Source organism: Dromiciops gliroides, chromosome 5, assembly GCF_019393635.1.
Source record: "Dromiciops gliroides isolate mDroGli1 chromosome 5, mDroGli1.pri, whole genome shotgun sequence".
NCBI classification, from domain to species: domain Eukaryota; kingdom Metazoa; phylum Chordata; class Mammalia; order Microbiotheria; family Microbiotheriidae; genus Dromiciops; species Dromiciops gliroides.
The window spans coordinates 204,525,266-204,589,498 of record NC_057865.1 but is presented as its reverse complement, the minus strand read 5'-3'; the positions used below and the strand labels follow the sequence as shown (position 1 = coordinate 204,589,498).

Below are 64,233 nucleotides of genomic sequence, written 5' to 3'. Positions count from 1 at the left end.
AGGAAAAAGAACCCAGAACTATTCCCCCTAAGTCATTAAATTGTGCACAGCCTTTGATCAAGCAATAATATAAGTACACATCTTAAAGAGGTCAAAGACAGAGGGGCAGCTAGGTGGCACAGTGGATAGAGCACCAGCCCTGGAGTCAGGAGGACCTGAGTTCAAATCTGGCCTCAGACACTTGACACTTACTAGCTGTGTGACCCTGGGCAAGTCACTTAACCCCAATTGCCTCACTAAAAAAAAAAACAAATATTAATTCTTAGGGACAGCTAGGTGGCACAGTGGATAGAGCACCGGCCCTGGAGTCAGGAGTACCTGAGTTCAAATCTGGCCTCAGACATTTAATACTTACTAGCTGTGTGACCCTGGGCAAGTCACTTAACCCCAGTTGCCTCACTTAAAAAAAAAAGAGGAAAAAAATCCATATATACAAAAATATTTATAGTGACAGTGTTTTAGTCAAGAACTGGTAACAATTTTTTTTTTAGGGGAGGAGCCAAGATGGCAGAGAGAAGCCAGGAAGTTGCCTGAGCTCTCCTGAGTTTCCCTCAAAAACAACATTAAGGGGCAGCTAGGTGGCGCAGTGGATAGAGCATCGGCCCTGGACTCAGGAGTACCCGAGTTCAAATCCGACCTCAGACACTTAACACGTACTAGCTGTGTGACCCTGGGCAAGTCACTTAACCCCAGTTGCCTCACTAAAACAAAACAAAACAAAACAAAACAAAACAACAACATTAAATCAAGCCTCTAAACAGATTTTGGAACTGCAGAACCTACAAAAAGACAGAGACACAATTGTCCAATTTGATATAATTTAGAAGACTTCAGGAAAGGTTTGTATCACTTGGGCGAAAGGGGAGCATACCACAGCTCAGTGTAGTGTGAAGGGGGTCTGAGTAACTCAGCAGGAGGCTCCTGGCTATAGCACAAATCAGTAACTGAGGCCCCTTGGTCCTGGCTCAGCAGGCTGGTGGCACAGCAGGCCATTTGTGAGACCCGCCAGCCCTGGTTGAGAGAGCAAACTGCCAACTAGAGAACTCCCCACAGAGCAGGTGCAACTTGGCCAAGCAACCCCAGCTCAGGGAGCAAGGAGCAAGCCCAGGGTGGTGAGGAATCCAAAAGCCACAGAGACCTCAGAGCAGAAAGCCAGTGACCAAGGCCCCTATCCCCCAGCACAAGAAGCCTACAACAGTAGCTCCTGTGCCCCAGGAGCAGACCTTAACTTTTCAAGTTTAAAAATAGGCTACAATCTGAGTAAGAAACAGAAAAGAACCCTTACCATTGACAGCTTATATGGTGAGAGGGAAGACCAAAACACAAACTTAGATAAGGACGATACTGTCAAAATGCCTACATGTGAAGCCACAAGGGAGATGAATTGGTCTCAAGACCAAAAAGCCTTTTTGGAAGAGCTCAAAAAGGCATTTAAAAATCAAATGAGGGGCAGCTAGGTGGCGCAGTGGATGGAGCACCGGCCCTGGAGTCAGGAGTACCTGAGTTCAAATCCGGCCTCAGACACTTAACACTTACTAGCTGTGTGACCCTAGGCAAGTCACAACCCCAATTGCCTCACTAAAAAAAAAAAAGGAAAAAAAAATCAAATGAGAGGGGCAGCTAGGTGGTGCAGTGGATAAAGCACTGGCCTTGGATTCAGGAGTACCTGAGTTCAAATCTGGCCTCAGACACTTGACACTTACTAGCTGTGTGACCCTGAGCAAGTCCCACCAAAAAGAAAAAAAGAAGAAAAAAAATGAGAGCGAGAGAGAGAGAAGAAAAAATGAAATGAGAAATGAGAGTTACACAAGAAAATTATGAAAGAAGTCAACAGCTTGGAAAAAGAAGCACAAAAATTGACTAAAGAAAACAATTCCTTAAAAAATACAGTTGGCCAAATTGGGGGTGGGGATCAGCTAAATGGAAAAGGAGGTGCAAAAGCTTACTAGGGAAAATAATGCCTTAAAAATTAGGAATGGGCAGATGGAAGCTAATAACTCCATGAAACACCAAGAATCCATCAAGCAGAATCAAAAGATTGAAAAAATAGGTGGCAGCTAGGTGGCACAGTGGATAAAGCACTGGCCCTGGATTCAGGAGGACCTGAGTTCAAATCTGGCCTCAGACACTTGACACTAGCTGTGTGACCCTGGACAATGACACTTAACCCTCGTTGCTGTGCCATTAATTAAAAGATTGAAAAAATAGAAGAAAATGTGAAATACTTCATTGGAAAGATAATCTAAGAATTATTGGACTACTTGAAAGCCATGATCAAAAAAAGAGTCTAGACACCATATTCCAGGAAATTATCAAGGAGAACTGCCCTGATAATGTAGAATCAGAGGATAAAATCGTTATTGAAAGAATCTGCTGATCACCTCCTGAAAAGATCCCAAAAGAAAAACTCCAAAGAATATTGTAGCCAAATTCCAAAATTATCAGGTAAAGGAGAAAATACTACAAGCAGTCAGAAAGAAACAATTTATTTTATTTTTTGTTTTTGTTTTTTATGGGGCAATGAAGGTTAAGTGACTTGCCCAGGTTCACACAGCTAGGAAGTGCCACGTGTCTGAGGCCAGATTTGAACTCAGGTACTCCTGAATCCAGGGCTGGTGCTTTATCTACTGCACCACCTAGCTGCCCCCAAGAAACAATTTAAATATCATGGAGCACAATCAGGATTGCACAGGACCTGACAGCTTCAACATTAAAGAACCAGAAGGTTTGGAATATGATATTTTGGAAGGCAAAGGAGTTTGGATTACAACCAAGAATCAACTACCCAGCAAAATTGAGCATTGTCTTTCGGGGGAAAAGATGGACACTCAATGAAATAGGGGACTTCCAAGTTTTCTTGAAGAAAAGAACAGAACTGAACAGAAAATTTTATCTTCAAATCCAAGACTCAAGAGAAGTAGAAAAAGGTAAATGGTGACTGGGGGAAGTTATTCAATAAGTTTAAACTGTTTACAGCCTTATGAGGGAAGATAATGCTTTTAACTCTTGATCTGTATCTCTATTAGATTATAGTTACTAAATAGACTTTGATGTGATGATATAAAAAAACTTAAAAGGGAGAATAAAAGGAGAATAGGGGGAAGAGAGCGAAGGGGAGTTGGAATGGGGTTAATTACATAATATGAAGAGGCACAACAAACCTGTTACAATAGAGGGAAAGAAAGGAGGGGTAAGCATTATTTCAACCTTACTCTCATCAGATTTGGTTTAAAGAGGTAATAACATAAACATCCAATTGTATAAAGAAACTTAGCTTACTCTTTACCGAAGTAAAAGGGTAAGGGGTACTTATAGAAGGGAGGGTGGATTGAGGGAGGCAGTGCTCAGAAGCAAAACACTAGGGAGGAGGAATAGGGTGAAAGAAGAAAAAAAGAGTATAAACAAAGGGGAAAAGAGGATGGAAGGAAATAGGCAGTTAGTGATCATAACTGAATGTGAATGACATGAACTCTCCCATTAAACGGAGGTGAATAGCAGAGTGGATTAAAAACCAGAATCCTACAATTTGTTGTTTACAAGAAACACATCTGAAGTAGAGAGATACACACAGAGTAAAGGTAAAAGGTTGGAGCAGAATATATTATACTTCAGCTGAAGTAAAAAAAGCAGGGGTAACAATCCTTATCTCAAAATGAAAGCAAAAACAGATCTAATTAAAAGAGATAAGGAAGGAAACTACATCTTGCTAAAAGGCACCGTAGATAATGAAGTAATATCAATACTAAACATATGCACCAAGTGTTATAGCATCCAGATTCTTAGAGGAGAAGTCAAATGAGTTATAAGAGGAAATAGATAGCAAAACAATACTAATGGGGGATCTTAACCTTTCCCTCTCAGAACTAGATAAATCTAACTACAAAATAAATAAGAAAGAACAACGCACAAAATACAACATAAAAGGAATCTGGAAGGAGGGGTGGGAGAAGTCAGGAGCACAACCTGGAGAAGAATGAAGACATGGGTAGACTGGGCATCCCTCTTAAAATGGAGGTTCTTGAAGGAACCAGCTAATCCAAGGTGTAGTGGATCAAGGCTACTTTGAATGTGTGAAGTCCAGTGCTGGAGTGAGCTTCTGTGGCATTGTAGAGAAAATCCAGGAGATTCAGGAGTACAGCCTAGAGACAAAGACAATGACTATCATTATAAAGGAAAACAACTTTGAAAGACTTAAGGATTCCAATCAATGCAGTGTTTGTTCATGATTCCAGAACACTGACAATGAAGCATGCTTGATAGATTTTGAAAGCAAGATGGTATACTATAGATTCAGAATGGGACACATAGTATTGGTAATGTGAATTTGAAGTTGTTTTGCTTGACTACTTATTTTGGGAAGGGAAGGCTTTTTTTGTTTTGTTTTGTTTTTGTGGGGCAATGAGGGTTAAGTGACTTGCCCAGGGTCACACAGCTAGTAAGTGTCAAGTGTCTGAGACTGGATTTGAACTCAGGTCCTCCTCAGTCCAGGGCCGGTGCTTTATCCACTGCACCATCTAGCTGCCCCAGAAAGAGAAGGCTTTTGTTTTATTTTATTTTATTTTATTTATTTATTTTCGGTGAGGCAATTGGGGTTAAGTGACTTGCCCAGGGTCACACAGCTAGTAAGTGTGTAAAGTGTCTGAGGCCAGATTTGAACTCAGGTACTCCTGACTCCAGGGCCGGTGCTCTATCCACTGTGCCACCTAGCTGCCCCAAGGCTTTTATTTTTTGAGGTAAGAGTTGTGGGAGTGAATAAGAAAGAAGAAGGGAAGGGGAAGGAGAGGGTGACAAAGTGATTGGGAAGCCAGAAAAAAGAAAACAGTGTCTGTGAAATATGTAAAAAATACATAGGAGAAGAATAAAGAAGTTTAGAAGGGTTTATAGACAAACATGACAATGTTGATACTACCATGCTTAATTTTTTACATTTAAGATAACAAAGCTATAGATTATAGACATTTACAATTCCATCTTTAAGTTTCTTCTCCTTTCTTTGTATATGGAAGGATACCTAGATGTTGATGTTTGCTAAATTCATAATTTTTTTTAGAGTACAGTGCAAGGTATAATAGGGGAAGGGAGACAGTAGCTCTGAATTCATGGAATCAAGGGAATAGCAAACACGAGGTTGCAGGTGGTATATACAAGTTCTTTTGGCCCTTTACTTTCTAGGGCCACTCAAGTCTGGAATGCCCTCCTTCCCCACTCTGCTTCCTGGGTTTCCCGGGCTTCCTTCAAGATAGCTTGAATCCCAACTTCTTCAAGAGGCCTTTCCTAGTCTCCTCAACTGCTAGTGCTTTGCCTCTAAGGTTACTTTCAATTTACACTGTAAGAGTGCCAGGTGAACACACACACACACACACACACACACACACACACGGGGGGGGGGGGGCCCGGGGGTGAGGACAGGGAAGGAAAGGGACCTAGGTGTCAGGAACACCTGAGTTCAAAATCTGGCCTCAAACACTTACTAGATGTGTGACCCTGGGCAAGCCACTTGACCCTATTTGTTTCCTCATCTGTAAAATGAACTGGAGTAGCCAGCTAAACACCATTTAGGTGTCTGAAACAACTCAAGAACAAGAATACATATATACATAAGCATGGATGGGTGGATGCCTCCATTGGAATGTGAACTCCTGTAAGGCAGAGACCATATTTTTGCCTTAAAAAAAATAGTTATTCACATGCAAAACTGACTTAACAGTGCCTGACACATACATAGTAAGTGCTTAAGAAAAACTTGTTGATTAGCAGGAGCCAGACTGCTTCAGTTGACTGACTGCTCCTCAAGCATTTGTGGTGGCAACATCAGCACTTATTGAGTGGTCATAAGTGTGTATTAGTTGGTTACTATTAAGCACCTACATTGTGTAGAAGATACTATGTTATAGGCTGAAAATAAGAAAGATAAAAACATGGTGTGGTCCCTACCCTTAAGGAACTTACATTCTATTGGATTTAAGTTTGAGTTTCCGACAAACTTTGCAAAAGGAGGAGCATTTAGGCACCATTTTGTTAACCACTGGTAAATGTGCTAAAGGACAGTATGGGGAGTTGGGGGCTTGGGGGGGTGGGGCAGGAGAGAAAATTCACAGGGAGCTATCAACCTTGGGGCTTCCCCACTGCTGCAGAAGGACCAATCTTAAGGGGACCTGGCTCAGTCTTCTCTGGCATTGTGAAAATTACAATAATATGGTTGGCTTGCTTCCTATTCCTCATACATCACATCCTAAGCCCTGTTGTGAGGAGAGGTAGTGATCCTATTATAGACTATGAACCAATAATACTTAGTGTATCCCAGCCACAGGGGAATTCTCTTCAGGTGATGAGGGAGGACAAACCCAGAGGAAAATTCTATTTGATATTGATGTGGGGGATGGAGTTAATTGATCAAATTGATCGTGAGGCATCCCAAAGAATTACAAGACTCAGTGACTCAGTTTCCCAAGTTTTAGTGAGAAAAGTAGGTTGCGATCTCATTATTTTAATCTCCTCCTTAGGAGAGGTTCATATCCTATTTTGGACTCCTTGGGGTCCTAAGATGTCCTCCAAGGTGGGTACCTTTTTCCCTAGGGGTGTGTTTTTGGGGTTTAAATGTCATAAGGTGAACCTAAGGACACATTTGGTCTTTCTGTGCATGTTCATAAAGACATGCTTAGACTTGTCAGAGCCAGAGGGTCTCTCTGTTTATGGTATCTCTTTACTTTAAGATCTGGTTTCTAGGTGTCCTGCCATCTAAAAATGTTAATGGCTATTAATGGTTAACGGTCCCTTAGTTATCTTCCCTAAGCTTCTGTTAATATTGAACCTTCTTAGTTACAGTTGATAAAAACTCAAACCTTAGTTTCTCTGTTAACCCTTCCAGCTACTATTGATCAAGTCTTAGGTTATCTGTTAACCCCTTTTTAGCTACAGTTGATAGGCGATCTGTTAACCCTTTTAGCCTCCTCCAACAATATGATACCTCAGATACTGGAAGCCATAATAGTCAACTTGACCATCTGCAAACTCAAAAGCAGGACCACTTGAATCAGTCAAGCCCGGTGCTAAGTTTTTATTTTATAAATAAAAACAAAGATAGTCCCTGCCCTCAAGAATCTTACAGTCTAATGGGGGAAGACAATACACAACTGAAAGCTGAAAAGTGGCGGTATGTGGGAGATATGATGGCCATATCCAAAGAAGTTCAAAAGCCATGTAACTGGTATAAAATGGGGAGAAAACTGTGCTGAGCTCCTTCTTTAAATAGAGATCCTAAAGCTCATGGCCTTGTCTTCCAGCGAGAGTCCAGAGAGGGGCAGAGATTATTGATAAGTTGTGACTACTAGGTAGATTCAGTTTTGCCTAATGAGTTTCCTGGGGAAGGAAAACATGATGGAGAAATCCTAAGAAATCCAAAATCAGTGTGAGATTGATAGGTTTCCACGAGCTCAAGAGGCTTAGTGTAAAGACCAGTACTATTCAGCTAGAGAACAAACTTACTTAGGAAGCATGGGTGAAAACAAGAAAACAACACTTAGCACAGTGTCTGGCACATAGTAGGCATATGTTTTGTAGGCCGCTAAACTTTTTTTTTTCTTTTTTTGGTGATCCAATTGGGGTTAAGTGACTTGCCCAGGGTTACACAGCTAGTAAGTGTTAAGTGTCTGAGGCCGGATTTGAACTCAGGTCCTCTTGAATCCAGGGCTGGTGCTCTATCCACTACGCCATCTAGCTGCCCTGGCCACTAAACTTTTAGTACATATGGAACTGGTAGGCAATATTAGGCATATACTTCTGATATGTCCTTCTCTGACGTGTACTTTTGCTATAAGTAACTATACATTTGGTTTTTGTATACACTTGTTATGTATGACATATGAATGTATCCTATGAATGTCATGCTTTCTTTATAGTGAGCCTTTGTTAACTGCATGACCATGGAAATGCTAATGTCTAGTATACCCTGGCTTCTCTCAAATGATTTTTCAGGGACTTAAAGTTCTTCACTGAGGAGAGGATTCCAACAAATAGTGAAGGACATTAACATTGAAGGGTAAAGGAAAGTTATTCACATGCAAAATAGACATCTCCTGACCCTTGAAAGGGTCTGAGAGTGACAAATATAACAAAAAAGGAAAATATTGGATGTTGGAGGGGGTGTGGGAAAGCTGGGATGCTAATCCACTGTTGGTTGGAGTTGTGAACTGATCCAACCATTCTGGAGAGCAATTTGCAACTATGCCCCAAGGGCTATCAAGCTGTGCACATCCTTTGATCCAGCAGTACCACTGCTAGGTTTATATCCCAAAGACATCCCCCAAAAGAGAAAAACATCTATTTGTACAAAAATATTTATATCAGCTCTTTTTGTTTTACATGATTAAAAAAAAAGAATTATATCTTTAAAAAATGGAACTTAAGCTTAAATAGCTCAACTAAATATGAAGAAGCTGGAGAGAATGAATTTTGCCCGAGGGCATGTACTGCATACATATCTTGGCCTTTTACCACTTATCTAACAATGATTTCCAAAGGACTATGGGAGGTGGAACTGATTGAACTGATCACCTTAAAGCAAGATGAAATACTTTCCTGAACCAGAAAAGATTGTCAAACAGGAGAGGTAGAACTTTCCCATCTCTGTATAGGAGGTAAAAAAAAAAAAATCTCAAAGCTAAGTAAAAGGGAAGAGGCTTCTGCTATCCTAGGCTCTTATCCTTGAATCATCTAAGTCATTGCCCCAGATGAAAGAGCACTATAGCATTCCAGCTAATTCCAACTGAAGAAAGTGCAGCGCTACTCAGCCAAGCCAGTGACTCAAGGTGGAAAAAGACTGCAGATGCCCATCAAATAGTGTGCCTTTGGAATCCATCAGATTAACTCATCTGGCAGAGATGCTGTGCCCTGAGGAGAGCCCAATGGCCAAACAACCTTTCTACCCCTGCCTGGGCCTGAGGCCCAATAGCAGAGCAATCTGCCTGTCACTGTCTATCAGCAGACATAGCCTACACAATCCCATATGGCAGCCCATTGTTTAGTTGAAGCATGGACTTCCTGGTACTTTTGGGCAGCTGCTGTCAAGTGGTGGATCAGCCTTCCCAGCCTGGTCTAGTGGCAGCCTAGTTCACCGAAGAGATAATATAGCTGTCAAGAGATCCCAAGCAGCAGACTGTCCTGCCTAGCTGTGACACCATATTGTACAAGGTGCAAACACAATTGAGCAATTTGTGTCATCACACCTTACAATGAACATCATTTTGACCTGATGAGAGGCCCTGTAGTTCCAGGGTTGTGAGTTGACTTGGCCATATTTACTCTATGACCAAGACTTACTACCATTATATATAAAATTTGTTTTCATTTTTCTTCTCCATGAACTATACACACACAAACACACACATGTTTGTTGGAGAATGTACCCTTGGTGTTGTGGGAAATGCTTTATCACTATGTTCTTGCTATGCTATTTGAGTTAATGCCTTTATTAAAGAACTGAGTCAATGGCAGATTGATAAGAGGAAGCATACTTGGTGGGGGCTCATGAGCTAGCATTAGGTGGTACAGTGGAGAGAGCACCAGCTCTGGATTCAGGAGGACCTGAGTTCAAATCTGGCCTCAGACACTTAACAATTACTAGCTGTGTGACCCTAGGCAAGTCACTTAACCCCAATTGCCTCACCAAAATAAAAAAAAAGAAGTTAACCAACTATAGAATTACCCCCTAGAACCTTGAAAGTAATAGCAGCCACCCCTCTGTGGACTTAATCTGCCAGTACCATTAAGAGTTGGGTTGGTGAACCTAGAGTGGTGTATTAAATAAGCAAAACACTTTTCCTTCTGCTTAGCTGGATGGGCTCACATCTTTATCTGTTCTTTATTCTTTTCTGTTCCTTTCATTTAAATCTCATTTATTTACTAAAAATCCACCAGAAATGCTCATTTGTGTGTATATTTTATTTAAGGCTTACAAATAGAGGGGAGAAAGCATTACTTATTTTAGAGAGATGAAAGTAACCTTTCATCAGGGAGAAATGATTTGGGGGATTGGGCTATTTAAGACAAAGTAGGAGAATAACACAGGTGTGACACAGAAGTTTGAAATTCAGATACTCCTTGAAATAAATCACAAACCACTTATAGTGGCAAGAAGCAAGAGAGTGAATTTGCACTCAATTTTTGACTGAGGGTCATCATTTTTAGTAGGCTAGGTTTGAAAAGTGAGGCATTCCCCTTAGGGAAAAGGGAGCTGAATAAAGTCAAGCTTGCACAGGAGTCAGGAAAAAGGAGGTAGGAAATTCCCTGCTCCCTCCTCATCTCCTCATCCTCCCTCTACCTAACTGAAGCTCAGCCTGCTTTGCTCCTGAGGACGACCCATTAGGGAATTTTGAACTAGCTGATCTCTGAGGTATCTTCCAGCTTTAAATCTTGTGATTTATGATCTTTTTGGGTCTTAATTTCCTTATCTGTAAAATGGAAGGATTAGAAAATAAATAAATGCTATTATTACTAACCATTAATAGAACCCTTGAGATCCCTCTCAGTTCCTAATCTACCATTATATTTATTTCATTTGTCATTGCTCTTCTGATGTGAGGCAAATCTAATAGTGTGCAAAAATCAGACTATTATCAGTGGATGTAGCTCATTAAGCATGCAAGCTGCATTTCTTGGGAAGTAGTTTAAATGTTTAGCCACTTGGGGGCAAACATGAGCCAGTGTCATGGTGCACTTCTCTGGGCTCTGACCTAGCACTTAAGAATTAATCTCTCAACTGACTAATATCTGACTTCCCAGCATGGGTCCAACTGAAAGAGGCTTGATGGTGGTCTTACCAAGCCCCTTAGTTACTCTAAGTCCTGGGCTATGCTTGATTGGATAGTCCGGTTCTTTCCACTATACTGACAACTGACACACCATTTCAGCCTGTATAATAACGAAAGGATTTTATATCTGTGAGAAAGAGACAAATTTCCCCCTCTGAACCTAGAGTTTCTTTCAGCATTGCTACTTTATCTTTAGCCTAACAGCTTTTTTAGCATGACCCTCTCTACTATGCCTCTTTTTAATTTGGTTGACTTGTTGGTCTCTTAGTTTGTTGGAACTTATAGTATTCCTATTGAACTTGGAAAAACAATTGTGGGGACAGCTAGGTGGCACAGTGGATAAAACACTGGCCCTGGATTCTGGAGGACCTGAGTTCAAATCCGGCCTCAGACATTTGACACTTACTAGTTGTGTGACCTGGGCAAGTCACTTAACCCCAATTGCCTCACCAAAAAAAAAAAAAATCTATTGATTGTGTTATTGTGAGGACTAGTTAATTTTCCTTTGTATGAATTTTGTATGAATTTCTTTACTGTCTATGCGTATTTATAGTATTGTAGGAATGTGTTCTTGAACTTTGAATGTCACTATATCTTTGCATGTAATTTAGGCATGTTGTCACTGAAGTACTATCAGTATGGCGCTAATTCAACTGTATACATTATTAACACACATTTGGTTTCTATTGTTTTCGTTTTGTTTTTGTTTTTTTGAGGGGCAATGGGGGTTAAGTGACTTGCCCAGGGTCACAGAGCTAGTACATGTCAAGTGTCTGAGGCCGGATTTGAACTCAGGTACTCCTGAATCCAGGGCTGGTGCTTTATCCACTGTGCCACCTAGCCGCCCCGGTTTCTATTGTTTTCAATGATACTAGGTAGATTATCTGGGATTCCAGGAAAAACGTCTTTGTTTTTAAGTGCTTATGTTTGTTTTTCTGTTGTCTACTACCCAAGCTGATTTTTGCAAGGAACTGTACAAAGTCCTTTTGGTTCAGGGAAGAAATATAACTCCATTTCTGCCCCAGGATCCTACTTTTCTCCTCCCTTATATGGCTATTAGCAATTAAACCCTATTCTCTACAAGGATGAAAAACAGTGTCTTGCAGAGAGAGGGTGATCTATCTAAATAAATATATGCATGCCACAGAAGGGCCAGATGTACTATGGTTATCCATATAATAACAACAATAATAAAAATAACAATGAAACATAAAGCCCAGCACTACAGTCAACAACAATCAGCAAGCATTTATTAAACACCTGCTATGTGCTTGGCACTGTGCTAAGTGCTAGTGATACATAGATGTAACGATTGGAATGACGCCACCTACTGGAGACTTACTGTAGAAGAGTTCCGCCCATGAAGCGAAGGTCTTTGAGGGCAAGACCTGGAGTCTTTTTTTTTTGGCATCAGGAAGTGATGCGGACTAGTGGGAGGAAGAAGGAAGAAACTGGCGCTCGGTCTCACTCTCTTTCCTGGGGACTCTAGCGGAGAAGGGAGCTAGAAATGTGCTCTCCCTTTAATAGATAGGAATCTAGGCCTTTCTCTCTCTCTTTACCAAATTCTTATTCTCCTTAATAAACGCTTAAAAGCCTAACTCTTGCTAAAGCTTATAATTTATTGGTGGCCACTCATTAGATATTTTAGACAGACTAACTAGAATTTTAGCCCTTAACATAGACAAACAGTTGCTGCTCTCAAGGAACTCACAGTCTGATGGGAGAAAACAGGCAAATAGCATGTACAAAATTAAAAAATATATATATATATATATATAAGATAAATTGGAAATAATATCACAGGAAATCACTAAGGTTAAGGAGAACTGGGAAAATCTTGCAAAAGGTCAGATTTTAGCTGAGACTTGAAGGAGGCCAGGAGACAAAGATGAGGAAGAAGACAGTTATAAGCATGGGAGACAGCCAGTGAAAATGCTGGGAGTTGGGAGATGGAGTATCTTGTGTGAGAAATAAGAAGGAAGGAAATTTTACTAAATTAAAGAGTATGTTCAGGGGAATAAGACTGGAAAGATAAGAAGGGGCCAGGTCATGAAGGGTTTTTACAGTCAAAAAGAAGATTTTATGTTTGATTTTGGAGATAATAGGGAACCATGGGAGTTGATTGAATAGGGGTATGGCATGTTCAAATTTGTTCTTTAGAAAGATCAGTTTGACACCTGAGTGGAAGATGGACTGGAGTGGGGAGAGACTTGAAAGAAGGAGATCAAGGAGCAGGCTGTGCAATAATGAGATCTTGCACCAGGATGTTGGGAGTGTTAAGAGGAGAGAAGTAGTATGCAAAAGATATTGCAAAGGTAGAATTGACAGGATGTGGCAACTAATTGGCTATGGAGAGTGAGAGAGTGTGAGGAGTCAAGGATGACAAGTAGGTTGCCAGCCTTGGTGACTGAGAGGATAGCAACAACAACAGTAATAGCTAACATTGATATTGTGTTGTTGAGTCATTTTCAGTTGTGCCTGACTATTATTGTTATTGTTAAGGAGCCTGGTGATCAATGTAGCTTATATAAGAAAATGATAGAAACTATGTAATATATTGGGACAAGCTATAAAGACTTATGAATTGTAAGGGACGCCAAAGAAAAGATGCATGGTCCTGCCCTCAGAGGCTCTCTCCTCATGTTGGAACTTTCCTACAGTAAGTCTCCAGCAGGTGGCGTCATTCTAATTGTTACAGAATATATGACCTGGTGGCTAGAATTACACATTAGAAACTAGCTATCTTTCATGGGCTCACAAAAGCAAATTCCCATGTTAACCAAACGTTAAATGGAACTGGGGCATTTGTTAGTCACTGGCCCCCTAAAAAATTAGGGAATATTGTCAATGGGATCTCGAGCTAATGACATTAGACAAGAGAGATACTTCTACCCCCTCAAGGTGTCCCAGAACCAAGAGCACACATATTATACTCATAATTTGTAAGCTACATAGAACAAAATGTTTTCCTAGTATAGAGACCTTGAGAAGATATGTGGAAACAGGATGAAGTACATATAATCCATGCTGTCCTGTCTGTCCCTAGAGGTATACCAAGCATGCTTTCAGTAAATTTGCAGGATGAGTTTATAATCTACTCTTTTATTCAACTACAAAAAGCAGTTAGTTGGGGGGCGGCTAGGTGGCGCAGTGGATAAAGCACCGGCCCTGGATTCAGGAGGACCTGAGTTCAAATTTGGCCTCAGACACTTGACACTTACTAGCTGTGTGACCCCGGGCAAGTCACTTAACCCCCATTGCCCTGCAAAAAAAAAAAAAAAAGCAGTTAGTTTATGTAACTGTGTAGTAGCCCACAGAACATTAAATATAAAAGAATATTAGCAGGATAGCAACTTGTCCCAAGACCATTATATCTGAGCTATATTTTTAAAAAAGATGAAAACAACAACACGAAAATAAAAACAATAGAGAAGAAGCATGGAAAATGGAAAAGGGGTAAGTAAGTCTTAGATTCAGGAAGACCTGGGTTCGAGTTGTTACATTAAAAATTAGCATTGGTGACTATTTTGATTTTATCCATCATTTATTTTGTGAGGTTCAGTTTCAACTCCATGTAAGTCACCTGATTCAGGTTTCACCAGAGCACTCCCCCTCCCCACTGTCACTCTTTCCCTCTCACCTCAGTGTCTCCTGACACCTCTCCACCAATGATAAACCAGATATCTCAATCCCTATAATCACATTTCCTCTTTTTCTACTCCCTCTAAATTGTATTTTAATTGTGATACTAAGCTTCTAGGTCCTTGGATACTGAGAGTCTTGGACCTGGATTATTTGGCAAATAAACTGTCAAATAAATCATTACCTGTATGTAATTACTCCACCATAACAAAGTCTTGCCTTAGACACAAGCTAGCTGTGTGACTATAGGCAAGTCATTTAATGCTGCGGTGTTCTGGGCAACTCTAAAACATACAGGCAGTCTTCTGGGAATTTCTACACCATTAATTCTCCATATTGATGGGGAAGTCATGTCTTGACTAAAAAAATGTTAGCATCTGTATTATTTTATTTTAAGATTTTACAAAGCAAAAGTGAGATTGTTATTATTTCCATGAAACAGCAAATAAATCTCTGGGGAAACATTCCGACTCAGGCTTTTCTTACTCCAAATCCAGTGCTCTATCCAATAAGCCATGCTTTTATGGCACTAATCCATAATATAAAATTTCAAAATGTTGAACATTCATATCAATGTTAATAATAGCATTTTATTTTTGGATAACTTCATAATTTATAATTTTTCCCCAGGCACATTATTTCAAGGTTCAGAGACAGAACTAAGCTTGGCTTGGTTTTGGGACAGTGAGCAGACCAGCCTGCTGACTAAAGGGTACATGTTGAGGATTCATGGGAAATCAGGCCATAAAACCAACATAGGAATGATTTCATTAAGGAGCTGGCAAGCCAACCCTTAGAACTCATAGTGCCTAAGGCTTAGAAGGCACTTTGTATTTATGATCTCATCTCATCCTCATAACAACCCTGTGAAGTAGGAGTAAAAGCTGGAAGGGATCTTAGAAAAGATCTTGTGCAAGTCCCACATTTTACAGTTAAGGAAATTGAGACCCAGAAAAGTTAAATTCATAGGATTTCAAGTTGGATGGGACCTAAGAGGTCATCTGATCACACAGAAGTGAGATTTGAACAAAGGTTCTTCTCTGGTTCTGTATCCTGTGCACTACAACAAATCACCTCTCAGGTAAATATCATTTCCAGATGAAGAAACAGAATAATTGGTTAAGACTAACCCAGGCCACACAGACTGTATGGTAGAGCTTGGACTGTAGGCCAAATCATTTGATACAAACCTTTTGCATCATACTGTGCTAGCCCCTCACAGACGACACCTTTTACTTTAACTATCCTTAATTGTGATGATTTGGAATTCTTCCCCCTCCCCTCTCCCTTTTCCCCCCTTTGTTTCCTTGTAGTAGGAGTAGTTCTCAGGGAACAGTTCTCTTTAAAACTGACATAAACTGATGAAAAGTAAAGTAAGTAGAACAGGGGCAGCTAGGTGGCACAGTGGATAGAGCACTGGCCCTAGATTCAGGAGACCCTGAGTTCAAATCAGGCGTCAGACACTTAACACTTACTTCCTGTGTGACCCTGGGCAAGTCACTTAACCCCAATTGCCTCACCAAAAAAAAAAAAGGTAAGTAGAACAAAAAAAAATATACAACAATGACTATAACATAAATACAAAGAACAACTGAACACTTTGTAAATATAATGACTAAGTTTAAGCCTGGAGAAGACTTGAGAAAATACTTCTCCTTCCCTTCTTCGCAGAAGTGGACATAGCATATTACATGTATCGTTAGACATGGTTGATGTTTTAGTTGGTTTTGTCAGCTTTTTTTTCCTTTATTTTTGAATCCTTGCTATGAAGGATAGCTTGCTGAGTAGGGGAAAGGCAGAGGAAATGAAAGCTATGTAAAAAGCAAAGATATCAATAAAAATAAGATTAAAAAAAGAAAATACTCATTAAGACACTAAACATTAGTGTCCTTTCTTTATCTAAAATTTTCATAATATTTTAAATCAAAGTATACCTAAGAAGATGATTGTTGTTTGTCCTTAGTTCTCGAAGAGGACTGTGACATTGGAAGGTGATGCCAAGTGCATTGGATTTAAGTGAGGGAGGGCTGTGTAAAGTCACCAGCCTCACTCTCTCCTCCAGATCCACCTGGCAAGATATATATCAGGGCAACTGGAGATGGCCCCAGATATTTTTTTCTTTTTTTTTTTTAGTAAGGCAATTTGGGTTAAATGACTTGCCCAGGGCCACACAGCTAGTAAGTGTTAAGTATCTGAGGCCGGATTTGAACTCAGGTCCTCCTGACTCCAGGGCCAGTGCTCTATCCACTGCACCACCTAGCTGCCCCATGGCCCCAGATATTAGAGGCAATTGGAGTTAAGTGACTTGCCCAGGGTCACACAGCTAGTAAGTGTCAAGTATCTAAGTCAGATTTGAACTCAGGTCCTCCTGACTCCAGGGCTAGCTGCCCTTGGGGAGATGAACTAATTTCTTGTAGAGCCCTTATCTGATATCATCATCTAAATGTATGATCAGAATTTCCAAAGTCATAGAGAAAATCTGGGTGCCAGGACATACAGGCCCTGTTTCTGGATCTATCATTGGCTTAATGTGAATTACAGGCAAGACATTCCAGCTCTCTGGTTCTCAGTTCTTGCTGACAAATGCCAGTTATAATCCTACTCCATTGGCTTCTTCACGGAGCTCAGAGAGCTGTTTATCTATCTTTCCATTCAAAAATTATTTTTAAGCACATACTAGGTGCTATGAGTACAAACATAGATATAACACAGACTCTGCTCTCAATGATCTTGAATCTAAAAGGGGACAATGATATGTACCCAAACAAAGAACTACAATGGAAGAATATGATACATGTAATATCCATTAAAGAGATCTGTCTCTTCCCCACTTAAGAATAGGTACAGATATTGTCTTACTGTTTCCTATCTGCAATGAGGACATTTCAAATTGCCAGTTGGGCTGGAACTTCATGAATATACTGAAGGGACAACCCCTACCCTCAGGCCTCTGCTTCCTGCTGGTCTCAAGGTGTGAGGCTAATTCTCATAAGCTCTTGAGGACCAGTGGGGAAGATGTCTTTCCCCCCTCCCTGCCCAATTTGCTTGTGAGCACTTATTCTTCAAATCAAGTCTTTCTCTAGAATTCAAACAAGACATTGACTTGAATACTAAAGCAATTGTGGCTGTAGCAGCAACAACTAGTAGCAAAGTCTCCAAGAGTTAAAGAGTCATTCACAAAGAGAGGAACCAGTGGAAAGAAAAGAATCCACTTGACACTGATGCAGTTGTACTCAGTGGAGATGAAATATAAAATAGCTAGAGAGAAATATTTTACAAAAGTTCCCCCAAAGTTGGCTTCTTTGGTTAATTATAAGTATCCTCTGATTCTTTATTGCTTAGCAGTTTCCTTTCTGTTCCATGCCTGAGTCCTGTTTGTACTCTGGGTACCATTTGTACTTCCTCTTCTTGCTGGAGAGGATCACTTAGACTAGAGACTCAGGAATCTGAGCTAGGGGTGGAATGAGCCTATTGAGAAGACAGCCAGCCCCAGAGCAATGAAGCTACGTTAGGTGGAGGATAGGGATTGGTGAAAGGTCCTCAGCCTAATGGCCTTGGCTAGCTAGCTGCTGCACTAGAGGAGTAGAGGAAAGATCCAGGCAAAATGCTATTAGAAATTTGAGGAGAGGGTATTCATATTGACTTGGGAGGATCAGGAAAAACTTCTTATAGGAGGCAGCACCTGAGCTGGGTCTTGAATGAAGAGAAAGGCTTCAATAGACAGAGGTAGTGGTTGAGGGTTGTGGGGAGAGGGGAGCAGAGAATTCCATTCTAAGCATACAGGACTCCATGGCTAAAGGCATACAGAGGAGAGAGGTCAAGGTGAGATTAAGGGAGCAGGTCACCGAAATCAATATCTTTGGGTGTCTATCTGGTATCTCTCCTACCTGACCCCTTGGAACCTTGGAGCTGGGAGTATCCCAAGAAAAGGTCATCTGCTTTTCCTTTGTCCTGAAAGAGGAGGAGGGTAGAAATCTTTTGAGGAGCAAGAAATAAGCAAGTGCATGGAGATTTGTACAGAGCTCCTCCTGTGGGGAGGAGACAGACTAGAAGGTTCAGGGGCAGCTAGTGTTTGAGCAGCCACTAGAGATCAAAGGAACCAACCAGTTCCTCACCCCTTAGCCATCAGGACAGCCTAAAGCTGATATTCAGATATTGAGTTGTCTATTTAATAGAACTGTCATATTTCTCTGTTCCCCTCTCCCTACCCCACTTCCTGGAAGTTTATCTTTCTTTAGAATTTGCTTACATTTCTGTTTATTACTGAATGCTCACTTAAAATAAGTTATGATTGTTCAATGAAAGTTTATGAGTTTATTATTGTGAGTGGGAAACATGGGAATGAGGGGGCAGTATTGCACAGGGTACATAAAACAAAAAGGGAAAAATGGACTCTGAGAAGTGTCAGGATCTTCCCAAATGGGAGCTCTAAAGCAAAAGTGGGAGGATCTTCTTGGTTTTTATATTCTATAACTTCCCAAAGTGGGATGAATGTCCAGTGGGTCTTTACCTTAAACAAAAGCCTGAGTGAGCACCTTTAGGTGGTGGAAGGAGGGACTCAGCAAGTTAGGAACTAGAGAAAACTTCCCTGTAGGAAGTAGCCTAGAGCAATTTTACTTTGCTATGGATCTTTCTCGGCAGTTTCAAAGAGCTCCATTAGTGAAGGCATTGACTAAAGGAAAGTCTTGGGATGACTTGGGAAGAGTTTAGAAAAAGGGGTTCAGTCCACATTAGAGTGGATAACATCCAAGAGAGAATAGCTAGCTTTCCTTCTAAACCAAACAACTCCAACCCCAGACACAAGGTAAAGAAAACATGCAGTTTGGCAGGAACCTAGAAGTGTTGAAAAGATAGGGTGGAGCCTGATTATGGAAAGCCTCAAATACCAGAATCATTGAATAACAAATTCACTAGGCACTGGGGTGGGCACTGAAGAATTCTGAACAAAGGAATGATGTGTTAGGAAGATTCCACAAGTAGCTGTCTCAAGGACGACCTGGAGAGAAGGGAGACAGGAGGCAGAAAGATAAGATAAAGATATTACAGTGGTTATAGTGAAAAAAAAAAAAAAAGAGGATCTTAACTAGGATGGTGGCAATGGAAATTGAAAAGAGTTGACATATGTAAGAAATATTGTAGAGGTAGAATTAATACCTTATTGTAAGTGCTTAATAAATAGTATTCATTTATTTATTCATAGATTTAAAGTTGGGAAGGACCTTAGAGGCCACCTAGTTCAACCCCTTCATTTTATAAGTAAGAAAACGGATGCCTAATGAGGAAAATTAATATTATACTGTATAATTTAATAATCAGCATTCCTGTGAAACCCATCTTAGTCTCCATTTTGTCAAACACCATTTCTCAGTCTAACTGTCCCACCCTGAACTGAAGGTGAGGTTGAATAATGTGATCACTCCTTCCCCCTGGGACATTTGCTAGTTTACTTTTTTTTTGGGGGGGGGGGACAGTGAGGGTTAAGTGACTTGCCCAGGGTCACAGAGCTAGTAAGTGTCAAGTGTTTCAGGTTGGATTTGAACTCAGGTCCTCCTGAATCCAGGGCCTCTGCTTTATCCACTGTGCCACCTAGCTGCCCTAGCTTATAACCCTAGCTTTGTTTACCTGTAACTAAGAACCAGCTTGGGCTGGCCTCTCCTAGGGATCGCTCTCCTAACCTTGCCTCTCCTTGTCAAAGTTAGGGGTAATTTGGTTTCCAAAGGCAAAGCTAAAGGGGAGGGGGTGGATCCTGATTGGAGTGGTTATGATCTTCTGGCCAATAATCACTAAAGACAGCTGAAGCCCATAAAGCAATTAGCATTCCTTAATTGTCAGAGAGGGACGTGATCAGTCACACCTGAAAGCCAACCTTCTCTTTCCAATTGTAAGGCTTTTGAACGATGTTAATCCCCCCTCCCCAGCCTTTTGGGCTCAAAAGGGTCTCTATAAATATGGTCTTTTCAGGCCCAATGGGGTTGTGATCTCTAATCCAACTGAAGGTAGGGGTGGGAGATAGTCTGAGTACTATATGCATTACTATATATAAATTGTAATCTTGCTCTGGAGGAAATCATGACTCAGTTTGCCTTATTGCCATTTACTTCCTACACTAGAGAGGTTAAAGTTATTTGCCCATGGTCAAACAAGCAAAAAATAATAAAGGCGAGATTTTAACCTAAGACCTTTCATTCAAATCTTTCCCCTGATTCTCAGCTTTGCCAATATCAACCCATTCCTTTCTATACCATGCCTAGGAGGGGAGAGAATGATACATGATAGTGTCACTTTAGACATTGGGCTCAAAATCAGTCTCTAACACCACTTGTATAACCTTGGCCAAGTCATTTAATCTTTCTTGGTGTGGTAGTCCTGTTTCATATAAATGCCCCATCTTGCAGCCAACTTAAAACCTTCCATTTCACCTAAGGCCAGCTCAGCATTCAGTGTTTCTTGGCAAATAAGGTGATAGATACAATCCTGATCCATAACTAGCTGTGATATGCCAAAAGCTAAACCATATCCCGATTTTGGCTTAAAATTCCTTTCATCCGGTGTACCCCTTGTGAGATTAAAATTGGATATTAGATCATAAATCTACCCTACTTAACCTTTCCCTTAATTTATCTCCCAGACTAGTAAATGGAAGAAGCTTCTGGTTTTCTAGATAGAGCTTTTATTGTATGGTAGTCACAAGCAGATAGGTGGTGCAGTGGATAAAGCACCAGCCCTGGATTCAGGAGGACCTGAGTTCAAATCTGACCTCAGACACTTGACACTTACTAGCTGCGTGACCCTGGGCAAGTCACTTAACCCTCATTGCCCTGCAAGGGGCTGGGGGGAGACATCCACACTATTGACATTAAGGGGACTCAGTGGGACTGGAAGGGAGTGTCCATACAACAAGACAAATTATTTGAGTAAAGTGCCAAAGAATGAAGGCAGGGATATGATTGTCTCACTCTAATTTCTTTCTCCTCACTATTATTGAATTACTGCAGACTTAAATAGTAAGACTTCATCCACCTTCTGCAAACAGTGCAAAATTGCAGCCCTTTGGCAAGAGAGGAAGCATTTCCTTCCTATAACTCTCATGTGATGAAGGCAAAGGGACCAGATCTTATTGTCTAACTTGTCCAGTACTTTCCTCCTGCAGCACTAACGGGCTGTGGTTGTTAAATAAGTCACAGTTTGCTGACTGTGGAAGAGTACTTTGAAACTTCTTTGGAAATGAAGAGGAGCTGGAGACTGAAGAGTCATTCTCTTGATTTCTTGTAGCATGTTCAGGTTCCTGAACATGCTACACAGCCTCCTCCATATTATACTTTTTTTTTTTTGGTGAGGCAATTGGGGTTAAGTGACTTGCCCAGGATCACACAGCTAGTGTTAAGTGTCTGAGGCTGGATTTGAACTCAGGTACTCCTGAATCCAGGGCCAGTGCTCTTTCTACTGTGCCACCTAGCTGCCCCCATATTATACTTTAAGGAGCTTATAAAAATAAAATAGCAATATCAGCAGAGGGAAAAGGAGGGTAGTCATATTCAGTGGTCTGAAAAAGGCTCAACTTCCATTAGTCAGCTCTGACTGACTCAAAGCTGATGGTTAAATTTTCAGTATTGACCATTTATACCTTGAAAATCAGCAAATGCTATAAATAAGGTCTTGGTTTGTTTTGTTGGTTGCTTAGACTCAAGAAATTGGTGGGGAAAATATTAATAATAAATGTTAAACTTAAAGTTGTGTTATATATACTTTTGCGAGGGAAGAGCCAATTGTTAAGAATTTAGCAGCAAAATTGAAACTCTTACCTCTTACCTAAACTTATCATATTCCCATTTATAATTTGACTCTTGGGTTTCTCTAACCAGTAATCTGAGCTTTTGCAAATAGCTTTTACATTAAAAAAAATCTTGGGGATCAGAATGTGTCACTTTTCTGAACCCTGGTGCATGAAGTCTAGTTGATTAATATAAGCTATGTTCTCTGTCTTCCTTCCCCCAACTACTTCCTCCCCCCTTCTCTTCTTCCATCCTGGAATACAAGTTTAAAAACAAGTGGAAAGAGAAAAGTAAAATTAAACAGAGATGACCAGAGGTGCCACTTTGGGCCATGGAAAAATATATCACACTCATGTTCTTGTTTTTCCCAGGACCTGAAAAACAACATTGCCTATTTAGGAAATTGGCTATTGCTAGAGACATTTCAGGAATAATTTCTGTTTATTTATTTTGGGGTATTTTTAACAGTATATATTTCAGTGTAGGTTTCTGATAACCATCAAAGGTGTTTGGGTAAGTCAATCAGTTCTATCCCATTGGCCAAAGATATGTTAGAGCAGGGGGACCAGTACTGGGGCTTGGAATCTCTCCTCTGCTTTACAATCCCATCTTGTTCTCAAGATGTCTTCAGGACTGAGGCCCCAGTGAAAAGGGGATTATCTTGTTGAAAAACAAGGCTCTGAGCTTTGTTTCTCTGTTGAGTTTTCCCTGAAAGACCCCAAATCATATGACATGTTCCTTGACATTATGCACACAGACACAAGTGCAGACATAAACACACAGACACAGACACATACACTCTCTGGGTCTGGGCTGAGGTAAGTAGTAACATTTCTAGAAGTACAAAGGAATTATGGAATCCAAAGCTGTCACCCACTAGACTGAGACTCCCACTGGAATTCTGGCAGCTTCTGAATGCTGACCTCATACCCCTTCTACTTTACTTTGTTAGAAGCCCTTTGGTCTCTAGGTCTTAAGGCAATTATTTTTAACCTGGGAATCCAGCTTATGACATTCCCATTCATGCACACAAGGGGAGGAGCCTCACCATGGAGCCGAACTTTCAGGGTGGTAGTATTTTGGCTCTAAATTATGATAGCTCATTTCTGGCTATTAGTGGGAAATGCCTCTTTCCGCTCCCCCCAACTACTCCTTCAATTTGTCCACCAAATAACTGGAGAAACACCAGACAATCTGTTGGGTAGCAGTGGTCTCTTGTTGGGACTTCCCTTATGGCCTTTAGTCCAGACATGAAACTCTATGGAGCCCTCTTAGAGTAAGATAACAGTCACTATAGCTGTCAATATTGTGATGGGTCCCATTGTGGCAGAACTGCTCTCCCCAGTTACCATACCCACCTGAGACTACCATTGTGGATGCGAGTATGGTACAGATTTCTAATGGCCCCAGTATACCTTTATACATTTCTGGGGCTTGGTTGTCTTATTTGAATACTTGCTACCTTGGCCTCCACGGGTCTTAAGACTAAGTATGCTATGTTTTGCTCCTTTTCCAAGATTGTCCAGTACCCTTAATGGATTTGGAAGTATCTAGGCTCTCTGCCATTGGATCCAGCCCTCACTGATGTTATTCTTTCAAGTATAGGAGTGGGGATACTACATTTAACTACTAAGAGTCAAATTTGCTTTTATAAAGGAATATTTACTTCAGTAGGTATAATTACAAATATATGAACTTATTCCCCAACATGTAGGGATTAATTCTAACCCTAATCTCCTTGTACCATTTCAGTCTCTGGGGAGGGGAAGGGTTTATAGTTAAGCTTAGTTACTATATAGTACAATCCCAAATTCCAAGTCCAAAGCCTTCTTTTGGCTCAAGTCCCTGACACCCCAGTTTCTAAAGCCTTCCCTGCTAGGCTGGCTGCAACATCCCACCTGGAATCCTGGCGCCAAGGTTGGCATGACTTGAACTCTGGATCTGGTTGGGGTTATCCCCCTTACCCAAAACTGAGAAGGAAAAGTAAAACAGAATAAATAGGGATCTCTCCCTCCCCAGACCTGTCTCTCAGAGCTGTGGAAACAGTGGAGAGGAAAGGCATCCCCTCCTCTTGGTTCAGTTCATGGCATAGTGTCTGGCACATAGGAAGTGCTTAATTAATTCATTGAACTGTGTGTGATCTTCACCCCCTGGACATAGCATGAAAGAGTGCACTGAAAAGAGAGAGAGAGAGACTGCCCCAGTATTGTAGTTTTAAAGATGCAGCCTCTTCTGGCTATGTGGCCAAATGAAGGGACACAGGGGAGCAGCGAGCCTCCGTGTTAGGGTATCTGGCATGCTCCAGGGGCTCCATTACAATTCCTACACTCTCATGTCATATGCAGTTAAGAATGTTATGTGCAGGGGCGGCTTGGTGGCGCAGTGGATAAAGCACCGGCCCTGGATTCAGGAGTTCCTGAGTTCAAATCCGGCCTCAGACACTTGACACTAGCTGTGTGACCTTGGGCAAGTCACTTAACCCCCATTGCCCCACCAAAAAAAAAAATGTTATGTGCATGTTGTACACGTGCCCGTCTCTTCCACAAATACCTCAGCAAAAGAAACCAAAGAGTTATATAAATAAATTATCTAGTCAAGGACAGAAAAAGAAAGAGAGCTAGACCTGGCAGAGAAGGGAGAACATTCCCCCAAAGACATCTGAACATGCCACAATAAACCAACTTGAAGGTGTGAGGGCTGAAAAACATCAGGAAAAATAGAAGCAAGTGAAAGAAAACATTAAACACAATAAAGAAATGCTACGGATTAAGAAAATCTCAAATGGTAATCATTGATCACAATGAAATGCTTACATACCAATAAGGAGAGAAGCCATTAGCGTCCCTCCAGAATCCCTACTGTTTTCAAGGATCACAGAGTTAAGGAACAGAAAACACAGGTTTTGTTCTGTTTCTTTGGTTTTAAGAGTGGTCACCTAAATTCAAGAGAAGACAGCCAATATAGTAAAATTAAGGTGTTTAATTGGGGCTAGTGAGTTGTAGCTCAGGGTGCCACACAGCAAGTGCCGGGGTTCCTGAGGAGGGGACTGGGAATAGGGTTATTATAGGGTAGTAAAGTAGGGGGAGTGGAATACAGTTCTCAGATTAAGTAACTGGTGTGAGGGGGTAGGGGCACCTCACGGTTTCACAAAGTTGTGATAACAAGCGAAAGTTCATAGAGAAAGCTTAGGAATCCTGGGAAGGGAGAGTTTGGACTCTACAAAATAATTACAGGCTGGGAGTGATAATGTCTGGTCATCTTCAGGTAATTCTTTGGTCTGGGATGGAAGACAAGGTACATTTTGGTCAGCTCTTAATTAACTTTGTCATGAGGAAAGCAAAGAATAGGAAAAAGAAATGTACTAGAGGAAAAGTGAGAAAGGAGAAGAAACTTTTTCATATATTTGGAATGTGCATGAAAAAGAATACATGTAGAAAAGGAAGAAGAGATGGGGAGCAAGCGTCTTATGATTTTTATTCTTGTTAGAGTCAAACAAAGAAGGATTGAAGACAGAATTTTGTGTAAAAATACATTAAACTCAATAAGGAAACAATCAGAGAAAGAAAACAGAAGGACTTAAGAGGCAGGGCAGACTTAGGGAGAGAACAGTCAAAAACAAAATAAATGGCAAATCTGGAGGGTTTATCATAATCCTTTAGAAATCAGGGTCTTGGCTTGGTTAAGAGCAAGGGAAGAGGAATAAGAACAGACTTTTTTCAGTTATAAAATATTAATATTGATCAGATCCCATCTTTTCTCCCTTTCATTTTTTTTTTTTTTGCAATGAGGAGGTAGGAGAAGAGAGAAAAGATAGAGGATATAGGAATGGCAAGAACTTGTTCATAAAATGGTGAAGGGTAGAACACTTGAATCTTAAGGACGCAGAGTTAAAATGAGGGACTGGAGCAGAACCTAATTTACTTCAGGGGAATTTTCAAGAAATTTATTAATTTTAACATTCTTTTGAGTTCCAAATTTTCTCCCTCCTTTTCACCCCTCCTCCACCCATTATAATATCAATTATACATGTGAAATAATGCAAAGCATATTTCCATATTAGCCATATTGCAAAAAAAAAAGTGAGAAAAATTATACTTTAATTTGCACTCTGAGTTCACTGGTTCTCTCTCTGGAAGTAAATAGCATTTTTTCATGATGAGTCCTTTGGAATTGTCTTGCCAATTCCAATTCCAATATCCATATCCAGAGAAAGAATTGAAGTCCAAGTGCAGATCGAAACATACCATTCTTCACTCTCATTTTTTTCATTTTCCTTGTTTTTGTCTTCTTTCACAACATGACTAATATGGAAATAAGGGGCAGCTCAGCCATGTGACTCAGGGAAATTTTTAAAAGCAGGGCAGCAACCATGATCTTGGACAAGGTAATGGTAAAAATAGACATGTTAAAAGAGATAAGCGGGTTAACTACATGGAACTTAAAAGTATCTTATGGTCCAAATGGCATAGTATTTAGCTATTTAAACATAAAGTTAACTGAATTACATAGAAAAATTAATGGCAAAATTATAATAGCTATATAGTATAAAGTTTCTAATTCAGAACTAGACAAATATAAGAAAAATATAAATAAAATAGATGTTAAAGACCTGAATAAAATTTTCAAAAAGTTAGCTAGAATAGATTTCTGGCATTCATAGAATAAGAATAGAAAAGGATATACCTATTTCACAGATGTGCATTGAACCTTTAAAAAAACTGATCACATGTTAAACGATTATAATCTTTTAAATGAAAGATAGCAAAATGTTGGGGATGTAGACAAAACAGTCAAAGTGTAAAAATTTATATCTCTAAAAATGTTGACGAGAAAGAGAGAGATGAAATGGGATAAGATGAAAGAAAACCCTGAGAAACAGAGTTTCTGGGTAATTAATAATCAATTTATGAATTAGGTTAGCTGGCAATCAACAAATGGTTAGTCAGTGGTTTCTCTTGGTAACCAAAGACCCCAAGGGAGACCCTGAAATGCCTTAAATCCCTTCTGAAAGGGCATTCCCTTGACAAGTGAAAACCAACTCCGATTAGTAGACATTTAAAGTTTTCAGCTCCTCCTGTGCAGAATGTGACTTGATGATGAGACTCAGCAGCCTTAAGGCATCTGGGGAGGGACAGTCATCTCTATCCTGACCTCTCTGTCTGGCTTTCTCTTTCATGAGCTGGGTCACCCTAAACCCTAATGGAGGAGATTAAGGACAGGGATTCCTTTCCCCATGGAAAGGGTTCGCCCAGACAGGATTGTTTATACTTCAAAGGGGCAGTGGATAGAGCACCGGTCCTGGATTCAGGAGGTCCTGAATTAAAATCTGGCCCCAGACACTTGACACTTAACTAGTTGTGTGACCCTGGGCATGTCACTTAATCCCAATTGCCTCACCCCACCCCCAAAAAAAACATTAAAAAAAAGAAAGAAATTAGGGCTCTTCTATGGGTGGGGTCTTACCTAAAATTTATGAGCATGTTCCTTGAGGGCTAGGAGCAATCTCATCAATTAACCATGCCCTTCAGAAACTGACTGACCTTAACAGGAGTTGGACCTGTCAGGATCCCCATGCTAAGACCTTCTCTCTCTCTTTTCATTCCCCTCTTTTTACTATTAGGAGACACCCTGTTTTCCAGAGCAAAGGGCCAGCAATCACACTGCGCCCTGAGGTTGGCATAACAACTATCCTTTGTGCCCAACTACTGGATGAACTGTACTGCAGCAAAATCACAGAATTGTTTCACACCAGCCCCAGGTGGTCCCTGAGCTCAGACAAGCACCTGTAGGAACCACATTCCAGCCACAAAGCTGGGCTATGAATCAAACTTGCCTCATTGTTCTCTTACCTATGTTGCCGTGGCTACAGCTCACTGCTTGTTTCTTTGTCTGGTCACTACCATATATATCAAGCCTCAGCCTCACTTTTGTAGGTCTCCTCCAGTACTACGGCAGACCCCGGCAGGCTTGTCTAGTTTTCCTTCTCCAATGAAATAGGCTTTTTGCCTATTACCTCTGTGAGCTCTTTGGTTATTTATTTTCAGAGTTTGATAGATCTGTATAGAAAATAGAAGCAAAAAAGGTGGATCACAATTAATACTTGGTTATTGATATAATACAATATTAATTTTCAGAAAGCAAGAATGAGAGAGAGAGAGAGAGAGAGAGAGAGAGAGAGAGAGAGAGAGAGAGAGAGCCAGACACACAGAGAAAATCAATGAATTGGGCATGTAATTAAAAATTTTGGAAAAAAATTTTTCCATAGGAGAAGGGGCCATCCATCCCTACCAATGGTCAACCAACTGTTACACATAGGGTAGGCAAGCCAGCTTAGCTGAAAGTAACATGGTACCCCACGGGAGAGACAGTGTCATATCAAATCATCCCTACAAATTTGGCCACTATCTCCCTTCAGGCCATGATGGGGACAGCTCAGCACTTTGAATCCAAGAGCACTCTCTGGAGAGTGCTATAGTAGCCATACCTACTGAAGACCCAGATAGGAAAGTTATTGCCACCAAAGTCCTTGGCATTGTCAAATGGTTCAACATCAGAAATGGATATGATTTATCAGTGGGAATGACCTTAAAGAAGAGGCATTAACATCAGCTTTGTTGCTGTAGTCAAAGGACCATGGGACTTTTCCATCTGACTTGTAGCTGGAACCTTCCATGTGTATTGTCTCTCTTTTTAGAATGTGAATTCCTTGAGAGCAGGGACTGTCTTACTTTACTATTTGTTAATGAATGTTTTTCTAACCCTTGATTCAGAAGGCCAATTATATGGGACTCTCCTCATTGGTGGAGATTGATTATTCAATCTGCCTGTGTGAGGGATGAACAGAGTTAGTGAGAGCTGGTGGAGAAAAAAAAAATCTGTGCTCTACATATTTACTTCTTCCTAGAGTCTTTCTCCCTTCATGGACCTGAAGAAAGGTTGGAATTGCATGCCTTTTCTCTCAATACTGGAAGCCAGAAGATCCCAGATCCCTCTTCTCTCCAGCTTTTATGAGTCCTACCTCTTCACTCAGCCACAAAGACATCAAGTAATCCCATATAATTGGCCCTTTGAGTTAAATCAATGAGGACTGAGTGCCTGGTCTTTAAGCCAAATGTTACACATTAATCATTCATTCATTCAAGAATCAAAAAACCCTGGAGATAGGTATCTCAGAGCCACACCTCTGTGCTATGCCTTCTCCCCATGAGAAATCCAATGATTTCTCTCTTGGTTTCCTTTCTCTAGCACCCTAAATAAATGATTAGACAATCGCTCCAAAAAAACCCAAACAAATATCCTAATAATGCCATAGGAAAATGCTCAGAGCAGCAAAACTCACAGAAGAATGCTGAAATCATCTTCTAACCAAGAACGGCTTGGAAGGTCAGAAAGAGGGAGTTGCTGTGCTGATACAGGAGTAGAGCCCAATCCCACAGTCACCCTGACACAGATCCAGTCCCAGGAAGGCCTCACCAGAGAAGCAGATCCCCAGAGCCTCTGAATCAGCTGAAGCACCAGTGTCGTCTGGAACTAAGCTCACAGTCTGGTGAGAGGGCTGAGCCCTGGGCAGGGGGGAGACTACAGGGTTCTATGCTGGTGCTGAGGCAGAACTTGGGTTTTTCACCCCTGCCAAGAACCAGGAGGTAGGCTTGAGTAGCAGTGGCCCAGGTGGGGGAGGGGCACAGGCTCATTGGAGCTGACAACCACAACACACAAAGCTGGTTGATTAGCAAGTTGGTCTGGGGTTATCTACAGACCAAGGAACAGGCCAGGTGAGTAAAGAACCTGATCCTCCTTAAATCATACCACCTGGGACTTCTTAAGCTTGGGATACTTCAGCCTGGAAACAGTGCCCCACTTTAAGGAGTCAAGTAAAAGAAAGGCAAGATGAGCAGACAGAGAAAGGTGAGGACCATATCAGAGGAAGATGTCAACATCAGGGTCCCTATATCTAAAGCTTCCAAGAAAAATATGAATTGGTCTCAGGCCATAGAGGTGCTGAAAAAGGACTTTAAAGATAAAGTTAGAGAGGTAGAGGAAAAAATGGAAAGAGAAATGAGGGTGATGCAGGAAAGGCATGAGAAAAAAGTCAACAGCTTGAAAAGTCAAATTGGCCAAATGGAAAAGGAGGTACAAAAGCTCTCTGATGAAAATAATTGCCTAAGAATTAGGATTGAACAAATGGAAGCTAGTGACTTTATGAGAAACCAAGACACAATAAAGCAAATCCAAATGAATAAAAAAATAGAGGGCAATGTGAAATATCTTCTGGGAAAAACTGCTGACCTGGAAAATAGGTCCAGGAGAGATAATTTGAAAATTATTGGTCTACCTGAAAACCATGATCAAGGAAAGAGTTTAGACATCATCTTCCAAGATATTCTCAGGGAAAATTGCCCTGAAATTCTAGAAGAAGAAGCTAAAATAGAAACTGAAAGAATCCACTGATCACCTCCAGAAAGAGATCCCAAAAGGAAAACGCCTAGGAATATTATAGCCAAATTCCAGAGCTCTCAGGTCAAGGAGAAAATATTGCAAGCTGCCAAAAAGAAAGAATTCAAATACTGTGGAGCCCCAGTCAGGATAGCACAAGACCTAGCAGCTTCTACATTAAAGGACTGGAGGGCATGGAATATGATATTCCATAGGGCAAAGGAAATGGGATTACAACCAAGAATCACCTACCCAGCAAAATTCAGCATAATCTTTCAGTGGGAAAAATGGGACTTTAATGAAAAAGAAGACTTTCATATATTTGTGATGAAAAGGCCTGAATGGAATGGCAAATTTGACTTTCAAATTTGACTTTCAAGACCCTAGAGAACCATAAAAAATTGGAACTGGGGGACATACCTGGGGTTGTACAGTGGGCAACTGTCTTGTGTCTGAGGCTGGGTTTTGGCTGGGATCCCTCTGGGTCCAGGGGTGATGCTTTGTCCACTGTGTCACCTAGCTAGGTGATGACATCTTTAGGGTTAAATTGAGGAGTGAAGGGAATGTACTGGGGGAGGGGGAAGAGCAGAGTTGAAGTCCTACATGAAAGAAACAGGAAAAGGCTTATAGAGTGGGAGAAGAGATGGGAAAGGAGCCAGGCAGTAAATGAATTTTACACTCATCAGAAAAGGCTCAAAGACCTTAAACTCATCAGAGCTGCCTCAAGGAGGGACTAACACACACACCCAACTGGGTGGAGTAATCTATTTAATCTGGGCAGTAAATGAGCCTAACACTCATCAGAATTGGCTCAAAGACCTCAATCTCATTAGAATTGGCTCAAGGAGGGAATAATGTACACACTCAATTGGGTGGAGTAATCTCTCTAACCCTGCAGGAAAATAGGAGGGGAAGGGGATAAAGAGAGAGGAGCAAAAGAAGGAAGGGCAGAGTCGGGGAGGGGACAGACAGAAACAAATCCCTTTTGAAGAGTGATAGGATGAAAGAAGAAGGATGATAGAATAAATATCATGGGGAAGGGAATAGGATGGAAGGGAAACAGTTAACAACAGTAATCATGAAAAAGAGAAAAGGGGGAAAAATTATATAAAAAATATTTATAGCAACTCTTGGTGGAGGCTAAGAATTGAGAATCAAGGGAATGTCCATCAATTGAGGAATGATGGAAAAAGCTGTGTGTGCTATATGATTGTAGTGGAATGGCCTTGTGCTACAGGAAATGACAAACAAGATGATCCCTGAAAAACCTGGAAAGACTAATGAACATTGATGTATAGTGAAGTGAGCAGAGCTGGGAGGACATTGTGCATAGTGACAGCAGTATTGTTCAATGAGCAATTGTGAATGACTTAACTAATGAGGAAGCTTACTATGCACCCCCATAGAAAGAACTGATAAAAAGAACACTTGTGGATTGTACATATATAACCTGGTTGAGATCTTCTTGTGGAGGGGGGAGAAAAGGGAGGGAAGGAGGGAGAAAAATTTGGAACTCTAAATCTTATGAAAATGAATGTTGAAAACTACCCTTACATGTAACTGGAAGAAATAAAATAGATGTTTGTTGCTAAAAAAAAATAGAAAAATTAAAAAAAAAATGAATCCCTACATCAATGAAACCAAGATAAAATAAAATAAAAATAAACTATTATTTTTCAAAAAGAATCAAAAAACCCCAATGAAGTAAATGTAGAAATTCTGAAAAGTCAAAGACATTAATAAATTTGTAAACAAAAACTCCAATGTATTGATAAATAAAACTAGAACTTATTTTTAAAAAGTTATTGGTCTTTAAAAAAGTCCAATTGCCATTTTTAAAAATGAAAAAAGAATTTATAAGAAATTAAGAGAAAATAAAGGTAATCATTAGAAACTATTTTATCCAATTATATGTCTTCATAGTCTCTATTTCTTCATATATAAGAGGAATGTGTTAGATTATCTCTCAGTCCCTTACAACTCTTTTTTTGTTTGTTTGGTGTTTTGTTTTATTGTTTTTTGGAAGGGCAATGAGGGTTAAGTGACTTGCCCAGGGTCACACAGCTGGTACCTGTCAAGTGTCTGAGATCAGATTTGAACTCAGGCCCTCCTGAATCCAGGGCTGGTGATTTATTCACTGTGCCACCCAGCTGTCCCCTATCCAATTATATGTCAACAAAGCTAAGAATCTAATGGTCATCTTTGAGAATGAAGGACAAACAAAAACAACAAATGAAATTGATGAATATTTACCAAAATATAAAATATTAAAATAAGAAATTAAAAAAATTTTAAAAACCAATCTCAGAAAAATAAATTGAACAATCCATAAAGGATTTCTTCCTACTCATTCAGACTCACTCTGTCTCACCCTGTCCCCACACTTCCCTCCCATCCAATTAGTTACCAACTCTTGCAAACTCTGGGTGTAAATATCCTGTATAATCATCTCTTCTTTATACCCCTTTGACACTGCCACCACCCTGGCACAGAGATGCTCATCACCTTATGCTTGGACTATTGCAACCTCAAGTCTTTACTCACTCACTTAGCTCTTAAATTGATCTTCCTAAAGCAAAGGTTTGATCATGTTCAGCTGACTCCAGTCTCTCCTCCTCCTCCTCCTCCTCCTCCTTATGTTTTTGTGGAGTTTTTTTGTGTGGTGGGGCAATGAGGGTTAAGTGCCTTGTCCAGGGTCACACAGCTAGTAAGTATCAAGTGTCTGAGGCCGGATTTGAACTCAGGTCCTCCTGACTCCAGGGCTGGTGCTCTATCCACTGTGCCACCTAGCTGCCCCTCTCATACTGTATTATAAAGTGGTAATCATAAAAATGATTTTGTTCCTATAAAAAAATAGAAATGCTGATCAGTGAAATAGATTAGGTACAGAAGTTCTAGAAGCAAATGTACCAGTAGTATAGAGTCTGATAAATGCAAGGATCTCAACTACTGGAATAAGGACTTAATCACTATTCAATAAAAATAGCTGGGAAAATTGCAAAGCAGTCTGGCAAAAATTAGCTTTAGAACAACATCTTAAACTACATACCAAAATACATTCCAAATGGCTATAGGTCTTAGATGTAAAAGGTTACATCATAAACAAATTATGGGAGCACAGAAGGACTGGAGAAGAGTTTTTGATTCTATCTAGAAAGCCACAAGAGCTAAAATTCACAATTTTCATACCTAAAATGGAAAACTTGCACAAACAAAATTAAGGAAGTTAAAATTATAAGGGAAAAGTTAATTGGGAAAATATTTGCAGTGAACTTCTCTGGTAAAGGTCTGATACTGAAGTTATATATGGAACTGATTCAAAAATAGAATAAGAGTTATTCCCAATGGACAAATGGTCAAAGGTTATGAAAAACAAAAGAAAAAAAAGCAAGCTATCACCAACGATATGAAAAGATGCCCCAAATCACTAATGATAAAATGCAAATTAAAACAACTTTGAGATACCACCTTCCACCTATCATATTGGAAAAGATGACCCCGAAAAGGAAACTGACAACTTGTGGAAGGGTTATAAAGAGTCAGGCACACTAATACATTCTTGGTTGAGTCCAGCTATTTTAGAAAGCAGTTTGGAACTATATAAAAATTTTGCTAAACTGTTTATACTTTTGGATCTGGTGATTCCTCCATTAGGATTATATCCCAGAGATTTTTTTTTAAAAGAGGGAAAATACATTTATAGCAACCCTTTTTGTCACATTTATGGAAATATATTTCCATTAATTTGGTAGTGGCTGAGTGAATTATGATATATGAAAGTTATAGAATACAAATATTGTTGCACTGTAAGAAAAAATGAAAGAGATGTATTTAAAGAAACTTAGGAATACTTTCTGTGTATTTATGTAAGCATAACTGGGAAAACAATGTCTACAATAACACACCATAAGAGAAATGAACTGTGAAAATCTTAGGAATTCTCAAAGACCAATGAGGGATCATGTTTCCTACCTCTTTATCAGGGACCAGAAGGGCAAAATGAGATGTATAGATTTTTATATGATCCATGTGTGGATCAGTTTGCTCAATTCTACTTATTTGTTACAAGGAAGGACATTCATTTGTGCTGTGTGTGAGGAGTTTTTGTTTTTGTTTTTTTTTTTGCTGGGGAGGGGCGGGGGTGGGGGTGGGGTGGGGTGGGGCCAGGGATGAGGTTAGTAACAGTAATACCAAACAAATGAGAAAATATAGGAAAGAGAGACAATGGAACAATTATTAAATACACATAAGTTCAGAAAGGCATGAGTTTTAGTTTATTATATACTTTTAAAATCCAAGCAGTACATAATAGTGATTAGACTATTCCTTCAACTTTCATTTTTTACTCACAGTTTGGATCTCTAGAGGACAGCTGTTATCTTGGGTCCTAAGGAGTAATCTGTGGTTGACTACTCCTAAAATTATAGTTAGTAAGGCCTCATCTGTGTGTTTTCCACTAACAGTGAGCCAATAGATATAATTAGCTCATAGCAAAGACTAAGATAGCTCATTAGGAACATAGCTACAGTATAGCCCATCTGTAAACATGGGGTGCACTGTCCCACAAATGCACACAGCATCAGTCCAAAGAGTGGACACAAACTTAGAGGACAATGGTGGAGTGAGGCTTATATGTAGAGAATTCCCAGTTCTGCTTATTTCATATGGTGTCAGTTTATACAAGACATCCCAGGGTATTCTGAATCTCTCACAATTTCTTTTTAAAACATTTTATTATTTATTTATTTAAAACATTCTTTTCTTTTTAAAGTTTGAGTTCCAAATTCTTTTCCTCCTCCTACACCCTCCCACACCCATTGAGAAGGCAAGCAATATACCAATTATCCATGTGAAGTCATGTAAAACATATTTCCATATTGGTCATATATATTTTTTAAAGCAAGAAAAATAAAGTGAGAAAATTATTCTTTAATTTGCACTCAGCATTCATCAATTCTCTCTCTAGAAGTGGATATAATTTTTTCAACATGAGTCCTTTGGAATTGTTTTGGATCATTGCATTGATCAGAGTAGCCAAGTCTTTCACAGTTAAACATCATTATAACATTGCTGTTATGGTGCATGATGATATCCCAGTTTTTCTCACTTCACTTTGCATGAGTTCATATAGGTCTTGCCATGTTTTTTTTCTGAAACCATCTACCTCATAATTTTCCACTGCATAATAATAATAATCCATCACAATCATATACTGCAACTTGTTATCCATTTCCCCAATTAATGAATATCCCTTCAATTTCCAATTCTTTGTCATTACAAAAGGAATTCCTATAAATATTTTTGTACATAGAGATCCTTTCTTTTTCCTTTGATCTCTTTGAGATCCAGACCTGGCAGTGATACTGCTGGACTAAAGGGTATACACAGTTTAAAGCCCCTTGGATAGTTCCAAATGGTTCTCAGATAAGTTAGATCAACTAACAACTCCACCACCAATTCATTAGTGTACCTATTTTTCCTTCATCACTTCCAATATTTGTTATTTTTTATAGATATGAGGTGGTACTTCAGAGTTGTTTTAATTTTTCTTCCTCTAATCAATAATGATCTAGAGCATTTTTTCATGTAACTATATATAGTTTTTATTTCTTCCGAAAACTGTTTACATGCTTTGACCATTTATCAATTGGGGAATGGCTCATTTTTATAAAGTTGGTTCAGTTCAATACGCAATACATATTTGAGAAATGAGATCTTTTTTTAGAGAAACTTCCTATAATTTTTTTTAATTAACTTGTCTATGGTACCCTTTAGCAAAATGTTTCCTTGATTGGGCAGTTAGGTGGCATAGTGAGTAGGGTGCTGAGCCTGAAGTCAGGAAGACTCATTTTCCTGAATTAAAATCTGGTTTCAGACACTTACTAGGTGTGTGACTCCAGGAAGGTCACTTAACTCTGTTTGCCTCAGTTTCCTCAATCATAAAATGAGCTAGAGAAGGAAATAGCAAACTACTGCAGTATCTTTGCCTAGAAAACCCCAAATGGAGTCACAAAGAGTTGGATACGAGTGAAAGGTAACAATTTCCCTAATTATCTCTTTTAATTAGGTGTATTTTTGCTTTTGCTTTGTCTGAGATCATGATTGCTACCTCTGCCTTTTTTACTTCAGCTGAGACATATTAGATTCTGCTCCAGCTCTTTTATTTTAATTCTGGATGTCTCTTTCTGTTTCAAGAATATCTCTGTAGACAACATATTGTTGGATTCTGATTTCTAATCCATTCTGCTATCTGCTTCTGTTTTATGGGTGAGCTCATCCCATTCACACTGACACTTATGATTACTTCATTCCATTATCTTCTATTTTTCCTCTTTCTTTTTTATCCTGACCCTTCTCAAAAATTTATTTTGCTTCTACCCCCTTTATCATCTCTTTCTCTTATTCCCCTTTTATTTCCCTATTACTTAAGTTACAATTTTTATATACAACTGAATATGTATACAATTTCTTCCTTCTTTGAACCAATTCCGATAAGATTGAGGTTCAAACATGGCCTGCCATCTCTTCCCATTTTCCCCTCCATTGTAAAAGCTCTTCCTTGTGTGCCTCTTTTATGTAAGAAAAATTTCTCCACTCTACTTCTCCCTTCTGCCTTGTCCCAGTGCATCCCTCTTTCTCCCCTCTTCATTTTTTTTTGAGATAATTCAAACATAATTGGCTCATATCCATGCACTCTGTCTATATAAACTCCTTTTAATGGACCTAATGATAAAGTTCTTAGGCATTGCATATATCATCTCCCCCATACAAGAATGTAAAGAATTTAACTTTATTAAGTCCCTTATGATTTATCTTTCATGTTTACCTTTTTCTACTTGTGTTGAGTCTTCCGTTTGAATGTTAGATTTCCATTCAGCTCTGTTCTTTTCATCAGGAATACTTGAAAGTCCTTTTTTTCATAAAATATCCCACTCAGTTTTGCTGGGTGGGTGATTCTTGGTCTAATCCTAGCTCCTTTGCCTTCTGGAATATCATATTCCAAACCTTCCTCTCCTTTCCTGACTATGGCTCCATAATAATTGAATTGTTTCTTTCTGGCTGCTTCAAGTATTTTCTATCTGACCTTGGAGCTCTGGAATTTGGTTGTAATATTCCTGGAAGTTTTCATTTTGGGATCTCTTTCAGGAGATGATTGGTGGATTCTTCAATTTCTATTTAAGCTCTTGATCTAAGGTACCTCTTTTACCAAGATGTTATTTCTCTTTTCATATTTTTTTTTGTTTCACTTTAATTTCTTTCCCCAATTTTTCCTATACCACTCTAATCTTTCTTTCACTTTTCCAGGAATTCTTGTTGGCTTGGTCCAATTAGTATTTTTCTTTGAGGCTTTTTTTGGTAGCTATTGTCACATTGTAGTCTTCTTTTGAGTTTATGCCTTTGCCTTCCCTGTCACTACAGTAGCTTTTCATGTTCAAATTCTTTGTTGTTGTTTGTTCATTTTCCCAACTTATTTCTTGACTTTTAACTTTATGTTAAAGTTGCCCTCTGCTCATGGGAGTTAGAGAGGCACTGTCGTAAGCTTCACATTTTTTCTTGTACCTGTTTTCAGAGCTAGTTCTGTGGGGGATCTGCAAGTTTTTGGTGCATCCAAGGTATGATCCTGGGAGAGGTAGAGTTACTGCTCTCCTGGTCTGCATTTTGGTCTTTATAAAGGAACAGCCTCTGGTACCCTGCAGCTGCAATCACTAGCACTCCTCCCTGATTTGATACTGTAACCAGGGCTCCTGCTTCCTTGCTACCACTCCTTCTCACCCTGGACTGTGTATGGGCAAGCACCAATTGTACCCAGTGCCAGCAAAGGGACCCCTGTAATCTCTTTCTGAGCAGTATTCTGACTACCTCATTGTCTCTTGGCATGAGAGCTCCTGAAACTGCTGCTGTGGCCTGTGTGTGGGCTCAGGACAGACCTTGACCACACCTCCTCACCAATGTTACAGACTTTTCTTGCCTATCTCTTAAGTTTTGTCAGGCTGGAAGAATATTTCACTCAAATTTTTTATTGTTTCTGCTCCAATATTTGATCTGAGGCATTATTTTAAAGTTTTTTTGGAGGAGAATGTTAGAAAAGTTCAGCTGGGTTGCTGCCTCTAAATCTGCCATCTGCTCCCCATTCCATCATTTGTATGTTAAATAATATTTCATTACCTTTCTATATAAAAATTTGCTTAACCATTCCCTGTTTGATGCCTACTCCTTTGTTTCCAATTCTTTGATACAATAAAAAAATGCTGCTGTAAATATTATACTATAAATAAAGTGCATATGGGTACTTTATCTTTTAAAAATCTATATAGGATATTATGCTAACACAGGGATTGCTGGATCAAAATTTATAGCTGGTCAAGAATATAAGACAAAACAAAGGATAGATGGGATCACAGATTTAAAATTGATAATTTTATTACATAAAATTAAAAAGTTTTGGTTCAAATAAAACCAATATTATTAAAATTATAAGGGAAATTGGTAAATGAGGGGAAATCTAAGTTTCTTTGAAGAAACTGATCTGAAGTTGTCAATAGAGAAATGTCAGTTTTTCAGAACCTCTTTCAATTATGTGAATCACACATAACAACTTAACAATGTGTAAGCATTGATCCAGAGGAAATAGAAACACTTCTGAATTGGCCATATCTGCAGAATCTTTTAAATTTATGGATTATTCTAACACCTGGCAGCTATTATAAATTTATTAAGAACTATGACTTCAAGCAAAGGACAATAATTGTAAATTTGTTTTAAAATTGGAAAAACCATTTGGATATTGATGGACAAATGTCAAAGCCTTTAAAGAACCACATTATGCAATACACCAGTATTGGCCTGAGCAAATCTAAACAAGTTTTTTGCATTGGTGAGTTCCTGTCTAGCACTACTATTTCAAGAAGAATCCAATCCATGCATATTTACTTTTCTCCTGGCTCATTCTTGATTCCCAGGACTATTCTGTCTTTCTTTCAATAGCCTTCTCATCCTGAAGATGTTCTGCCACTGAAATCCTTTCTCTGGCTGTTGACTGCCTAGCACCACTATTTCTTTCTTTCTTTTTAAAATAGTATTTTGGGGCAGCTAGGTGACGCAGTGGATAAAGCACTGGCCCTGGATTCAGGAGTACCTGAGTTCAAATCCAGCCTCAGACACTTAACACTTACTAACTGTGTGACCCTGGGCAAGTCACTTAACCTCCATTGCCCCACAAAAAAAAAAAAGCAAAAACAAAACAAAACAAAAACAAAAAAGCAAAAAAACAAATAAAATAGTATTTTATTTTCTCTAATTACATGTAAAGACAATTTTTGACATTCATTTTTTTTTTTTTTTTGCAGGGCAATGAGGGTTAAGTGACTTGCTCAGGATCAGACAGGTGGTAAGTGTCAAATGTCTGAGGCCAGCTTTGAACTCAGGTTCTCCTGAATCCAGGGCCAGAGCTTTATCTACTGTACCACCTTGCTGCCCCTTTGACATTAATTTTTTTTGGGGGGGGTGAGGCATTTGGGGTTAAGTGACTTGCCCAGGGTCACACAGCTAGTAAGTGTTAAGTGTCTGAATCCGGATTTGAACTCAGGTCCTCCTGAATCCAGGGCCGGTGTTCTATCCACTGCACCACCTAGCTGCTCCTGACATTCATTTTTTATAAAATTTTGAGTTCCAAGTGTTCTCCCTCCTTCCCTAAGGTGGTAAACAATTTGATGTTGGTTATATATGTGCAATAATGCAAAACATTTCCATATTAGTCATGTTGTAAAAGAAGAAACAGAACAAAAGGGGAAAATGAAAAAAAAAAGTGAAAATAGTATGCTTCTATGTGTATTCAGACTCCAGTTATTTCTTTAGATGTGGGTAGAATTGTTCATCATGAGTCTTTTGGAATTGTTTTGGATAACGGTATTGCTGAGAAGAGCTAAGTCAATCATGGATGATCATTGCACAATGTTGCTCTTAATGTATACAATGTTCTCCTGGTTCTGCTCACTTCACTCAGCTTCAGGTCATGTAAGTCTTTCCAGGTTTTTTTTGAAATCTATCAGCTTGACATTCAACCATTCCCCAATTGATGGACATCCTCTCACTTTCCAACTCTTTGCCACCACAAAGAGAGCTGCTATAAATATTTTCATACATGTGGGTCCTCCTTTTCCCCTTTTCACAGTCTCTTTGGGATACAGACCTAGTAGTGGTATCTAGCACCACTATTTTAAGAAAAATCCAAAACATCTCATTCTCACTTCTCTTCTGGCTCAACTAACTGACGTTCAGGACTTTTTCCACTTTGCCTCTAAGCAGGTACTCCTCCTGACCCTTCCCTTTCCCCTTCCCTCCACTTTTCAATTCTTTTTCATGTGTTGTCTTTCCATTAGAGTGAAGCTCCTTGAAGGCAGGGGCATGCTTAAATTTGCATACTTAATGCTTAGCATAGTTTGTGGTTAATAAATGCTCTGTCAACCATCTGTCTGTTACCTATTACCTATCAAGGTAACAATCCCAATTTGTTAATTGTTTGAATATATATAATTATATTTATATTTGTTCTTCATAGGATTTTTGGTGTTATCACTAGCTAACTTTACTTTTTTGCTGTTTATGATTATTAGCTTGTTTAATATGGATTTGCAAGAACTCTTAGGAAATGCATGTATTATATCCTCTATATAATTTAGATATTTAGTCACTGAAGAACCTCTGTCAAGAAATATGTTATATAGTGATATGTGTACTACATATCTTAATAATGCATATCTATTTTCAGTGGTACCATGGTATTAACCATGGTGATATCTTAAGTGTTGAAGACTATGCTTATGTTGTATAGTTACAGATTTCCAAAACTGTAACCTCATACTATATTTCTTTTCTTTTCTTTTCTTATTTATCCAATTATTTATTTATTTATTTACTCATTTATCTATCCCTATATTTATTTATTCATTCATTCATCTGTTTGTTTATTTGCAGGGCAATGAGGGTTAAGTGATTTGCACACAGCTAGTCACACAGCTAGTTAAGTGTCAAGTGTCTGAGGATGGATTTGAACTCAGGTCCTCCTGAATCCAGGGCTGGTGCTTTATTCACTTTGCCACCTAGCTGCACCCCTCATACTATATTTATAGCCTGGGATCATGTTTACAAGACTACGTAGAGAAATGATTATTTCTCTCTCACATTAATAACCAATTATTAATTGAGATTAAGGTTTTCCTTATTTTCTTATTCAGAAATAAACTCCTGTAGGTTATTCAGCCACTTTCTGAAGAACATTGCGGATAGATGAGATTGCCTAAATCCTTGGGGTACATGCCTAGGTAGGAGCCTACCCAATTAGAAAACCTTACAAAGAGAACCTGATCTAGGTGAATTCCAGCTCATTGTGTTCCATTCAGATAGTTTTGTGTGGAGATAGATCCCTTTGTTTAACTTGCCTGAGGTAGGGGGTCCCCAGACTCTCATTAGAAGTCCACCTCACATTATAATATTCATTATATCATTAATTGTTAACCAATAAGAGTTGATTTCCACCTGTCAGGAACACCCACTGTTCCAAGGACATTTAAGCCTTGAGAGGCCTCCTTGATTCATCTTTTGTTTATGAGAAAAAGTCAAATGACTATCCTTTTATTAATCATTTGCTAGCTATAATTAATAGAATGATTGTTAATTGTTCAGGAATTGTGTTTCTTAAACTTTTCATTCATCGCACTACAAAATTTCTGACCCCGGGAAGAAATATAATCCTGTTATCTCCATGAAGATGAGAGACAATTGAGTGGATGCTATCCCAGAAGTAAACTAACTAGCAAGGTTTTGGAAGTAGGATTTCTGGAAGAGTTTTGTGAAGATTTTTAGGGAAAAGAGTCCAAAAAGAGAAGAGTAGGGAGCACAGTTCATGAGTTCATAATTTAAGAGTATATCCTTCATCTTGAGACCATTTGATCTAAAGGAGACCACACTTAGGAAGTCCCCTGGTTTTTTGCTTCCCAGTCTTCCTCTTATGAGAGACTGTGTTGAGACAACACTGTTGCTACTACTATGGCGTAATCAGAGTACCACTGCCTCAATGAGGAAAATGGTTGATAAAATAACCTAAGTTCTCCCTTCAAGATAATTTCCTTCTCTACTACTTACAAGTCAGGGGAATAAGTATTCAATTCTTCTGAATCTTCGCCTCATCCTTTTCCCACTAGGGTTGTGGTGGATAATGAATAATAACTGAGAAAACAATCTGAACTATATGATTTATTAGCAAAACGGTCATAATAAATGGGTCAATGGACCCTCCAGTCAATCTGAAGACATTGAATACAGGGTGAGACAGATTTTTATGTATTAAAACAATTAATCAAATAAGACCAATTAGTTAAAAGAAAACAGTTAAAAGGGTACAAAATTAGGTCATCTGATTTCTAATTAGTGGAAAGATTAGAGACTTTGCAAATTGGGAGGGAGAGAGTGAACAGGTATAATTTCCTGAAATCAGAAAAAGGGGTGTACCGCTCCTCCCAAGTGTCTGTAAACAATCAAAGGAATGTGGAAACAATAACTGACTGGGGCAGCTAGGTGGGGCAGTGGATAAAGCACGGGTCCTGGATTCAGGAGGACCTGAGTTCAAATTTGGCCTCAGACACTTGACACTTACTAGCTGTGTGACCCTGGGCAAGTCACTTAACCCTCATTGACTCGCTCCAAAAAACCAAAACCAAAACCAAAACATATATAGGCACACATGTGTGTGTGTATGTATATGAAGTTGTTGGTTTGTTTTTGCCTATATAGTTATGTGCTATGTGCCCACATGGAAATGTATAGATGTATCTGTAGCTCACAAGGAGGCAAGAATAGGCAGGTCTAGTATTCCCTTCTCAACCCTTCTCCAAGGAGTCTTTTATTCTGCTTCCAGGATGTTGAGGCCAGAGATTGGCCTCAACCTCAGAGAAAGAGGGCTTTTGTTTAGTTGTTTCAGTCATGTCTGACTCTTTGTGACCCTATTTGGAGTTTTCTTAGCAAAAGATACCAGAGTGGTTTGCCATTTCCTTCTCCAGCTCATTTTACAGAAGAGGAAACTGAGGCAAACAGGGTTAAGTGACTTGTCCACAGTCACACAGCTAGTAAGTGTCTGAAGCCAAAATTGAACTTGAGAAAGTGAGTCTTCCTGACTTCAGGCTCAGCACTCCATACACTGTACCACCTAGCTGCCCCAGAGAGAGGGTATCATGCTAGAATTACATGAGTCAGCTTCCTTAAGCAGGATGACTGGAGATGGCCCCAGGTGTTTAAGGCAATTGGGGTTAAGTGGCTTGCCCAGGGTCACACAGCTAATAAGTGTCTGAGGTCATATTTGAACTCAGGTCCTCCCCGCTTCAGGGCCAGTGCTCTATCCACTGTGCTTCTGAGCTATCTGAGTGTCTCTTATATTCCTGGGAGGGGAGGAGAAAGGGGCACAGGGGCAGGTGTGTACATATATACCTGTGAAATAGCACAGAGAGACATGGGAGATGGAGTACTCTTCTGACCCTTGAGAACAGCTCATGACCTATGATTCCAGAGCTGTTGAGACCAGGGAGCAATAGATGAAATAAGAGACTGGCCTCCTCCTCATGGGAAAATTATTCACGTTTCTAGCACTTTAGTTGGTAAAAAGAAAAAGCTCAGTCTGTGCAGCAGAGGAAGGGAAGGGTGATGTAAACAAAGGGGAAGGAGAGTATCTCTGCTCCTCTTCCCCCATCCCCCCCACAAAAGGGGGCCAATGGAAATCCATTTGGTAACTAAATACAATATTGGGGTTGGGAATTAGAAAGGGCCCTGAGCTCCACCCTCAAAAATCCCCAGAAATTAGAGGATAATTCTAGTGTGTAAATCAAAGCTTGTGAGTGAATAAGAGTCAGATCCCTTTTGTACATTGTCTCCCCCCTTTAGAATGTAAGGTCCTTAAAGGCAAGAACTGTCTTTCATATACTTAACATAATATTAAGTATAAAGTATAAAGTAGGCACTTAATAAATGCTTGTTGCCTTCCTTGCCTTATTGCCTTGTGCCAGGAGGCCTAAAAGGAGCATGCATCCAGTTACCTGAATGACTATAACCTGGGAGGACTTCTTTGAATACCTAGCCTCATAAAATTCCTTTAGGAAATTTAAAGAGTCTATGTGAAATATGGTGACAGGTGCTGGTAGAGACACAGAGTAAAATTCATCCCTGGAGGGTCACCAGAGCACATTCCATCTTTAAGTTCCAAAGTCTCTCTGTCACCTGACCTTGAGGTTTATATAGTTTGTACCCCGTGTACCCAAGACTAGCATTACATTTTTAGGAGGGTTTTTCCAACTCTTTAATATATAGCCTTGTTGCCAGCCCAGCATCCTTTCAAGGTGTTCTCTTGTGGCTTTCCCTTCTTTCTTGAAGAAATTAAAGTGTGGTCATCAATAGGCTCTGGTTATTATGGGCTCAGTAGGATTTAGAATAACAACACAATGGAGAGGAGATGAAGTGACTTGCTGAGCGGTTCAGACACATCCATCCATTGTTATATCGTTACTTTTCTGCAGTTAGTATAAAAAATGGAGGCGTATTCACCATGTGGAAACATGGCTGTGGTACCTTCCTTCTGTTTAATTCTGAGTCCAGTTCATTGTTCTTCTTTAGTATCTGTGAAAGAACTAGGTGCTGATGGACTAGCTCAATGTGCTAAAAAAGGCAATTTACCACGCAACCCCTCTCAACCCCACCCCCTACCCTAGGTCATATAGGACAATGAGAAATGAACTGAATATGAAACTTGAAAGAACTGACACCATCAGCAAATATTTTAGGGGGTGTGTGTGTGTGCTATATATATGTTTGTATAAGGGAAAGTGAAGGGGGAATTAATAATAGCTCACATCTTATACAATACAATATAATACAATACAATACAATACAATATAATATAATATAATATAATATGATAATTCTGATTTGGCAAGGCAGAATAAAATAAAAGTAATCTTCTAACAAGGTGTCTTTCATACATACATATGGACAGACAGACACAGGCATACATACATATACACATATAAACACATGCTAAAATTATTTAACATCCCTTGATGGATACAAAATAGGCCTCTGATTACTAATATCAAGTGAGGTATAAAACATGAAATTGTATGCTTTACAAGGTTTTTGCCATTGCCATGGAAGATATCCAATGACTAGTACAAATGGAAGAAGAATTTCCTATATATGGTCAGGTCCTCCAGATTTTCCTTTGTATAAATGTTATTATGTTGATTTCATTAAGCTGTGGAACATTGTAGAGTTTCCTGTTATTCTGGATGTATTGCTCAGACTACAATATGGAAATATATACATATGCATAGTTATCATAAAACACAGTTTTTTTGGTGGGGAAAATGTATTTTTTTTTTTACAGCTAAAATAGGCTAAATGTTTTGGATAGCTTGAATATCCCATATTTCTTGTGCACAGAGGTCACACTCTTGGATGCGAATGGGCATTTCTCTTTGGCATTTATTAGGGCCTTTATCACTCTCTTTATCTATTTACCTATCTATTTATCTATATAGCTATCTATCCATCCATCGAAAAATCTATCTATCTATCTATCTATCTATCTATCTATCTATCTATCTATCTATCTATCTATCTATCTATCTATCTATCTATGTCTGTTTGTCTTAGTTTGTTACAACTTGAGTTCCGAGTTATCTTCTTCCCTTCCTCTCCACCCTGCACTAGAGAAAGTCTATATACATAAACATACACATATACATATGCATATATATGCAACTATATTTCCATGTAGCAGTTCATTCTCTGAGAAAGAATATCTTCCTTCATAGATCCTTAGTAGTTGATTTGAATGTTCATCTCACTCAGAATTACTTAGTTATTCAGTTACCCTTTGAACAATATTGCTGTTACTGTATAGAGCATTCTCTTTGTTCTGCTCATTTCCCTCTGCATTATTTCATGCAAATCTTTCCATGTTTTTCTGAAAACAATCTGCTCATCATTTCTTACATAACAATCAGTTACCACAACTTATTTAGCCATTCCTCAGTTGATGGGCATCCCTTCAATTTCCAGTTCTTTCCTTTATCCCTGATCACCTTGGAAAATGGATCTAATAATAGTTTGGCTGAAAGTATACACTGTTTTATAACTCTTTGGGCATAATTTCAGTTTGATCTTCAATATGGTTGGATCAGTTCACAGTTCCACTAATATTATATTAATGTCCCAATTTTTCCATATCCCTTCTAACATTTGGTCATTTCCCCCTTCTAACATTTTAGCCAATCTGATAGGTGTGAGATGGTATCTTAAAGTTGTTTTAAGTTGCATTTCTCTAATATCAATAATTATTTAGAGAATGTTTTCATGTGATTGTACATGGTTTTGATGTCCAAAAACTGCCTGTTCATATTCTTTGACCATTTATCAATTGGGGAATAACTTATTCTTATACGTTTGACAAAGTTCTCTACATATTTGAAATATGTGGCCTTTATCTAAGAAACTTTCTATAAAATTTTCCCTCCTTGCTTTCTTTTTAATCTTGGCTACCTTGGTTTTGACAAAATATTTTTAATTTAATGTAATCAAAATTATCCATTTTACATTTCATAATGTTCTATATCTCTTGTTTATTTATAAATTCTTCTCCTATGCATAAATCTGATAGGTAATATGTTTCATGTTCTTCTGATTTATTTATGATATCTCTTTTTATGTGTAGGTCATGGATCCATTTTGACCTTATCCTTATAAATGCTATAATATATTGGACTATATTTAGTTTCTGCTAGACTGCTTTCCATTTTTCCCAACAATTTTTACAAAATAATGAATTCTTATTATTACTTTTTGTTTTGTTTTGCTTTGTTTGCGGGGCAATGAGAGTTAAGTGACTTGCCTAGGGTCACACAGCTAGTAAGTGTCAAGTGTCTGAGGCCAGATTTGAACTTAGGTCCTCCTGAAACCAGGGCTAGTGCTTTATTCTCTGCACTACCTAGCTGTGCCCAGCTTAAATTTTTATACTTATCAAACACAATGTTACTATAATCATTTACAACTCCGCACTGTATATTTATTCTATTTCATTGACCTACTTTTCTATTTCTTAGCCAGTACCAGAGTTTTGATAATTACTACCATATAATATATAATACAGTTTAAGATCTGATACTGATAAATCACCTTCCTTTACATCTTTTCATTAATTCCTTTGATATTATTGACCTTTTGTTCTTCCAAATAAATTTTGCTATTATTTTTTTCTACCTCAATAAAATAATTTTTGGGGGTAATTTGATTGGGATGGCCCTGAATAAGTAGATTAAGTAGTAGTTTAGGTATTATTGTTTTTATTATATTGGCATGGCCCAACCATGAACAAGTAATATTTTTCCAAATATTTAAATCTTACATTATTTGAATAAAAAGCATTTTATGATTGTGTTCATATATTTGCTATGTTTGTTTTGGCAGGTATACTCCTAGGCACTTTATATTGTCCATGGATAGTTTAAATGAAATATCTTTTATTTTCTCTTCTTTCAGGGCTTTGTTGGTGATATATAGGAATGTCGTTGATTTACGTAGGCTTATTTTATACCCCGCTACTTTGTTAAAATTATTTTTTTTCTATTAACTTTTTAGTTGAATCTCTAGGATTTATCAAGTATGCCATCATATCATATGCAAAAAGAGATAGTTTTAGGGGCAACTAGGTGGCACAGTGGATAGAGCACCGGCCCTGGAGTCAGGAGTACCTGAGTTCAAATCCGGCCTCAGACACTTAACACTTACTAGCTGTGTGACCCTGGGCAAGTCACTTAACCCCAATTGCCTCACTAAAAAAAAAAAAAAAAAGAGAGAGAGAGATAGTTTTATTACCTCATTGCCCATCCTGATTCTTTCAATTTCTTTTTCTTCTCTTATTGCTATTGCTAGCATTTCTAGTACAATACTGAAGAATACTGGTGATAATGAGCATCTTTGTTTCACTCCCAATATTATTGGGAAAGCTTCTAGCTTTAACCCCATTATCTATAATGCTTCCTGATGGTTTTAAGTAGATGCTTCTTGTCATTTTAAGGAAAAATTCATTTTATACCTACTTTTTCAAGTGTTTTTTTTAAAAAATAGGCATGAATGTTGTACTTTGTCAAAAGCTTTTTCAACATCTGTTGATATAATCATGATTTTTGTTACTTTTGTTATTGATATAATCAATTTTGTTAATAGTTTTCCTTATGTTAAACTATCCCTGTATTCCTGGTCATTATCTATAATCTTTGTGGAGGATGGGGACCCAGTCCCAACTTTTTTTTTTTTTTGCAGGGCAATAAGGGTTAAGTGACTTGCCCAGGGTCACACAGCTAGTAAGTGTCAAGTGTCTGAGTCTGGATTTGAACTCAGGTACTCCTGAATCCAGGGCTGGTGCTTTACCACTGTGCCATCTAGATGCATCCGATCTATAATCTTTGTGATACATTGTTGTAGTCTCCTAGCTAATATTTTATTTAGGATTTTTTCATTTGATATTCATTAGAGATATTTGTGTATAATTTTCTTTCTCTGTTTTTGCTCTTCCTGGTTTAGGTATTAGCACCTTATTTCTTTTATAAAAGGAATTTGGTTGGACTCCTCTTTGCCTATTATTCCAAATAATTTATTTAATATTGGAATTAGTTAATTTTTTAAAGTTTGGTAGAATACACTTTTAAATCCATCTTTTCTTAGAAAACTCATTTATGACTTGTTCAATTGGCCTCTTAATGGCTCAGAATGAGGGAAAATAACAGTTGCTTCTGTTTTGGCCAGAAACCCTGAGAGCCTTCCCCTCCCAGACTTCCTCCTTTCTTCCTTCCTTTCTTCCTTCCCTTCTTCCTTCCTTTCTTTCCTTTTTTCTTTTCTTCCTTTCCCCCTTTCTTCTTTCCTTCCTTCCTTCTTTCATTTATTTGTTTTGACTAGGTAAAGGAGAATTATTCTTTGCCTCACTTCTTACCTAGCCTTATTCACTGAATGGACAATGGCTCGGACAAACTTAGACCTGGGAAAGCCTTTAGTTTAATAAGGCCAAAGTCTCCCACTGCATCACGGCCATCTCCAGTCATCCTGGTGCATATTTTCCCACTGGACCCAGATGACTCTGGATATCCTCCCTCACTTAAATACAATTTACTGCAAGTCATGACATCACCTCCTGGTGTCATGGTCCTCTTTGAGAATGAGAGAAATAATAACAACAAGAAGAAGTAACTATCACAATCTATGGTTGGGTTCTTTTTCGGTTGCTTACTCATTTTTCTTTTTCTTTTCTTTTTTTTTTTTTTGCGGGGCAATGGGGGTTAAGTGACTTGCCCAGGGTCACACAGCTAGTAAGTGTCAAGTGTCTGAGACTGGACTTGAACTCAGGTACTCCTGAATCCAGGTCTGGTGCTTTATCCACTGTGCCACCTAGCTGCCCCTTGCTTACTCATTTTAATGGCCTATTTCTTGATTGTTAACTTTTTGTTAGGGTTGAGCTCTTCTCTTGGAGTGTGTGAGATAATGTCTCAGGCTTCAGGTTTTTCATGCTGTTGTTTTCTGAGCTCTATCTGGGGGTCTTTGACTTTTTGGTTCTTCCAATGGGCCAGGTATGGTCATTGGTCCTTCAGTTCACACCTTTGTGGCATTTAAAAAGTTTCAAGAGACATAATTTCTGGATAATTTAATAATTTTATTAATAAGGCAATCATATTTATTAGTGAAAGGATAGTCATTTGGTCATCTCTCTTAGACCAAAATCCCCTCTGGCAGTGGACTCCAAGTTTATATGCCCTTTGAAGAGTAGGTGTCCCTGAGGGGTAGCAATCAGCTCTGACTAGGTAATAAATAATTAATGATAAAATGAATATTACAAAGGTAGATGGGCTGTATTAAAATGAGAATCTTGGGCTACAGAACTTGGATCACCCAAATCTTGGTCAAAGAAAAATCAAATTTCATATCATTTGTCTGACAAAAGAATCAACACTTCTTAGACCTGTCTGAGCAAAAACAATGAGCAGATCCCATGAGCACCCATTAGCCCAAACTTAGGATTTCTTTTACTATCTGATTAGATCTTGGCCTGGGTAAACGTTTAAGAGATTTCCCACATTGGTTGATTTCTGGATGAGGAAGTAGAAAAGGGGAAAAACCTTGGTTCTGATACAATGATTAGTTGTTAAATACAAGAGAGAAATGATTGTTTCTCACACCTTGTCACACAGGCGTCCTCAGGTACTCCTCTCTGTCCCTGAGCCATGACCAGGGTCCCCAGCACCATTGCCACCACAAATTGCTCTTTCTGGTCCCTCAGGGGGTTGCAAGTGTCAGTTCACCCCTCTGCTCTGGAACCAAAACCTCCTGCAAGTGACCACAACCAGGAGGACCCTGTGCTCACTCTTCACCTGCAGCCACAGGCTGGTCAGTGCACCTGGGCCCCTCATCTAGCACCAGTTATGGGAACCACTATCTTACCCCAATCAGCCACTGACCCCCACAATGTTTGTGAGGTGAAAGTTGCTGAAGATGAGAATGCCACAGAGCTTGCTATTTGTTGACTTGGAGGTATCTGCTCTAGCCAGACCATTCCCCTGGGAAGTCACATCTTTCCTAACATCTTCCCAAGTTGTTTTAGGCTGGACAACTGCTTTACCCCAATTTTTAATTTTTCTGCTGCCCTAAAATTCACATTGAAGCATCATTTTAAGTTATTTGAGGGAGAGCTTGTGAGGGCCAGATAATTTCCTTCCATATCCCAACATCTTCCCACAATTCCCTCTACATTTATTAGGGTTTTGGCCCAGGCATTGGCCTCTGTCAAATACTAAAAAAAATTAACTGGGTTTTCTAGTCAACACTAAAAGTGATTTGATGGAGAACGATTGTATGATTACCAAACATAGCTGATATTAAATGTCATTAAAGTGCTACTTGATCATCTCTGTCAGATTATGCTAATTAAGAGAGAGAGGCTGGGATTTTACAAATCCCAGAGTCACATCTGCATGCTACCATATGTTTTGAAAACTGTCAATGATTTGTGAACAGACCATAAAAGTTTGCTTCAAGGCACTGGTATTCCTTCAGCAAAAGGAGCATGTCTATGTCCTGGGTAAGTCAATTTTCATGCTTGTGTTTCCTTCACGTCTAGTGAGAGGAGTGCTATTGAGTATCCATCAGGTCATAATTCTTTCACAGATACTAAAGATGAACAATGAACTAGATCCAACATTAAACAGGAGGAAGAGAATCAATAATATTTCATTTGAGAAATTGCATTGGTCCTGAAACTATCATAAACTTCTCTCTGAAAAAAAATCTTTTTAACATCAATATTCTTTCATTGATGCTCTATAGTGGTGAACTATAGAATACTATAATCTTTGAAAACATACAATTACAGTTTAACCAAGGGGCATTTGGAAGACATATAGTGGTTGTAAATAGGTTGCTGCATATTGTCAATGGTGAATTGTACAAAAGAAATAACATTTAAGATATCTTTCAAAGGACATATACCAATGTAATCAGGAGCTTAAAATTTATATGCATAAGATTCTCTTTATTGGTGGAAATTAATTGCTCCATGCAATTAATCACCTATATAAGGGGTGTAATTGTTGAGAACTTGGAAGAAAAAAGATTCTGGTTTTCTGGCTTTCAGTTTCAAGAGAAAAAATACACCATTTCCAGATTTTTATTAATTGTTTTCCTACTGCCTATAAACATGTTCATGTCTCCCTCATCCTCAAAAAACCACCTCACTTTATTCCTCTATTCCTGCTAGCTCTTATATCATTCCTCCTTTTTGTAGCTGAAGTCTTTGAAAAAGTTGTCTGTAATCAGTGCCTCTACTTCCTTTGTATTCACACTCTTCTTACTCTGTTTAGCCTGGCTTCTAACCTCATTATTCAATTGAAACTACTTTCTCCAAAATTAACAGAGATCTCTGAACTGCCCAATCTAATGACCTCTTCTCATTTCTCTTCCTTTGACACTGCTGATAACCCTCTTCTACTTCTTGATATTTCCTTCCCTCAAGGTTTTTTGTGATACAATTCTATCCTAGTTCTCCTACCTATCTGTCCACTCCTGTCTCCTTTAGTTGATCCTCATCTAGGTGTATGTTCATTGCCTACATGTTAAATGTATATGCCAGCATAACTTTATGATTCCTTATACACACTACCTGTAACAGGTCTACCACCAGACATTCTTTCCACTAAATCTTTTTTTGTCAAGTAATACATTTATACTTAGTTCCTATAGAAGTTGACTTAACCAGAATGCCTGCTGTCTGCCAGTCCTGACTTCCCTATGAAATTCCATACATCCTGCTCTTCTGCCTGCATGCAACCTTCATTTGCTCTCTAAATCCTACTTTTGTCTGTCCCATCTCTCTTTCCTGTCTTAGCTTTCTTCCTCAATTGCATTTCATCTTACACAAGCACCTGACAAGGTCACAGAGAAAGCATGTAGGAACTAAACTATCGACTCAATAACCTGCCTTAAAAATAGCTTCTGCCTAAGCCTTCTGGGGACTCTCTGTCGCCCTGGCCCCTCCTCACCCATCTCTGCCACTGAAGTTCAGCTGTCCTGGAGGAAATGCTGTCAGTCACAAGTCATGGGCGATGCCTATTTTTAGGCAACATGGTTCCTCTGTTTCTCATATTCTCAGCACAGTCCATCTCTTAGTCTCCACAGGACACTTTTCCTATCATGAGAATCATAATGTAATCCTAGATTTTTTTTTGGTTGGGACCTTTTGCTCAGGGCTTTGAAGCTTCATTGAACTGGCTACTATTTTTGGTAGTGGGAACTTCAAGAGTAATAGGATATCACCTGGCCTGTGAGCACTGCCATAACTTGAATGGGGTTGTCCTGGACTATGTGGGTCTTTTTGTTGTTGTTCAGTCGGGCATGACTCTGTGGGGAAAACTTTATTCCTTCTTTAAAGGGGCTTATTTCTTCCCTACTGAGACCACTATCTTTGAACCCTTTTCTTGATAGTCTTGTATTGTCACATGCCACAACTGCCTCCCAGCCACCATTCCTGGGATCCAGTTGCTATGATGTGCTACCCTTCTGGGGCCCATCTTCTCTTCCCCAGCCTTTCTAGATCACTTCTTTGCCTATCTTAATCAAAAGTCAAGCTATCAGACTTACCCTCCATACATTTTTTTTATCTTATAGGTGAAACAATTCCTTGTTATGGCTCTTGTCCACAGGGCAAAAGAAGTATATGTTGGGTGCTAGATGGGTTCTCCTCTGTCTATGGTCAGATGATGCCCCTCAGTGAAATCTAGAGGTTCTTTCTTTGGAACAGAGGCCCTTCTGGCCTTATTTTTATTTTTATTTATTTTTTGTTTTTGTTTTGTTTTTGCGGGGCAATGAGGGTTAAGTGACTTGCCCAGGGTCACACAGCTAGTAAGTGTCAAGTGTCTGAGGCTGGATTTGAACTCAGGTCCTCCTGAATCCAGGGCCGGTGCTGGCCTTATTTTTTATTTTTATTTTTTTTAGTGAGGCAGTTGGGGTTAAGTGACTTGCCCAGGGTCACACAGCTAGTAAGTGTTAAGTGTCTGAGGCCGGATTTGAACTCAGGGCCGGTGCTCTATCCACTGCGCCACCTAGCTGCCCCTGGCCTTATTTATTATGAGTAACAGGGGTACAAGAGACAGGGTGGCAAAGGAGATTCTGGGCTGTCAGTGGAACTAGGAAGTCCTTGGTTCAAGTCCTGTCTCTGACACAAACTGGTTGTGTGATCAGTTATTGCTTTATCTCTCAGGGTTCTAGGTCAGGCATGCTTCAAATAGAAACAGTGGTGACCAATCCATACATAAGGATCCCTTTGGGCCACATATTGACTTAGTTTTAGAATGTGACGTTATCTGTGTTTTATTATATCTTTATTTAAATGTTTCCCAATTACATTTTAATCAGGTGTGACAGCACTCAGTGTCATGGGCTGTGTGTTTGGGCAGTGTGTTTGACACCCCTTATACAGTTGATTAATTGCACTGAGCAATTAATTTCCACCAATAAGGCACTGTAGAGAGGCTGATAATCTGTATAGTTAGAGGGAATTTGCTTAGCCAGACGTTCTGGATATCTGTGACACTACAGGTCCAGTCCCTATCCTTGCCTTGCTGCCCATCTGGTAAGCGGAAGGATGAACATCTTTTTAATTTTGTTTGCCAGGCTAATTCTTTCCTGGTAAGTGATTGTCTTCTTCTACTACCTCCTTGGTTACCTCCCACTATAAGTTGTTTCCTTTTAAACCAGACTGCAGGCAATGGTGGATGATTGATTTGATGCCAGCCTTCCCATACAAAGTGACACAATGAATAGAGTGTTAAGCCTGTAGTCAGGAAGACCTGAGTTCAAATCTAGCCTCAGACACTTAGTAGCTGTGTAATCCCAACCTTTTTCTGCCTCAATTTCATCAACTATAAAATGAAGGTATTAATAGGACCTCTTTCCCAGGGTTATTGTAAGGATCAAATGAGATAATTTTTGTAAAGTGCTTAGCACAGTGCCTGGCACATAGTGGGTACTCGATAAATACTTCTTTCCTTCCTTCCAGAGAAACCCCAAAGAATATATTTTCTCTGCTTTGGGAAGTTGTAAAAATGAATGAATAATTCTCCCATTTGACTATAAGCCCTCAAACTTGCTGGGCAGATACAGCCATTTACAATCCCTGTCCCCTCCTGAGCTGTTCTTAATTGCCTCTCTCAATGCTACACTTTTAGCACATTTAGCAATTTGTTTGATCCAAGATTTTATCACATTTGCTGCTTAAAAGACAAAGTAAACTTTTAAGCATACACAGATAATTCAAGGTCTGAGAAAAGCATAATTTTCAAAGGGAGCATATCCTCTTCAGGAGAGAAAGGGAAAAAGGAGAGAGGAATGGAAGTCACTGGTTTCAGTCTCCAAATGAACAGATTTTAGTAGCTCGAGTTTCATCCCAGACATGGTCTGTGCATGCTATGTTCAAACCCCACTCAGTCTCAGACACTGGATGGCTATTGGTCTCCTTCTATTTACTCTGTGTGTGTGTGTGTGTGGCAATTGGGGTTAAGTGACTTGCCTAGGGTCACACAGTCAATAAGTGTTAAGTGTCTGAGGCTGGATTTGAACTCAGGTCCTCCTGACTCCAGGGCCGGTGCTCTATCCACTGTGCCATCTAGCTGCCCCTCTATTTAATCTTTTTTTTTTTTTTAGTGAGGCAATTGGGGTTAAGTGACTTGCCCAGGGTCACACAGCTAGTAAGTGTTACCTAGCTGCCCCCCCCTCTATTTACTCTTTATGGTGTACCCAGCAATTCCTTGGTTCCTGCCACTCCAGTTCTTGCCCCTCTTTCTGCTTCTTGCTGTCTCAAGTACAGAAGGTAAGAGAAGTGAACTTGGGAGAGATCAATCCATCCTGCTGTCACATCTTTCCTCTGACTCATGGAGGCAGTGTGACCTCTCAGTGTTTTAGACAACTTTCTAAGACTATTACTTGCAGACAAGGAGTAAATCTGCACCAGTAGAAGGGTTTCCTCACAGGAAGTCCCCTGTACTGACAAAATCACAGGTACAGCAACTTCCCCAGCCAAGGACCATTCAGATCAAGCAATTTTCTGAGGTGGTTCAACTTCCACACTGGTCTTCTAGTGAGTGAAATCATTGCCAGTTATGTTTTTCCTTGCAGCTCAAGTGGCTTGAAACTGTTAACGAAAGAGATACTCAAGTTTCAAGGTGCGAGCCCTGGCAGGAAAATCTGGAGGAGGCTGGGTGGGGTGCAGATAGACGGCGAGTAATCCTTGAGACACACAGCTTTCCCCAGCTTCCTTTTTCCTTTCATGTGTGTAGATGTGGAGCCGGAAAGAACTCTGTCTGCCTCTTGCCAAATTTTCCCAAAGAACAGTGAAAAGGGGAGTTGCTATTTTTCACTGGCCAAAGCTGAAGTTGGAGGGTATGAATGAGGGAAAGGCCAGATCGAGTTCCTTAGGAAATTGTGGCCTCCCAGTATCCTTTGGAACAGTCATCTAGGGCAAGGCTTCTTATCTTCTGACCTGGCCCTTCAGAAGAGCCAAAGTACATCCTTAATAATTCAGCTTTGGTGGCATGGTGAGACTATAGTAAACAACAGTTAAATGGTTAAATAGGAAAGGTTCTTCCTTTGACTTAATGGGTAATTTTAAGCAAAACACTTCCTCTCTGTGCTCCAGTTTCTCCAACAGTGAAATTAGGACAAACTATATCACTCATATTTATATAATGCTTTAAAGACTGTAAAATGTTTTCCTGAAAATAACCCTATGAGATGAGAGGCCCAGCCATGGACATCTGTGGGTTTCCAAACAAGGCTCTGTACTAGGTCCTCTTCTCTCTCTATACCATCAGGTTCCATGCATTCAATGATCATTTCTATGCCAATGATTCCCAGATCTATATATCTCCCTCTCTCCTGAGCTCTAAATCACCAACTGCCTTCTGGACATCTCAAGCTGGATGTCTCACACTCAACATGTCCAAAATAGCATTTCTCTTTTCTTCAAAACCTTCTCCCTTTTCCCACTGTCCTTATTATTGTCAAGGGCACCACCATCCTCCCAACCATTCAGGCTCACCCATAGTATTATCCTCTATTCCTCCCCAACACTCACTTTTCATATCCTACCGATTGCCAAGTCTTGTAATTTTTACTTTCATAACATCTCTCACATACACCTCCTCTCCACTAACACAGCCATCACTCCAGTGCAGTTATTTTTTGTTTGTTTTTTGGGTTTTTTTACGGGGCAATGGGGGTTAAGTGACTTGCCCAGCTAGTAAGTGTCAAAGTGTCTGAGGCCAGATTTGAACTCAGGACTCCTGAATCCAGGGCCGGTGCTTTATCCACTGTGTCACCTAGCTGTCCCCTGAAGTACAGTTATAATGCATGGCCTTTTACAGTAGCGTCCTGGCCATCCTCACTGTCCCAAGTCTCTCCCCACTTCAGCTGTCAAAGTAATTTTCCTAAAGCACAGATCTGATCATGCCATTCCCTCCATCATACACCCTGCCTCCTCTGTAAGCCTCAGTGGTTCCCTATTACCTCCAGGATCAAATAGAAAATCCTCCACTTTGTATTTTAAAGCCTTTTACAAAATGGCTCCTCCCTCCCTTTCTGGTCTTCTTATACTTTCCTCTCTTCCACATTGGACTTCCTGCTGTTTCTTGCATGTGACTGTACATCTTCTAACTCTGAGCCTGGGAAGCATTGGCTATCTTTTATGCCTGGAGACAGCCTCTTCTCACTTCTACTTCCTACTTGTTTCTTGGCTTTCTTTAAAAAACTCCTAGAGGAGGCTTTTCCTGGTCCCTCCTCTTTACCCCTGACCCAAGGGCTTCCCTCTGAGATTACTTTTCCATCTACTCTCATAGCTTTTATATAATTAGTCTTTTTGTACAGGGTCTTCACTAGTAGAATATGAGCTTCTTCAAGAGAACATTATGGGGCAGCCAGGTGGTGCAGTGGATAGAGCACCGGCCCTGGAGTCAGGAGTACCTGAGTTCAAATCCGGCCTCAGACACTTAACACTTACTAGCTGTGTGACCCCGGGCAAGTCACTTAACCCCAATTGCCTCACTAAAAAAAAAAAAGAGAACATTATATACAGAACAACTTTGAGTGATTGAGTCTTTTTGATTATTATAGATACAAAAATTAACTATAAAGCAACTATGAAGGAAGCTTATTTCTGCATGCAGAGAAAGAACTGATAAATAGAAGTATGTGTAGAATGATTTTACATATATATACATATACATATCTGTGTATAATGGTACTCATCTCTAGGGCAAGGGGTGAGGAGGGAAGAAAAAGAGAAAAAAGTTACATGATAACTTTATTACATATTTAAAAGGAATAGCAAGTTGTATATAATAGATTTGCCATTCATGTGCAATTATCTTTTTTTTATTCTGCTATGTTATGGAAATGTTTGTTTTAATTATTTCTTTTTTTAAAATAATAAACATTTTTATTTATAGTTTTGAGTTCCAAATTTTATCCCTCCTTCCTTCCCTTCACCTTCCCCCTCCCATAGGCAGTAAGCAATCAGATGTGGGTTATACATGTACAACTATGTAAACCACAATATGGTAATATTAGTCATTGTGTATAAGAAAACTTAAATAAAAGAAAAAAATGAAGGAGACTGAAAAATAACAAGCTTTAGTCTGCGTTCCATTAATATCAGTTCTTTCTTTGGAGGTGGATGGTATGTTTCATCAATAGTTCTTTGGGATTGTCTTGAATCATTGTATTGTTGAGAATAGTTAAGTCATTCACAATTCTTCATCAAACAATATTGCTGTCTCTGTACAACATTCTCTTGGTTCTGCTCATTTCACTATATATCAGTTCATACAAGTCTTTCCAGGCTTTTCTGAAATCATCTTGCTTGTCATTTCTTATAGCACAATAATATTCCATCACCATTCTATACCACAGCTTGTTTAGCCATTTCTTAATTGATGGGCATTCCTTTGATTTTCAATTTTTAGCCACCACAGAAAGAGCTGCTATAAATATTTTTGTACAAATAGGTATTTTTCTTTTTTTGGCATGTCCTTGGGATATAAACCTAGCTGGGGTTTTGTTGGATCAAAGGGTACACACAGTTCTATAGCCATTTGGGCATAGTTCCAAATTGCTCTCCAGAATGGTTGGATCAGTTCACAACTCCACCAACAATGTATTAGTATACCAGTTTTCACACATCCCCTTCAATATCCAATATTTCCCTTTTTTATATATTCACCACTCTGTTGTTGTGTTTTTTTTTTTTTAGTGAGGCAATTGGGGTTAAGTGACTTGCCCAGGGTCACACAGCTAGTAAGTGTTAAGTGTCTGAGGCTGGATTTGAACTCAGGTACTCCTGAATCCAGGGCCGGTGCTTTATCCAATGCGCCACCTAGCCGCCCCCTATTCACCACTCTGATAGGTGTGAGGTGATACCTCAGAGTTGTTTTAATTTGCATTTCTCTGATCAATAGTGATCTAGAGCATTTTTCATATGATTATAGATAGCTTTGATTTCTTTGTCTGAAAACTGCCTGTTCATATCCTTTGACCATTTATCAATTGGGGAATGACTTGAATTTTTATAAATTTGACTCAGTTTGTTTTATTTCATAAATTAAAAATAAAATAAATAAAAATTCAAAAAAAGGAAAAGCAAAAAAAAAATGCAAACATCTTGATTAAAAGGGGTTTTCTTATATTGCCCTTTTAAAAAAAATTCCAGTACTGAGTATAGTGTGTGGCATGTAGCAAACACTTAATACTGGTTGACTGATTGATTACCTGCTGTATACAGTATAGTATAAAGCTTAATTAAAACAACATGGTACCTATATACCAAGAGAGTCCAATTTAATCAATACAATATTTACTCTAGTACTTCAGGATTTGTGAATTCATTGGTGTGAGTACTCCCTCTACAGGTGCAGGTCACTGTCATAGGTCATATTTGTTAGTTAACATGCCCTCCCCCTCCAAAAAAAATCAAGTCATTAAAAATGATAAGCATCTTTGAACATAATTAGGTTGTTCTTTAGACGGAGCCACAATTAACATGGGTGATAGGAGTCTTTTTCCAGGGTATGGGTGTTGGGGAGGCATGCTTCATCCTGGTGACAGATGTGAGGGGTCAACAAAAATTCATATGGTATGGAGGACTTCACTGAAGGAGGAAGCAAATGTCAGTGCCGGGGCAGGGGTGGGATGGAGAGAAAGCAATATCTCCTCCTTTCATCATCAAATGGTTTTTTTATCACACTTCTCTCATATTTCCTCTTCCCCAGTTGGTACCACTGTACCTCACTTGAGATTAAATAGCTGCCACCTTGCCTGGTGACCTTTAGGACTCAGCAAGCCTAGGAGCAAAAGTGATAGATAACACTGGAATCTTGTCCACTCCTTTCCAAGAGAGACTATGATTTATGCTTTGAGGAAAGCCAAGGAAGAACTATGAGGCTGGACACTCTTTCTTCTAGTCTCTGAGCAGAGTACTGGACTAGAATTCTATCCCCTACCGCCTTCAAATATTGCTGGTCTAGGGGCATGATTTAAAACAAAAACTGCTTTCCTGGTCAATAGTCATTAGGTTAATCTGGCCAGTTTGATGCCTTCAAATGCTACTTGCATAAAAGATCATCATAAATAGTGATTGAATCCATTTATCAAAACAAATAACAAATAGGAATCGGAGAAGTTGTACATATTAGAATATACCAGAAAATAGAGTGAATAAGATCTCCTACTGGGAATTAGATATCTCAGTTCAGATAAAGAGAGAGGTCTCATTTTCATTCAAAAAACAATTCCTCAAAGTCAATCAGGAGACAAGCTGGAAATCAAGGACACATGGAGGAGTTGACTTCCTCTACATGCCTACAGCTTCCAAAGTATTTGGTACCACATATGTCCTTTAGAAGACAAACCAGATCTTCTTTCCTCCAAGGCTCTGGAACCAACTCTGCCCCTCACATAGACATGTAGCTGCTATATCATGCCAACATTATCTCTACTTTTAAGAATCTTCTTCTGCATATGCAGTGGCACACAAAATGCCCCAGGTTTGGCTGGAAACTGGGGCAATAGAGCATTTATTAAGTACTTACTGTATGCCAGGCACCGCTTGAGGTTCAGGGGACACCAATACAAGTAAACTAGACAGTCCCTGCCCTCAAGAATCTTGTATTTTAATTGGGGAACACAACACAAAGAACAATGCCAGGAGGTGGTAGGGTTTGAGGGGAAATGAAGCATGCACTTACAAGATAAGGCAAAAAATTTACTAACAGAGCCAAGGGACCCAAAGTCAGACTCCAGCTTTCCAGTGAAAGGGAGATAAGGATGAGCATGATGGTTGGAGAGCAGATGGCATCCTGGGAGGATGGCCAGGAAAAGGAAAGGAATTGAGCTCAATAAGGAGAAAGAAATTGTGTGGGTGGGTGATTTACAGAAGTTTCCACTCTGAAAGACCACCAGAAATTGGATCTGGGAAGGAATTTGGGAGACAATGTGGAAAATTTGAAGCTTCTACACCTGACTTCTTGGTTTTTGTTTTTGTTTTTGTTTTTTTTTTTTTTTTAGTGAGGCAATTGGGGTTAAGTGATGTGCCCAGGGTCACACAGCTAGTAAGTGTTAAGTGTCTGAGGCCAGATTTGAACTCAGGTATTCCTGACTCCAGGGCCGGTTCTCTATCCACTGTGCTACCTAGCTGCCCCCAGCTTTCTTTTATTATTTAATAATAAAAGCTCTGGTTTAGAGATTGTACTCTAGGTTTTTTATTTAATTTTCCTAGGCACAAGTCCATTTCCTTTCCAGAGTACAGAGTCTGGTGCAGAAGGGTACTGAACAATTTTGTTAAGGATGACTGTTCTCCAGTGTTAATTCATAAAGTTTTTACTTTGTTGGACTTCTTACTTTCTTGTTCTATGGATTCTGCTCTAATTGCTGTACATTTATTTGGTCCATAATTCCTGTTTTAAAATATTTTTGAGAGTTAATGGTGGGTAGAGAAAATGTGGCTGATCACATGAACCAGGAATTTTTCTTTGATAGCTCCATAAATACAGAATCAGTACTCTGTGTCCTGAGAGCAGGAGTTACAGGGAGCAATTGGATAATGTCATCAACCTCAAGATAATAGAGAATTCTAGTTATACACTTGGTAACCTCTGCAATAAAGGGAAAATACATGAAATATGGATATAATGTTTCAGTTGGGATAAGGACAAGGCAGGACAAGTAGTAGAGGTGCATAGCTCCAAAAATGGTGGATTCCTTTGCTATATGATGTATGATCCATCTGATGGCCCTGATGGTGGTCAGCAATGCTAGTGGTTAGCAGGACCTGAGTTGGTGCTTTTCAGCAATGGGTCTTTGTATAGAACCACTTTCCTGGCTGGAGATTTTGGGAAGGGTTATTAAGCAGTTGGGGCAGAACTCTAATACCTATGGGTGAACAGGGTTATTTCACTTTATTAGTGCCTAACTGTAGTTTAGTGTGATCTCACAGAGAGCTGGAGATCTGTTTGGTATTGGGATAAGTGGAGATTTGGCATTTGCATAGAGCACAACATGAAAATGTTCATATGTATCAGACTATGTTTCCTGTACACAATGTTTACAATATACATAAGAGAGAATATCAGTTCACTTACGTCCAGTCTCAGTGCAAATATGAACTATCTTATTCTTTAAATTTCTTTTCTTTCTCCTGTGCGATATGGACCGTGATAATGCTGTTGCGTCTGTGAATGGATCTTACAATTTGGTTTATAAAAAAGGTGTCTCTGTCAATATTGATAGATGAAAGGGTGCTAAATGTGGAAGCAAATTCCTTTCAAATTTTTTTAGTAGGGGCAGCTAGGTGGTGCAGTGGATAAAGCGCTGGCCCTGGATTCAGGAGGACCTGAGTTCAAATATGGCCTCAGACACTTGACACGTACTAGCTGTGTGACCCTGGGCAAGTCACTTAACCTTCATTGCCCCACCCAAAAAAACTAAATAAACAAATTTTTTAGTAGCTGACTTCTTTAAAACAAACATTTTAATCTATGCTGAAAACAGGCAAATAAACCAGGAAGTAGTGTGGAAAAGTAGAAAGGGCAATGATTATGGAGTCAGAAGATCTTTGTTCAAATCCCATTTATGATTCTTGCTAGCCATTTGATTTTGGAAAAATCTCTTAGGCCTCAGTTTTCCTTTTTTCAAAAATGAGCGGGTTGTTGGTCTCATCTGTCCCTTCCTGATCTAGATCTTTTAGCTTAAATGTCAGTGCATATTCATAAGAACATTTGCAGTAGGGGGGAAAAATCAGTTTGCATATTTATTTTATAAACATGGTAGGGTATGAAAAGCTTTTTCACTGTTGCAAGTTTTTCTATTTGGCTCATAGATATGGCAGCGCTGGTACTGTTGATCTATAAAGAAAATTTGAAGCAAGAAATATCCTCTGTATATTTATATCATAATCATTCTCTACTTTGATTCTGGTGTATGTGAGTTAAGTGTGGTTTTGAGAGGACAGTAGTGGAAAGGTATCCTGTAATGGTACAGGCCCTTAGGATCCAGTGATTCTGTTCATGCACTAAAATTCACCTGTTGCATTCCTCCAGTGGGCAACAAAGGTTAGGGTAGATTTTTTTCCTAAACAGTGACAAAACCTGAATTTGATTGACTCAGGGGGAAAGGCAAGTCTCCCTGGACACAGCTTCTTGGTAGCCTCTGTCTGCATTCACCTGACTTCGTGGTCACCTAAGGACATAAAAATACCTACTCACTCAGTGGATAGACCAAGACAACACGAATCACCACACTCTGATCTGCTGACCAGATGTGTTTCCTTATAGAGCTGAGGAAGACCACATCTCCTGAAGCTAAAGACTACTTCATATTGTTGAATGTCTGTGCTATGTTTGAACTAATCAAGCCTTTTAGTAATCGTTCAGTAATAGCTAGCATTTACATAGCACTTT

General features: G+C 39.3%; 1 long non-coding RNA gene across 1 annotated transcript; it reads right to left on the bottom strand.

Annotated features, from left to right (window-relative positions):
• Positions 1-3,725: 3,725 nt before the first annotated feature.
• On the bottom strand, positions 3,726-35,087 carry LOC122727410. Its single transcript, XR_006353139.1, has 3 exons — positions 35,006-35,087; positions 28,072-28,278; positions 3,726-4,139 (listed from the first exon to the last, which is right to left on the bottom strand). It is a non-coding gene; the product is annotated as an uncharacterized LOC122727410 (long non-coding RNA).
• Positions 35,088-64,233: the final 29,146 nt, after the last annotated feature.